The 55,311-nt window shown below is 33.6% G+C and overlaps 1 protein-coding gene across 1 annotated transcript; it reads right to left on the bottom strand.

Moving 5' to 3' along the window:
* Window positions 1-591: 591 nt before the first annotated feature.
* Window positions 592-54,390, bottom strand: LOC126744889 (ATP-binding cassette sub-family C member 4-like). Its single transcript, XM_050452457.1, has 15 exons — window positions 54,242-54,390; window positions 33,990-34,287; window positions 21,211-21,522; window positions 20,905-21,160; window positions 20,678-20,852; window positions 20,471-20,627; window positions 20,165-20,407; window positions 3,575-3,735; window positions 3,128-3,504; window positions 2,880-3,075; window positions 2,556-2,826; window positions 2,169-2,505; window positions 1,966-2,116; window positions 1,681-1,911; window positions 592-1,518 (listed from the first exon to the last, which is right to left on the bottom strand). The coding sequence occupies exons 2-15, from the start codon at window positions 34,064-34,066 to the stop codon at window positions 608-610; spliced, it is 3,855 nt and encodes a 1,284-aa protein (XP_050308414.1). The 5' UTR covers window positions 34,067-34,287; window positions 54,242-54,390; the 3' UTR covers window positions 592-607.
* Window positions 54,391-55,311: the final 921 nt, after the last annotated feature.

Here is a 55,311-nt window from a genome sequence, read left to right as displayed (position 1 = left end):
GTTTCTTGGCCTCCTAGGTCCCCCGATTTAATGTCGCTCGATTTTTTCTTATGGGGACATGTAAAGTCTTTAGTCTACGAAATTCCAGTAGAATCAGAGCTAGACTTAATTGGACGAATAACAGCAGCATTTGAAATCATTCAAAACGAGGATCAAATTTTTAGTGTAGTCCGCCGAAATCATGTGCGGCGTTTAAATCGGTGTATTGAGGTTGGAGGAAGACATTTTGAACAATTGTTGTGATGGTATCATATACAAAAGGTAAAAATAAATGCACCAGATCTTATTTAGATAATTAATTTTTTTTCTAAATTTAAACGCGTCTTAGGGCCGTAGTGGCATCGTGACACATTTGCGGACATGGGTTCACTGAGAATTATTTCTGTAGACCCACGATTTTTTGTGTCAATGTGAATGTGTTATGTTTGATTTTTACATCGGCAAATCTAATACCACCTAATACATCTCCAAACACATGCCCACGAATATTAATTATGAACAACCAAAAAGGCATTTATTTACTAATGTGAATTCAGTCCTTATAGGCTTTATAAACCTGTGTGAGCTGAATAAATTAAAATAAAATGCGTGTTAAATAAAAAATATATTACAAAAATTTATCAGCTTGCGCATCATTAACCATCTCACAAAACAGTCCTTTGCTATCCTGCAAGAGCTCTTTAGGTTTTCCAAACTGGACAACTTTCCCACCCTCAATCACCAAAATCTTATCAGCATGATCGAAATTATTTAGGCGATGTGCAATTGTGAGCACCGTACAATCACTAAAATGCTCTCTTATAGTTTTCTGGATCATTTGATCTGTTTCTACGTCCATGTTAGCAGTAGCTTCATCTAAAACTATAATTTTATTTTTACAAACTATCGCTCTTGCTAAGCAAAGCAACTGTCTTTGCCCCGAACTATAACTTCGTCCATGTTCTGTAATTTCTTGTTCTAGACTCGAGATGTGCGATTTCATTTGAACTTTTTCCAAAGCAGTCCATATTTCTGAATCTTGATATTTACTGAGAGGGTCTATATTTGTTCGTATTGAGCCGGAGAATAGTATAGGATCTTGAGGAATTATTCCTATTCTGGATCTCAAGACATCCAAAGACACTGTTTTAATATCTACATCATCGATCTGTATAGTACCTTCAAAGTCATATAATCTAAATAGTATGGAAATAATGGAGGTTTTTCCGGCTCCAGTCCTTCCAATAATTCCAATTTTGCTCCCACCATCAATGTCAAAGCTAACATCTTGCAGGACTCTCTCGCCCGTTGTCAAATAAGTTAGAGAAACATTTTGATATTTAATACTTCCATTCTTAGGCCATCCAGGAATATTTTTGCCTGATTTAGCTTCTGGTTGAGCATCAGCGTATTCGAGAACACGTTCCACTGAAGTCATGGTATTTTCCATTTCGGCGGATTGGCGAATAGCCCATTGAAGCAGACCTGTTAAGGTTAGGGCTTGTGTTATTGCTAGCCCAACAGTACCTGGTTTGGCTCCTGTAAATAAAAACAGTGAAAGGTGAAAAAGTGTATAAGGCATTAAAAATCAGGTAAGAAAATAACAATCAAACCATCTGAGGAATTATGTGTTTGCTTTTTGAATGTGCTCTAATATCTATCCCAGACTTATACACTGATTTATAATAAAGAAATGTTTACCTTCAGGAAACATCGTAAACGAGAGCACTACTAAAGTAATGAACCCTTGACAAGCCATATCCAATGAAAAAGCAAACAACCTATTTACGCATTGGTTCATATAGTAAACTGAAGTAAAAAAATCTTGGTGCTTGTCAAACTCCTGTTGCAATATTTTTTCTTCTCGACAGGAATGAACCGTTGTTAAGCCCTCTAGTGACGCATTAATATAGCCTACCATGGGACTTCTCGCTAAAATTTTGTAAATTACTTTTTAGGATTTTAAAAAATAGTTTAGAAACTTACTGGCAGCTTCCAATCTTTTTAGGCTCCTACCAGCTGGCATGTAACGCTTTTGAATAAATAATAATGCCACTAAAAGTAGCACCGAAGGAATGATGAAGTAATAATTCGTTGATACTATTAAAATGAATGTTCCTAATATCAAAAAGAACAGCTGTAAAAAATAAGTTTGTTAAAGTCATACTTAAGAAACTATGTATGCTTACCCTTAAATTTTCATAAATAACGTACGGTATGCTCTCGTCAATAGTGTAAAAGTCCTTGGAGACTCTATTAACGATATTGCCGATATAATGGTTATCAAAAAACGCCATGGAAGCATTCAGTACTCCTTTGATAAGTACTTCATGTAACTTTCGTCCTGCCTTAGAGCAAAAGTAAAAGTTTAAAAAAGCCCTTGTCAAGGTTAATGCAGTTCCTACTATTATCATTATAGTATATAACTTTAGAAGCCTATTTTTTTCAACAATAGCTTGATTGTACTTCGGATCATCAGTCATATTTTTCAAAGAAAGCTTCAAAATTTCTGTTTCTTGATTAACACTGAAATCAGATTACTTAGAGTAAATATTACAAAAATTAATGCAGCTTACAATATACTCAAAAGCTTCTCGGAATAGCTCATAGCTATTTGGCAAACGGTAAATATTACTATTGCAAACAATAGCACAATTATACCTCCCGTGTATTTATAGTAAGTGACATAGTTTTTCCAAAGAACCGAACCACTTTTTTTTTCTTCGTGATATAAATTTTTTCGGGGTTCTGTAGCTTCTTTGGTTTTTAGTAGTTCATCAGTTTCCTGGTCTCCTATATAGTCGTTCTCTTGAATTTCGTCCAATATTGGATTAAAGTGGCCAGTGTCTACAGCGTAATTTTACTAGTACATACTTAAGTTATATTGGTAGATCTCTTACCTTCGTCAATGTAATAAGTAATTCGTTTATCTAAAGCAGCCTTCTGCTGATCCAAATCCAAGGTCTTACCATCTTGCATATACAAAACACTTCCTAAAGATACCTGCTTGATATTATTGATATTATTACTAATTAAAATGACTACTTTATCCTTTAGAAAGCCTTGAATACACTCTCTAAATATGTGGTTGTTTACCTTAAAAATGTAAAGTGAATATTTTATGTCCCATAATTTATAACATACTTACATGTGCATCTAATGCACTTAAGCAATCATCCAACAAATAAATATCACTATTTCTATAAATTGCCCTAGCCAAACATATTCTAGCCTGTTGGCCTCTACTTAAGTTAATCCCCTTATCTCCTATAACCGTGTTGTCCAACTTTTCATATTGATTAATATCGTGGATTAATGCACAAACGCTCAGCACTTGCTGATACCTTTTTTCGTTGTATGGTTGTCCAAATAAGATATTTTGACGTATGGTTGATGGAAATAGCCAGGGCTCTTCTGGTGCATAAGAAATCGTACCTTTAACAGTATTTTTTCCATGATTAATAGGGTATTCTCCTAGAATCGCTTTTAATAAGGAGCTTTTGCCACTTCCTATGGCTCCCGATACTAAAAAATATCAATGTAGTGTTGTGTAGTATGTATGCAGTTGTGGAAACTTATGATTTATGTAACTTACCAATTAGTAAGCCTTTATCGAGATCAAGGGATACACTTTTTAGTACTTCTTGACCCTGAATATTGACCGAAATTTTATCTAAATAGACTTTTGGTGTTATAGTAGGGCTTTTAGTAAACTCTGGAGGTTGGTATTCCTCTGAGTCTAAGTATTGTTGTATCCTGGTATTATCAAAAAAATAGAATTGTATCTTTGAGAAATATAAACAATTTTACTAATTTAAGTTTATGAAATGATATGCAGTTCTATAATAATAATCTCTATTGAGACCTGGATACTCGTGCTATAGCATTTAAACCAAGAAAAACAGTGTCAAGTCTAAATTGAGAGATTTAAAGGAAAAGAATTACATTCCTATAAGTCATTACACAAATTAAAAAATAAAAAAACAAATACAAATAAAAACATATAAATATAGGCAAGAAAAAATATAAACAAGTACAAAGTTATGACATCTTAACAAGAAAATAAATACTGTGGCTGAACAAAGTTATAATATTAATAAAAAAGTACAATAATATTTAACAAAAATAAAATTTAACAAAATCTGTCAAGATCTGAGCACATTTGTCATTGATTCAGAGGCGTGGTTATAAACTCACCAACAGAATAAAAGTTGTGTTCTAAAAGAGTAACTCTGAGGAATACTTTAAATTTTTTAGGAGATAGCTGGCGAGTCTTCTTCTTCTTCTTCTTCTTTCAGCAACCCTTTACAGTCCACTCCTGGACATAGGTCTCCCCTATATTCTTCCATGTTTCTTTGTTCTGTGCCAGTTGGTGCCATCTGTTGCCCACTTTGTTTTTGACATCATCGAGTCAGCGTAACTGTGGTCTGCCAACGCTGCGTTTATGTATGCGAGGTCTCCATTGAACGATGTGTCTTGACCATCTCAAGTTGTCCTGTCGGGCGACGTGTCCTACCCAGCTCCATTTCAGGTGGGCTATGCGTGTTATGACGTCTTCAACTTTAGTTCTTTGTCTAATACTCTCATTTGTGATATGGTCTCTCAGGCTTATTCCTAGCATCATCCGCTCTATGGCTCTTTGGGTGGTCCTAAGCTTGTTGGCTGATTTAACAGTGAGTGTCATGGTTTCTATTCCGTAAGTCATCACGGGCAGTAAGCAGGCATTGAAGACCTTTCTTTTCAAATTAATTGGAATAGTTCCATTTCTCAAGACGTGAGACAGTTTACCTGTGGCTGCCCATGTCAAACGAACACGTCTGTTTATTTCCGCAGTTTGATTTTTTTTGCCCAATTTGATGCAATGTCCCAAATATACATATTCTTCGACGTTGTCAATAATTCGGTCTTCTATATGTACTTGAATATTGTCAGATGACATGACTTTTGTTTTATTTAAATTCATGGTTAAACCTATTCTTTTCGATTCTCTTTAAAGTTCTGCCAACATCTCCTGTAATTCTATTATATTCTGGCTAAAGAGTACTATATCATCTGCAAAGCGTAAATGGCTCAGATGTTTGCCGTCGATTTTGATGCCTCTCTCGTTCCAGTCCAGAGTTTTAAAAACGTCTTCCAGTGCCAGTGTAAACAGCTTTGGGGAGATGGTGTCCCCTTGCCCTACTCCTCTTTTTATTAGATTTTTTTTTGTTTCTATCTCTTCGGAGATTTTAACGGTGATTGTCGCATTTTCGTATATGTGTTTGAGAAGCTGCTTGTATTGAGAGTCGATTCTTGCATTGTTCATGGCCTTAAAAATAGCCCACAACTCTACGGAGTCAAAAGCTTTGTTATAGTCAACAAATGCGAGGTGTAGTGGTTCATTGTACTGGTTGCATTTTTCTATTATAGTGCAAACGGATTGTATGTGTTCTATTGTGCTATGACCTTTTCGGAAGCCAGCTTGTTCCGGGGGCTGATAAGCATCTAGTTTAGCTGTAACCCTATTTGTTACCATCTTTGTCAGAAGTTTGTACGGGTGGGGGAGTAAGCTAATAGGTCGATAGTTGTCGATTCTCAACCTATCTCCTTTTTTGTACTGTAAAATCACCTGGGCCTTTTGCCATGCTTGGGATATCACGCCTTCTGTCATACATTTATTAAGAAGAATTGTAATTGCTTCTATAGTAGTTCTTCCCCCAAGTTTTATTATTTCAGCTGTAATTCCATCTTCCCCTGGTGCTTTACCGGTTTTCATTTGAGACAATGCTAGTTCTACTTCTTCTCTGGTGATGTCAGGAAGATCTTCGGAGCCTACATTGAGAATCGTTTCATCAACTCCGATTGCTTGTTCTGGGTTCTCTCCTGTGTACAGTGTGCTGTAGAAATTTTCTACGATATCCATTAAATCTTTACTGTCCTCTTTGATGTTTCCGTTTGCGTCCCTTAGTTGATGTATGTGGAGGCGTCCATCATTGTTACGTGTTTTAAGTACTTTTATGTTTTTGTTGTTTTCGATGGCCGTTGTTATCATTTCTGTGTTGTATTGCCTTAAATCTTCCCTTGTTTTCTTTTTTATCAATCTGTTAATTTCGTTGTATTCATGAGTCCCTTTCTCCAAGTTGCTTCTCTTCGCCGTGAGTTCTCTAGTTTCCTTTTTTATTTTTGAATTATTTTTCTTGGAACAAGACAATTAAAAATGTATATACAAGGAAGGGTAAACAATTTTTAATTTTATGAAAAATGGTCTACAGTTCTCCCTACAGTGAAGATTTAAAATCGTCCTCAAAGCTCTCTTCTGGAGTCGAAACACTCTTATTGAGTGAGAAGAGTTACTCCATAAAATTACACCATATGAAATGTGTGAATCAAAAAATGCATAGAATGCATTTAAAAGACCGCCCATATCCATAAAGCCTCTAAGCTATCTCAGAAGAAATATGCTTGAAGAGAGTTTTTTGCATAAGCTATCTATATGCGCAAGCCATGTTAGCCCATCATCCACACTCAAACCCAGCAGTTTAACACACTCTCCGCTTTGGACTCGAGGATTACTTGACACACTTAGCTTCTGAGTTTTGCCTTCGTTTAAGCTAAGTTTATTTCCCTCAAACCATTTCTTGGCCCTTGATATAAAAGAAGTCATATTGGTCTGTAGTTCCTCAAGACTCTCAGATGGTGAAAGCAATGTTGTATCATCGGCAAATAAAAAAGAGGGATTCGGCTTCAGAAAGGTAGGAGAGACTGGGGTCAATTTAAACCAGGATCAATTGAAACAGTAATCAAATTTTCCGCTACAAGATAGAAACAAATTTCGCGCGTAATATAGACCATAATATTGACAACCATTTTCTGGCAGTACGCCGGGCCATTGAACAAAGTATACGTACCTAGTGCGAGATTTTGTGTTTTCACGTATCTGTATGTGTCGAGTCTGTATGTGTATTTGGTTAGTTTGTCGGTTTTCATTAGTTAGATTTATTTTACTTTGGTTTAAATTTGAAATTAATTTTGTTTGTAGTAAATATGGTGTCATTTATTAAAAAAAGTCGTTTGGGGTCAGTTGTAACGGGGACGTTTGTAACGTTTCAACTGACCCCGCCGTTCATTTCTAAAATGAAATAAATTGTAATTGAGTCTGTAGTGTGTTTAGTTTGTTTGTCAGCTTTCATTAGTTAGGACATTAATCTAGTAAATTAATTAGTTTATTTTATTTCAGATTAATTCAGATGCCCCGTAAAAGAGTCCCGAAAACTGATCGTTCAAGTCGAGATATATCTTTATATGAATCTGCATATGCAGAGCTCAAAAATGGAAGTTCTCTACGCTTAGCTGCCGACCAATTTGGGATCTCTCATGTGTCTTTGTTGAGATACAAGCGAAAGAAAGAAGCTGCGGGAATACTGAAGGTCAACCACCTGTTACAATGGGCTATAAACCTGCAAATAAAGTTTTTAATGAACTTTAAGAAACCGAAATGGTAAAGTACATACAAAAAGCTGCAGGCATTTATCAAGGTCTGTCAACCAAAGATATTCGGAGACTTGCGTTAAAATTAACCATTAAATATGATATAGATAAACCGGACACTTGGATTAAAAACGGCATGGCAGGAGAAGACTGGTTTTCCGGTTTTATGTCAAGACACCGTGACTTATCAATAAGAGCACCACAAGCAACCAGCTTCAATTGTGCAAATGTTTCTGTTTTTTTTAATAATCTTGCCAAAGTTTTGGATCGAGACAAATTTGAAGCAAACGATATTTACAACGTAGACGAAACTGGTGTGACAACAGTCCAGAAACCAAATCGAATTATAGCAAAAAGAGGCATGAAACAAGTGGGTGAAATTACCTCACAAGAACGTGGAACCCTCGTAACAGTTACGGTGGCAATAAACGCACTAGGCCATTCGATTCCGCCCATGTTTATTTTTCCTCTACTGCGGTTTTAGGATCATTTTATTCGTGATGGTCCACCAGGGTGTATTGGGGCTGGAAACGGGACAGGATGGATGCAAGAAAAAGAGTTCGTCTTGTTCTTAAAACACTTTCAAAAGCACACAAATTTTTCACAAGCTCATAAGGTTCTACTCACACTGGATAACCACTCATCCCATATTAGTATAGAAGCTCTAGACTATTGTAAAACTCATGGAATAGTAATGATTTATTTCCCACCCCACTGCTCGCATAAATGTCAGCCCCTTGATAGTTTTCGAACAGTTTCGGTCCTCTGAAGAAAGCAATAAACTCTGCTTGTGATGGTTGGATTCGTAGTCACCCTGGTAAACCGATGTCTATATATGATTTACCCGGAATTCTCGCAACATCATTGCCCTTAGCTCTTACACAAAGCAATATCCAAGCTGGATTTAAGTGTACAGCGATATATTCCTTTATATTATATCCTTTTAACAGAGATATTTTTACGGAGACAAATTTCTCGCCATCTTTTGTCACAGATAGTTTGCCTCCAATCGAACCTTCAGTTTCACCTGCTTTAGATCCAGGCAACAATCTGAATCTGACAGATCCTACTTTGGAAGATACATTTGATAATCCTACCTCATCTACGTCTGTTACCAATAGGTTGCCTTCAACCGAACCTCCAAATGATCATCCTAGTTCAAATCCAGGAAACAATCTCACTGTACCAACTTTAGAAGATGAGTTTCAAAACCCAACGCCATCAACTTCTCGAGGCCTAAAAAATTGTGAAATTTCCGAAAACACCCAAAATAACACGTTTTCACCAGAAGTTGTTAGGCCTTTCGGAAAAGCTTTACGAAAAAAAAACGCAAGAGGAAAGAAAAAGAGGAAGTCAACCGTGTACACCGATACACCGGCAAAGGAGGAAATAGAGAGAGAAGCTAATAAAAAAACACAAAAGGTCAAACGGAATCTGGAAACTGAAAAGAAGGGTCCAAAGAAAATCCCAAAAAAAGCACCCGTGAGAATAAGAAAGAAGTCATCTGAAAATTCTACCCACGACGAAAGTGAATGTTTTTGTTTGGTGTGTGTTGAACCATTTAATAAAAGTAAGCCAGGTAAACAGTGGATCCGATGTACTAACTGCAAAATGTGGTCGCATGAAGCATGCACACCACAAGAGCTCACATATTATGTTTGCCATAATTGCCAAAGTGACTGACCAAAAATTGAAAGTTAAGTGTTACACATCTATATTATAAGAACCACGAGTTGTTGTTTTTTGTTTTTAAACTTTTTCCTAAGTTTTATTTTATATTCCTACGTTTCTGTTTAATGTTCCTCCTCATAAGCAGAATATCAGCTTCTGTTATTTTTTTGTTGTTGTTTCTATATGATTTTGAGTCTTTTTTGAATAATAAAAGAAAATAGAAAGAAATGTGTTTTTTATTTAATATATATATTGCTTTTGTTACAACTATCCCCATAATGTGTTTTAATTGACCCTTGATCGGGGTCGTTTGAAACATTATGCTCCACCATATTTTTATTTGCATATTTTTTTTCGCTTATCTATAATCAAATTTAACTACTAGGTCAAGTATGTCAAGTTTCCAGCTATATGTTACCTATTTTTTGATCATATATATTATATTATATTATTTATCTAGCCAGAAAAAAATGTACAAAATGGTTCAATTGACCCCAGTCTCCCCTACACAGATCATTAATATAAAGTATAAACAGTATAGGCCCGATGACTGACCCCTGTGGGACTCCAAACTTTACAGGCCAAATACTAGAGACATTACCATAGTTTCCAGTGCATTGACGTCTATTAGTAAAGTAAGATCTATGTCATATTATAGATATGGTAAAATCTTTTTATAAATCTTATTCCTCGTGAAAGTCGGTTATCAACTAAGCGATTGGTCTGGTTATAGGAAAGATAGAACCAAAACCATTTAAGTGCTTCTACTGGTTTTGATCTCGAATTTCTATAGCAGAATTTTGTGATTCGTTCAGTCAAAAGCCTTGGAACTGATAGATGCTAAAAACTCCATCACACGAGTCCTTATTAGTCCCTCAATCAGTATACAAAGAATTGGAGGTAGAGCTAAATTGACCTAAAAATTTGATGGTCTCTTGTGGTCACTTCCCTGATACTATAGAATCACCAAGGCTTCTTTAAGAGTGTTAGAAAAAAATCCAGATAAAAAAAGCCTTGATAGAATGTGCAAAAAGCGTGGTTTGTGGCAATGCAGTAACTGCTCTCACCGAAACTCCATCTCACTCACCAGCATTTTTGGTTTTTATGTCACGCAGAACAGCTTTAATTTTTTTGTATCTGTAGGTCCTAAGTTCTAATAATTTTTTTTGGATCTATAGATCGAAGGAAAAATGTTTTAATTAAAGAATTCGAATGCTAGTAAGATAAAAACCTGGATCGACAATAGACTGAGGTTAGTTTTCACAGAGGTACAAGAAAATACCCTGATAAAAAGTCTCTGAAAAGAAGACTCAGTTGCCTTAGAAACAGAATCACACCGTACACCGCTTCTCATGTTGTTTACAATTTTCCAAGTCTCTTTAGATTTGTTGAATGAATGCTCAATTTTTTGCCAGCTTAATACAGTCTCGATAGATCCAATGCTAATTAACATAAGACCTAAGATATGCGTTACTAAATTCAAATCTTTTAATGTAATGCAGCGATCTGAGATTTTTACCCAAAGTTAGCACTTCTTTAGTGAGCTATTTGTACAAAATGGTTCAATTGACCCCAGTTTCCCCTACACAGATCATTAATATAAAGTATAAATAGTATAGGCCCGATGACTGACCCCTGTGGGACTCCAAACTTTACAGGCCAAATACTAGAGACATTACCATAGTTTCCAGTGCATTGGCGTCTATTAGTAAAGTAAGATCTAAATAAATTTGAATTATAATTAAAATAGATTAGATGACATTTCTTCACTTAGCAATTGACATTCACATCTCGAATTGATTCAGATTGGTTTTTCCATTTTTATCAATTATCCATGCCATAAAGTTTAGGTATAATGTCATATTATAGATATGGTAAAATCTTTTTATAAATCTTATTCCTCGTGAAAGTCGGTTATCAACTAAGCAATTGGTCTGGTTATAGGAAAGATAGAACCAAAACCATTTAAGTGCTTCTACTGGTTTTGATCTCGAATTTCTATAGCAGAATTTTGTGATTCATTCAGTCAAAAGCCTTGGAACTGATAGATGCTAAAAACTCCATCACACGAGTCCTTATTAGTCCCTCAATCAGTATACAAAGAATTGGAGGTAGAGCTAAATTGACCTAAAAATTTGATGGTCTCTTGTGGTCACTTCCCTGATACTATAGAATCACCAAGGCTTCTTTAAGAGTGTTAGAAAAAAATCCAGATAAAAAAAGCCTTGAGCCACATTCTAATGTGCAAAAAGCGTGGTTTGTGGCAATGCAGTAACTGCTCTCACCGAAACTCCATCTCACTCACCAGCATTTTTGGTTTTTATGTCACGCAGAACAGCTTTAATTTTTTTTGTATCTGTAGGTCCAAGGAAAAATGTTTTAATTGAAGAACCCGAATGCTAGTAAGATAAAAAACCTGGATCGACAATAGACTGGGGCTAGTTTTCACAGAGGTACAAGCAAATACCCTGATAAAAACTCTCTGAAAAGAAGACTCAGTTGCCAGAGAAACAGAATCACACCGTAGACCGCTTCTCATGTTGTTTACAATTTTCCAAGTCTCCTTAGATTTGTTGAATGAATGCTTAATATTTTGCCAGCTTAATACAGTCTCGATAGATCCAATGCTAATTAACATAAGACCCAAGATGTGCGTTACTAAATTCAAATCTTCTAATGTAATGCAGCGATCTGAGATTTTTACCCAAACTTAGCACTTCTTTAGTGAGCCAGTGTTTTTTTTTTCACTTAATTTTAACCAAGGGAAAAGCCAAATCAAAAAGCTGTACACATAGTGTCACATTTTAAAAAGGGTTCATTACTATTACAACACTTAACCCTCACAATCTGTTACATTACAAAGTAATTTAAACTTATAAAAGTTTTTTTTACTGGTAAGCAATCAGACAATTTCTTGCGACAAAAATTTGACCAAGTTAGGGAGCAAGCAGTTGTTGCAGAAAGATATGGTCCACGCTTTCATTTTGATACCGGTATATGTATATTCATTAAGTTATAATATAGGTTAGATATGAGAAGCGTTTTAGAATTTATAGCATTTTCCTTATGTGTCTGTCTAAAAACGTGTGCATTATATTAAAGTTTAAGCCTGATGGATATTTCTCTAAAAGGCTATAGCTATCAAAAAGTAATGAATTTAAGATGAGTTGTAGTTCAGATATGCGTTATGTTAATTATAGCTGTAATAAATGGTCGATAGCAATCAGTGATCAACTCAAAAAAGTAATATAGGAGTCAATAATAAACCTTATTTTTTCACAAGTTTTGAAGAATTACCTTAGAAAGATGATTTCTTCCAGAAGCTATAAAGACGATTTTATACTAAACGATTGGCCGGAAGAACAATAGCTTGGGGATATTTGATTTCAACTGACAAAACTGCGGCAATTGTTCCCTGAGGGATAAACCTAGGTCGATTTTTTTTGTAGAGGTCTTTAAACATTATCCTAATACTTTTGAGGAACAAAAGTTTTGCATTAAAGAGAAAATCACTCCCATTCCAATTAATATGTACCAGAACAGAACAGAAAATTTCAAAACTCACGTCTTATATTACCTGTATCTCATCTAGACGACATTATCAAGGATGTGCTCTTTAAAACTTAAGTATATTAGTAACTCAAGTAAAATAAACTACTTTTTTAAGTTGTAGTATTTTTTTTGAATATCTTGTCAATTATACCGTTTTGTTTGTTGTGCCGCCCCCTGGACTATAATTTGGTTAGTAGTAGAGTAGGAAAGCCTAAGTACAGGGGCCACTCCTGAATAAATTATGTTAAACCGTTAATTCAGAATATGGGTATCTCCTATTATTCCATCAACGGTTAAACGTAGTATACTGCTTGCGCCATCTGTGAAATATACGTCTTAATACTCAAAGGCTCAATGACAAAATTTACCGTTAGTCGCTCAACAACTTGTACTCAGGTTGTTTAACACGTATTTTTGATTCTAGGAAGTTATATTTTTAACTGAATTCCCCAGTGTATATTTCCATTTTGGGTAAGTAAGTTGATCTCTTTAGCCGCTGTTAATTGATAAAAGCTTATTACGAAAGGTTATAGAAATATTTTGAAGCGATATTTTGATACAGCGGTCGCATTGTAGGAGAAAAACAGTTGCCACTGGTTTTTAAAGCAAAAGAGGTGGCCACTGTTCCTGAATAAAATAATTACTTTTAATTCAAGAAAAAGATGCTGCAGTCAAAGTCTAAAAAGACAATCATTGGCAAAATTTCTCTTCAAAGGATGAAGGAGGCTTTGATTGATATGAAAGAATGCGACATTCTACAAAGGCTGCTGCAATACGTTACAATATACCCAAAAGGAGATACTAGGGAAAATTTAAGAATATTAAAGAACTATATAGAAATAAAAACTATACAGTTAATAAGATATTTTCAAATGCGGAGGAAAAAAAATTAACCAAATTTTTACATATGTGCGCAAAATTACACTACGTACTTTCTCCAAAAGATAGGAGCAAATTTATGTATTCTTTAACTTTAGCTAATCATAGTACGAAAATTAAGTAGCTGGAAAATACTGTAGATGACCAATTTTCTTAAGCGGAATGCTCTTTCTGCCTTTCTGTCGAAAAACCGAAGATACTTCTTTGGCGCGTGCTATGAGTTTTAATAAGTAAGTTGTCGAAAAGTTTTTTTCTTATCTGCGAAAAGTCATGAATATTCACAAATTTAGGAGCGATCGAAGAGCAGAAAGATGAAACTGCAAACGAGGTCCAGACAAAGAGGGAGGAAAAATTATTGCAATGAAAGGTCAACGACAAGGAACAATGTTTGGCGCAACTAATGTAAATGGCAATAATATCCCACCATTTTTTAATATTTCAAGGTTTTTAAGCATCATATGATAAAAGGAGGTCCTAATGAAACTGCCGGTGTGGCTTCCTCCCAGGTTGGATGATAACGGAAATTTTCTTACAATGGCTGCAGCATTTTATATTATTCCATTGAAAGTGGCACGAAAGAGCGATTTTACTTACTTTACCTTCGCATACGAGTCATAAGCTTAAGGCTTTAGGGCAGTTTAGGGTTCTTTAAAAATTCACTATAATAATACCTGTCAATCATGATTAATGAATCATCCTGGTCAGCGTATCACTATTTATGACATTTCCGATCTTTTAGGACAAACCAATAATTTAGCATTTTTAACAAACAACTGTGTGTAGGGTTAAAAGTTACAGGCATTTATACCTTATATTATATATATATGAAGGACGATTTTATGCACATATCACAGATTTGCCCAATAATGAGAGAAAATAGACAGAAGTTAAATATACTAAATACTCCCCCTTAGAGAGCAAAATCAATTATTTTATTCACTGACGTAGAACGAAGAAAAAACAAAACTCCGCCAAATCAAATTTTTAGCCCTGACATATTGGGGCCTTACCCTAAAGCTAATATAAAAAAAACATAATAAAATGAAAAAGACAAAAAAATTAATACAAGTGTTAGCCGGTACTCCAGTATTTAGAACATAGTAGAAGAAGAAGTTGCTAAAGAGCCTAGAAAGGAGAGCTTTAACAGAACTTTTAGGACCTCTAGAAAGATATTATGTCAACGAGTAAAAACAAAAATGTTTATCTGAAAAGCTTTGATAGCAGTGATAACGAAGATATTAATTTATTATTTGCCGATTTAGAAGAAATTGACTATTTTGATAAACCGCTAAGGATAACTGATGATCCAGGCGAAATTAAAGTAAGATGTTTTCTTTTAGTAAAATTTCCTATCAGGAGGCAAATAAAATATTGTGCTGGTGAAGTGATTCAAATCGATTCTCTTAACAAAAAATATTTCTTAACTGTAAAAGAGGCAATAACAAATTTTTATTTTTAGAGCAGTCCGTTGTTTCTGCAGAAGACGTCGTTATGGTATTATTATCTCCAATATTAGCGGGTGGAACAGCAATTAAACGACACCGTCAGTTTTCAATCGACTTTCAAACACGTTTTAATTTATGTTAATAATTATTCTTATCTTTTGTAACAATATGTTAAGCGATTTTTCTTATATAAAGAACATATTAAAATAAGTAATAAAACTCTCCACTGTTCCTTGTTGTTATTCACCACTGTACAGTGTCCCAAATTCGAGGGTGACCAGAGAGTGGGATATAGGAAATCGTAAGAGTTACGGGGTCGGTTAAATGAAGGCAAAGTTGCAAAATTTGGAGCTTATTAAATCGACGTTTAAAAAATTTTAATTAAAATTTAAATTCCGGATACTTTCGGAGATATCAAAAAAAAAAACCAAATTTCATCACAATCGTTTTTTACCTTCTACCGACTTTATTTAAAGAGATATCGGAAAACTAAATTTTTCATTGCCACTTTTTATGCTCTACAACATGACGCAAAATAAAAAATAATCCGACGTTTCGTTTTTTTTCGATCATCATCAACAATTTTTTCTTATGGGCGCCATACTGGATTTTCTCATTTTTAAAGAGTATTCTTAATTGCCTTAAAAATGAGGTATCGCACTTCGTTGAATTGGTTTAAAATAAAAAACATTATCAAATACAGAATATTTTATAGCTTCAGTTTATACAGTGCATTCCAAAAGTTATGTCTAAATTCATTTAAAATTCAGGGGTGTGTTCGAAAAAAAAAACGCTCAGACCCGTCGATTTTTATTGCAAGTTGCGCATTTTTGTACGTGAAGTTTGTATATACAGGGTTGCTCAAAAATAAATTACGACCATCAACTTAATTTTTCAAATGAAACCACTTTTTTTTAATTTCATTTTTGAATTTCGCGTGGAATCCTATGTATGTTTCATGCATCATCCCTATACCTAAAGTCAACAGTTATCGAAAAAAAGACGAGCAAACATTATTATTGAAGTTGACCTTACGAGTTATGAGTTATGGACCATAGAACCCCTTACTAATGTATTTATTCTGCATAATATGATTATCTGCTTATTTCACAAATAATATTAGTTTACTTATAGAAGCAGTTACACAAAATATAACCAGTTAGATTTTAGACATTAAATAAGTTAGTCATAAGTCACGCTGTAACGTTCGAAATAAAAAATTTAAAAAAAGCCTTTTTCGTGGTTCGCTATCATAACTGGCGTAGTCGTACGGAACTTTGTTGAACGATATTCGACATAAATCGCGGAATCGGTCTGTTTTAACGGTTTATCGGCATCGAACCTCATCTATCACCGAATCTACGAAAGGCACCTCATGAGGCAGTCACACTTCGACCTAATCTATTGAGAATCGAACGTTTAGCAAGGGTCCAACCTCGACCACCATAGACTAAGCGGCTTGGAAGCAAACACATCGGCTTCTATAGGCAATATAGAATACGTTAGACTAAGAGCATGCAGCTCCTCATCGCTGAATTATTGCTGTAAGTGCTCATTTTCCTTAAATTTATCCTTATATTTACATTTTATTTTTACCATTTTTTCAATATAACTGCCCATCGTTCCAACTTTGTTTAGCAAAACATTTAAAAACTAATTTTTCTTTACGATTGGCAATTGGTATATTTTATTCAGATTATTATAATTCTAGGTTAAATGTATATATTATTATTTTACTGAATTACTCTAGTGAAATTTTGCGTAATTTTAATATCTTATCTCCTAATGATTTTTTATGTCTGAAGTTATTGACGAACTCCTTGCTAAACTAGAACAATTAAGAGTGTCTTCCGACCTAACCGTTTCTAATATCCATTAAACTCTTAACCCCATTGATACCAATAATCTATCTTCTTTACCAGAGGTTATTTCTGAAAATACAGTGTCTAAAAAGATGACTGATAGGCATCTTTTAAAGTTCCAGGCGGATAATATCCTGCACTTTGATGGAAACCCTAAGCTACTTCAAAGGTTCATAACAGCTTGCGAAAATTTTATTAAAAATTTCCAGAATGCTCAAAATCGTGAAGATCCCATAAACCTAATTTTAATTGACACTATTCTTAGTAAATTAAGGGGTAGAGCAGCTGAGCTGATTGGCTCAAGATCAGAACTTAGTACTTGGGCTTTAATTAAAGACACTCTTAATTTAAATTTCGCGGATCAAAGAGGTATTGACTGTCTGATCCAAGACCTGATCTCTATAAGACCATTTAAAAATGAACAGCCATTACAGTTTGGAATGAGAATCCAAGATGTTAGAAGTCTTTTGTTTGCCAAGTTAGGCATATTAATTGTTGACGATATTGAAAGAAAAATAAAAATTGCTCATTATGATGATTTCAAAATGCAGAAATATCCAGCTAATTGTTAGACTTAAAAATCCAGTTAATTTAGAACAAGCGCTAGCTTTTATAGCGAAAGAAGAAAATTTTATTAATTTTAGCCGGAATCAACATTTAAACTCGATACCTTACCCATCCATTTCAACCATTTAGAACTAAGCTCCTTAGATCCAAATGAAGCTAAACTGATCGTGCCATAAACCAACCCGTTTACTACCAGAGAACCAGTATTTGGACCGTACTGCTATATGTCCTCCTAGTAGGTATATTCAGCTACTCCATCATCCAGAAGCTAATCCAGAAGACATCAAGAAGAAGCTATGACGAAGTCTTGCTCAGAAATCGTCATATGACCTCGCTACTCCTATTCCACCCGTAAGCTCGTTTCCTAGGAGGGAGGAGTTATGGACCATAGAACCCCTTACTAATGTATATATTCCTTTATTCTGCATAATATGATTGTCTGCTTATTTCACAAATAATATTAGTTTACTTATAGGAGCAGTTACACAAAATATAACCAGTTAGATTTTAGACATTAAATAAGTTAGTCATAAGTCACACTGTAATGTTCAAAATAAAAATTTTAAAAAAGCCTTTTTCGTGGTTCGCTATCTTAACTTACGAGTCACCTTATCTATGAGACTTTTTATACAGAGCAAAATTCCATTCATTCGTGTTTTTTATTGTTGGCTGGTGATCGTGTATTTTCATAGAAACTGTATGACAGTTGTACGCCAAATACATATTGTAAAATGTGAAGTGTACAAGCAAAGTTGCGGCTTTCACAATGGTAAAGTTAACGGAACGAGACAAAATAGAAATTCTGTTCATGGTTGGGTTTGGTGATAGAACACGCACTCAAAGAGAAGCTGCTCAATTATTCAATGAAATGCATCCTGATCGTCCTCCGATATGTCAAAAGGTGGTGACTAGAATAGAGGCTAAATTTAGAGAATTCGGTCATGCCAGAGATCTGCCGAAATCTGGTCATCCTGCTCGAGATGAAAATGAACAACTTGACGTTTTGCTTTCTTTGGAAGAAAATCCATGCACTCCTCTGTCGCAGATTGGGGCAAATTTACACATGGCGAAATCTATAGTTCACCAAATAGGTAAAAAGCACAAATATCACCCCTACAAAGTAATTTCTGTGCAAGAGTTATTTGATGACGATTTCGATAGGCGAAATGAGTTTTGTGAACGCTTACAAAACATGTGCAATCTAAATAATAATTTAGTAACAAATATAATTTTTTCCGATGAAGCCACGTTCTGTTTGAATGGTAGTGTGAACAGACAAAATTGTCGATATTGGGCAACATAAAATCCGCATTGGATGATGGAGGTAAACACCCAGTACCCTCAAAAACTAAATGTGTGGTGTGGAATAGTGCGCGGAAGAGTAATAGGTCCCTTTTTCTTTGAACAGACTTTAACGGGACAAGTGTATCTCGAGTTTCTCCAATTTGAATTAGTTCCGGCATTACTAGCTTTATTTCCAAATCCATTGGACCCAGACTATCCTGACGAAGAACTAATTTTTCAGCAAGAAGGCGCTCCTCCGCACTGTGCTGCCACTGTGCTTAAATTTTTGGATGAAACCTTTCCCAATCGGTGGATAGGAAGGAGAGAACCCATCGAATGGCCTGCTAGGTCGCCTGACCTAACACCAATGGATTTTTTTTGGCGGGATACCTCAAGTCGAAGGTATTTGTTCATAGGCCAAATAATCTAGACGACTTGAAAAAGAGAATTCGCAGGGAAATGCGTGCCATAACTCCGGAAATGATTGAAAATGTGCAACGAGAATTTATTGATCGCCTTGGATATTGTCAAGCCGTGAAGGACAACTGAGTTGAGCAACCCTGCATATACAAACTTCACGTACAAAAATGCGCAACTTGAAATAAAAATTGGCGGGTCCGAGCGTTTTTTTTTCGAACACACCCCTGAATTTTAAATGAATTTAGACATAACTTTTGGGATGCACTGTATAAACTCAATTTATTTGGAAATCCCATTGATATAGCTTTCTCTCTTGCACTCATGAAGTTTTTATGGGAAGTACTAGAAGATACCTCATTTTAAAGGCAATAAAAAAACCTTTTTAAAATGAGAAAATCCAATATGGCGCTCATAAGAAAAAATAATGATGATGATGATCAAAAAACGAAACGAAACGTCGGATTAATTTTTTTTGCGTTGTATGTATTATAGGACATTAAAAATTGACAATGAAAAACTGTTTTTAGTTTTCCGATATCTCTTTATATAAAGGCGGTAGAAGGTAAAAACGATTTTGACAGTTTTCGATTTTTTACGGATAGCTCCAGAAGTATTCGGAATTAAAATGTGCAACTTTGCCTCTATTTAACTGACCCTGTAACTTTTACGGTTTCCGAGATTCCAATGGTCACCCTCGAATTTGGGATACCCTGTACCTTACTGGTTTAGTACAGTGGCCGCATGAACGTTTATTTTTCCTTAATTTTTTTTGATAACTACTTTAGATATTTTTTAAACAGTCCCATGCTATAAAATCCTTAAATGATTTGACATTATTTACAAATCAAAAAACCTGCTAAGTATACTTATAGGTTCCAAAATATTTTATTATAGCAAAAGAGGTGACGACTGTTGGCATACTATCATACATGTATATATAATTTTATCCCGTTTTTATTACTAACTTCTCAAAATTAAAATTTTAAGCCTTAATATTATTTTAACAAAACAATGCAATTTACAATGTATTATTCTTACCTTCTAGTTGAAGCAAATAATTCCGCCATGTTGCTTATCCCCATCGGAATTGAGGCAATAACGCAAGATCTCAAACTAAAAAATAACTGTTGAGCGAAATAAAGAACTTCAGCTGATACAGCATTGCCTTGCAGTGTATAAGTGATCACTACTAAGAAAAATGCCACTTTTATAGTTACTCCACCCAGAGTAACGATTGTAGCTTTGAGGTAGTAGATTATCTTAAGTTTATCAGTCTCTTTACTAAAAAGCATACAGATAAAAAAATTACATTGTTCAGAAGCATTTTTAAAGTTTAGACCTTACATTCTCGCAAAAGTAATTATTTTTTCAAAATACTTTTCCCAGGTGTACATTTTAATTATTTTGATAGCGTTTAAAGCTTCCTTGACTAACTGAATTCTTTCTTCTGCCTTCTTTGCGGCTTTCAGACGAGTCAGTGAGAACTTTCTTCCACAATATGCTAAAAATGTCAATTAATAAAACTCATTTAAAATATTATTTAAATATTACTTTGAATGGGCACTACTAAAATGATAAATGCTATTCCAGTGAGTACCGAAATGCCAATTCTCTTATACAAAATAACGGTTACGATAGTAATTTGAATGACACTTATCCACATGTCATTTAAGAAAATCATTGCTCCATCTATGCAGTAGACATCTTTTGTAATCAATGTTACCACCTACAACTTTCTTTAAATAATCACGTATAAACTATAAAATTTATGTACCTACCTTTCCCATAGCTGTCTCAGAAAAAGCTGAAGGGCTCAGCTTAAGAGCTTTTCTATAAATCAAAGAGCATAAGCTTGTTCTAACCTTAACAGAAAATTCCATAATCCATTGCTGATAATTATGGTTGTAAATAACGTTAAGGACGATTACACCTATAACAAATGCGGAGAATCCATAAAATTCGGTTTTTGTTATTTTGGTCTGGTTTGGCTGAAAATATGCTATAAACTTGGAAATTGCTAAGGGTTGCAAGAATCTGTAAAGATCTAATTAGTTATTTGAAATTTATCTATTAATGGTACGTACAATACAACCGCCTTCATTATAAGCTGGATAAAACCTAGGCAAATATACATTCCCCCAAACTCCCTAATTAAGCATGCCGTAATGGAAATATTATTGGTTTTTGGTTTAGATAGATCAACCTTCCCAATACCATTTTCTTGCTTAACAGTACTTTTTTTGTTAATATCCTGCTGAGTTTTCTTTTTATTTCTTGACCATCTTTTTTCAAGCTTGTCTCCTAATCTTTCCGATTGGAATTTCGGGATAATTTGGTAGATATCTCGTTCTTGTAGTTCACGTTGGTTGGCATGTTTATACAATGGTGCCACAAAACTAAAACATGTTATTTCTAAATTTAACCAAAAGTCATAGAAAGAAAGCCTTAAATTAAAAAAAGAAGGACGATATTTCACAGGCCACATACACGGCAATCTATATAAACAATTTGTGTTCAATCCTAGTTATTAGAGGGGCACTAGGAGAAAGCCTATCGTTCTTCTTTTAACTTGTGACTTAGATATTTTATTAAAAGTTAATACATTGATTCAAAGGTCAGATTACTTGATTTTTTACAGTCAAACTCAATTTTGTCTAATAAACAATAATTTTGCATTTTTGAAAAAACTTGAGTACCTCAAATGCTCTTTCTTTACCATATCACAAAGCAGATTACTGACAGTATAGATAACAATGAAAAATGTATAGTTGTGTTTTTAGATTTAGCAAAGACATTATAGACATTCTTGACACAGTTCCACATGAGCTGCTTTTGGGAACTCTCGAGAAGAATGGGATCAGGAGTGTCGTGTTGGATGTCTTTAAAAGCTATTTGTACGAAAGAATCCAATATGTTAAAATAGGAGAAACGCTAAGTGATCTATTAAAAAAGAGAATAGGTGTACCACAAGGCACAGTGTTGTGTCCAATATTGTTTTTAACATACAGGGTGTTCATTTGAAAACTTCCCACCCCGGATTTATCGAAAATCACTGTTTAAAAAAAAACGCCGAAATACGTCAAAAGGTTTGTCAAGGGGGACAACTTTCTAACCTAAAATTACTTCACCCCCTTTCACCCTCTGCCCCCCAGGGTCATCCCCTTAAAAATTTTAAATGGCAAAAGGTATCGAGTAATAGCTTGTTTAAAAGGTCTTTCAAAGTCTTTTATTTTGACGTTTGATTTTTTTAAATCGGTCTTCATCCAAAATTCGCCGATAATCACGTTTTTTATTTGCAACAGATCCAGTTTCAGTAAACTAAGTAACAAGGTCCAAAACATAGGGGAAGGTGTCCTAAAATGACATAGCGGTATTTATTCTCCAACTGCTGGCGCCATCTAGTCAATAGTTTGCTTGCATGCGTCACAAACCAAGACCAGATATCATGTGGGCACTCTATTTGTTTTACGTTTATGATATGTAGAAGATAACCTCAAAAAATTATTTTTAGCGGTGTAGAAATTTTGCATGTGCTGTTTTGAAAGTCTGTTTTTATTACGAAATTGTGCTGATTTTAAAGTAAAACCAGGGTTAGTATTTAAATGTAAGTGTATACTTCAGATTCACGTGCGCGGAATGCGCGGATGTCGTTTAATATAAAATAAGATTATTCTGCATTAACAAAGGACTATCTGTTACTGCGGGTAAAACGACACAGATAGGCATAAAGGTAAAATGGCATACTATGTCATTTTACAATCAAACATCAAATTACTTTCAATTAAAGGAATATTGTATTTTTTGTTTATTTTTAGCTACATTATGGTGGGAAAACGTGAAAGAACATCAACTAAACAATCGTGGGATGAACAAGCAATTCTACGTGCAATTAACGCTGTAAAAGGTGGCCAAATGGGGCGGCTGAAAGCATCGAAATTGTTCAATGTCCCCCAAGCCACATTAAGGCGAAGAGCAAATGATACAAACAAAAGAGCTAAGGGCTGTCAGAAAGTTTTGGGTCCGTTTTCAACCACATTTAATGAAGACGAAGAAAGAGAGTTAGTTGAGCATATACTATTACTTGAGTGTAGATTGTTCGGGATAACAACAACAGATATAAAGAAACTTGCGTATGAGTTTGCCACTAAAAATGGCATTCCAAATAGATTTAAAGGTCGTAGCGCTGGATGAGAGTGGCTGAGAGGATTTCGTATGCGACATCCTTAAATATCTTTAGGGCAGCCTGAAGCTGTGTCTGCGGCTAGAGCCATGGCATTTAATAGGCCAAAGTGCAAAATTTTTTTAATACGTTGGAAAATGCCCTAAAAAAAAAAATTGATGTGCATCGGATTTACAATATGGACGAAAGTGGTTTGTCCACAGTGCAAATGCCTTCAAAAATTTTTTCCAAAACTGGAAGAAAACAAGTTGGATCATTAACCAGCGCTGAAAGAGGTCAGCATGTAACATGTGTTTGCTGCATGAATAGTGTAGGTAATTTTATGCCACCTGCTTTGCTTTTCCCTAGGAGAAATAGAAAGGAGGAACTTTTAGATGCTTTACCTCCAGGTTCTTTGGGATTATTTAACGAGACTGGATGGATGACATCTGATTCCTTTGCTTTGTGGTTAAAGCATTTTCAGACTTTTGTTAAAGCTTCTTCCGACTCAAAAGTTTTATTACTTCTGGATAGGCACACTAGCCACAAATCATTAAATGCCTTGACGTTTGCCAGAAGAAATGGAATAATCCCTTTATGCTTTCCTGCCCACTGTACCCATCGTATGCAGCCCCTGGATGTCAAAACCATCCAGGGAGAGTAATAACACTACATCAAATTGGTGAACTGTTTACGTCCACTTACGGGAAAGTAGCTACAATTAAAAATGCCACAAGCGCATTTTTAAATACGGGAATTTATCTATTTAATCCACATATTTTCCCAGACAAGTTTTTTGAGCCGGCTGAGACAACAAATAGATTATTAGAACCGATTATAGAAGAGGGAGCATCCCATCGCCCGGAACAACCATCAACAAGCGATGAAATAACAGTAATTGGTGTTACAAAAGAAGCAATCCGACAAAAACAAGGCAAAAGTGTCGATAAAGAAAATAAACCGAGAGGTGATCAGACAGAAAGCAATATAAAATAAAATCAACCATTAAGGAAAAGGTTTTTTCTACAGGAAATTTCGCCAGTGCCTGTAGAAAGAGGAACCAAAAAAAGGAAGACCAGACAAGCTATAACCGGAGTCTTAACAACTACTCCTAATTTAGAAGAGTTAAAGCTAAAGGAAGAAAAGAAATTGCGAAAAAATGTGCGTCAATTTAAAAAGAACCCTTCAGGTGAGACAAGTTTTGTTGCACGAAGCGAAAGTGAAGAAGATCCTTTTGCAGCCGAGGATTATGAGGATGAAGTGGCATGCCTGTATTGCAACGATCTATTCAAAGTTTTAAATAGAGTTGAAATATTTTTGTTTATGTTTGTCAATAAAGTTTATTTAAAGCAACGTGGTGTATTATTTTAAGTTAATTATCCTAACGTGACGGCAGTTTGCCGAGCACATTGATTTTGGGCACCATAAATTAGAATAATTTTCACTCTTTCGGCTAGTGTGTAAACCATTTTGGAAGTAAAATCTTCAATTCAACAAATAAATTTTCACTATTCCAAGACTGTCACAAATGTAACTGACGGCAAAATAAATTCTTTATTTTCCTTAGCAACTATTAATAATTAAGCAGGTATAACAATAAATACATTTCGCCCAGGATATCTGTGTTGATGAAAAGAATGCGGAAAAAATTCAGGTTGTTAGTTAGTTTTTTCCACGTCTAATCTTCGGAATTGCTGTTTATGTTGGTAGTTTCTGTTTTAAATTATAAATGAATTGTAGATTTGGCAAACCCTAACGGGCAACATTTTGGACACTTATTAAAATAAAAACTGATATTTTCATGTTTTTGTTTTTGTTTTTGATTTAAAAAAATGAAACGTCAAAATAAAAGACTTCGAAAGACCTTTTAAACAAGCCATTACTCGATACCCCTTGCCATTTAAAATTTTTAAGGGGATGACCCTGGGGGGCAGAGGGTGAAAGGGGGTGAAGTAATTTTAGGTTAGAAAGTTGTCCCCCTTGACAAACCTTTTGACGTATTTCGGCATTTTTTTTTAAAGAGTGGTTTTCGATAAATCCGTGGTGGGAAGTTTTCAAATGAACACCCTGTATATAAATACCCTTAACTAACTTAAAACTCAAAAATGGCTCAATAATATCTTACGCAGATGACACGGCTTTAATCTTTTCTGCAAAATCTTGGAGTGAAACCAAACGAAATGTGATAGTTGGACTAACAGTGGTACAAAATTGGTTAAATACTTTTAAATTGACTTTAAATCTAAAAAAAAACAAATTACATGGCATTCTCTATAACATTGGCAAACCGTCTGGATTTTAACAGCATAAAAGTGGAAAACTTAAACCAAGAAATGAAAGAGGTTTCAAAAATAAAATACTTGGGCATCATTGTAGACAGACATCTGAAATGGGAAAATCAGGTAGAAAACTAATAAATAATTTATAAATGTTATGTCTTAAGAAACATTTTAAATAAAAACCTTTTGTTATCTGTATATAAATCTTTTGTAGAATCCTTATTAAGATATGGTATTGTTGTATGGGGTGGTATGTACATTGAGTTCGTTGAATGTTGTACAAAATTATTTACTTAAAGCAATTTATAGAAAAAATAGGCTTTACCCTACGAGGTTGTTATACTCTAAGACTATTTTTGATGTACGGTCTTTATATATCTTGGAGATAACTATTTTTGTATATAAACATTGTGAATTGAAAAAATATGTAAATCATAAGTATGAAACAAGAAATAAAACCAATAATTTTATAGAATTACCTAAAAGTAATACTAATGCAAATTTAAGATTTGTTAATAATTTTGCACCCAAAATCAGAAATCTTATGGCCCTTGAAATTAAAAATTCCCAAAAAATTTATGTTTTTAAGAAAAAATGTTGATCATATATTTTTGAAAACATAGAAAGTTTAAAAAAACTCATTTAGATGTGAGTTTAAGTTTGCAAGTAGTAATTAAGTAGATATGCAAATTTAAAGCCTGGTGGTTTTAGAAATTATTTGTATATAACTTGCGTATATTATTAGGTATTTAATTTAAATTTGATTAAATTTTTATTTATTGATAACAGTACTACACAAGGTGTTAAGTCATATAGGTGAATTGCTGTTATTTATTAGTTTGGCATATTGTAAATTTGTCGGGGTATTAAATGTTTCATTCAGTAATTTTTTTAATTGGGATAAACAATTTGGATATATTAGTTTAGTCAAGATTTAATTTTTTTCTTTTGTGTGTATATTAGATACTTAGATAATAAGTGGGGTAGATACATGGTTACTATACCTACCAAAATTATTTCTGCAATTGAGATCTGGGTTGATTAAACGTGAAAAAATATGTAAGAAATAGAACTTTTATCCTTGTTTACAATTGGAATAAAAATTATTTAATTATTAAGAGATTTGTTCGAAACTACAAAAATAAATAAGGCATTTATTAAATCAATTTTGTAAGCATATGCATGCTCTTGTACAACTCTATAAATTGTAACTTACTAATTGTAAGACTTTGGATTTTTGGACGTATATACAATTTTTATGCGTGACTATTGCTATTTCCGGAACTATAGGAGATACGAGGCCGGTCAAATTAGAAAAAAGTTGCCAATTTTGATACACTTGGACAGCATTGCAAAATGTTTATTAGTTCGTGAATTACACGGTGATTTATAAAAAACGCCAAATTTTATTTGCATTATTATTTCCAAAACTATTGATTTTAGAAACTTACTAAAACTAACTTTAAGTTATGTGAGTCAATTATTATGTCTATTAGTTTTTATTGAAAGAAAGAAAGAAAATGTGCTATATTACGCAAGACAAAACAAAATCTTGTGTACAAGCATCCCAAAAACTAAAAAATTCCAAATAATAATAATAATAATAATAATAAATCGTTTTTTATTAGATACCACAAAATACATAAGTAAGTAGTATAAAACATTAATTTAATATTTTAATGGTATAGGTGCAAGCAGTGGCAAAGTCTAGCTGCAGTAGCTATTCATACTTAACCACTGAAGCACCATAGATGGCTTATTTACTAATACACTATAAACAAAAGAAAATTAAGATTTACACTTAAAAGAAATAAAATAAAAATACATTGTGATTGGCTAGCAAAATTAAAGTAATGACCTAAAAGTACCCAAAATAATTTAAAAAAAAACTAATAATGTCTAAATATTACAAGTTTTAGACAAAAGATAATATTATCATTTTTAAACAAAAATAATAATCATTGTAACACATAAAAAATTTAACAGAATATTAATTTAATAACTGATGCACTCACATTTCATAATTCCTGGTTTATAATAAAAACTTTAAACGCTTTTTTAAAATTGGTATATGTTAAAGATCTTAACCTGTCAGGAATCCTATTATATAATTTAATACTGTTATATACAAAGCTTCGTTTAAATAAGGCCGTCCGATGACGAGGAATAGTAAATTAACTTGAAATACGTAGGACTCGTGAATGTACGAAAGTTCTTAAAACAAATTTACCTTTTAATGAATAAAAAGCATTGGGGCATGTCATTAATTTGTGAAGAAAGTTACCCACATGAAGAACTCTACGATCTTCCATTCTTAACCATCCCAACTCCTTAATTTTAGCACTAATACGATCATACTTTCTTAAGCCAAATATAAGTCTAGCGCAAGTATTTTGAAATTTCTGGATTCTATACTTTGTGTTGATATCCAAGCATGGTCCATAGATAAAATCGCAGTAATTAAAATTTGACAACACTAGTGATTCACATAGATTCTTTCGAAGTTGTTGGCTTAAGATATGTCTGCTGGGATATAAAAAGTTTTAACGAAAGGTAGGCCTTTTGTGTAATCTTAGAAACATGCATTTTAAATCTTATATCAGTGTCCACCCACATACCCAAATTCCTTGCAGTTTTAACAACAGGAATCTCTACACCATTAATATTTACATCTAAATGCTCTTTAATAAAATCAATTTTCGTTTTAGGGCCAAATATTAGTAATAAAGATTTTGAGGCATTCAATTTTAAATTATGTTGTGCTGAGAGTTCACTTACAAGTTTTAGATCCTCATTAATTAATGTATTTGCCAATAAAACATCAGCAGAATTAAAATTAAAATAAAGTTGTGTATCGTCAGCATAGGCTTGGCGTTTACAATGTTTTATTGACTGCAAAATACTAGAAGTATATACCAAAAACAGTAAAGGACCCAACACGCTACTCTGAGGAACACCAGATAAAATGGAGATAAAATCAGAGACCCTATCATTTCGCGAGACACACTGAAACCTGTCTTTTAGGTAGGAAGATATTAAATTAATCAGCGAATAATGAAAGCCGTAATATTTTAATTTAGCTATTAATAATTTATGATCAATGGTGTCAAACGCTTTTGAAAAGTCTAAAAGAGCTAAAATAACGTTATCACCTTTATCATAGGCCTCAATTATATCACTGATTACTGTAGCTAAGGCAGTCGCCGTTGAATAGTTTTTTCTAAACCCACACTGATAGTTTGGAATTATATTTTTTTCACATACATATTGGTATATTTGTTTATAAACAAATTTTTCAAAAACTTTTGAAAACGTTGGCAAAATACTAACTTTTCTAAGGTCGGAAAAGTCCTTAGGGTCGGATGTCTTTGGAATAGGCCTACCGATTGCAGTACGCCAAAGACGAGGAAAATATTGCTTTTCTAGACAGTAGTTTATGAGGTGAGTAATATATTTATCAATAAATGGGCTACAATATTTTAGCATTTTTGCCGATATGCCATCTACACCATATGCATTAGAGTGTAATTCCTTATTAATAATGTGACTTATCTGCTCAATTGTAGCAAATTCTAATTTTAAACAATTATTTAAATGATAAAAATTGCTATTAAAAAATTTAATTTGATTTTCACAGTCAGGTGACACTGTTTGCAAAAAACTGCAAAAATAATTAAAAATTAATTTCTTGCGGATTAGATAATTCCTTAGGAAGGTCATAGGACTTTAGGGTTTTAACATTTAAATCACCTAAGGATTGCCAAAGAAGTTTCGGATTAGTGTGATTTTTAGCTAAGTTATCTAAATAGGCCTTTTTCTCCCTCCGTACGCAAGTCAATGCAAAATTACGACGTTGTTTATAGCCATCCCAATCAATCTGTAAACGACTTCGCTTGAATTTTTGTAAAGCATTATCTCTTTGTTTCATAATGAGTTTCAAGTTAGGAGTAAGCCAGGGTGCTTTGCATTTGGAGACTTTTATGGTTATAATAGGCGCATGCTGATCAAAAGTAGAGAGAATATGCTGGTTCAAAATATTAAGCTTTCTATCAACATCATTTTCCCTTAAAAAGCTATATAATTCATTTTAAATTTCAAATTTCAAACATAAACAACATAACATCTAAAACATTTTACCATAAAATTTACACATATTACCATAGGTAACAAAACAGATTGAAAAAATAAGAAAAAGCATCTTTTTGATAAACTTGATTAAAAAATAAGTAAAGCTGTCAATAAAACAGAATTTAGAGGAAATAGATTAAAATATTTAATAGGAAACAAAACTAAAACACTAAAATGATGTCAGAGCACAGGTCAAAAGGTATCATTAAAAAAATCGTCAAGGCTATAATATGCCCTGGATAATAAAAGTGATTTTAATTTCTTTTTAAATTTCTTAACTTCTAAAATTTGTCTGATACATGGAGGAACATGGTTGTAAATTTGTTTGCTAATGTATATAAGTGACTTCTTGGTGAGGGAGGATGTAGGAATTGGTAAGGGAAAATCGTTAACCTGGCGAGTCATATGACCAGTGTTAGAGGGATATTTAGGACATTTATGAATAAGAGTAGCTGTTTCTAAGATAAAAAAAGAAAAAAGAGTTAGGATTTTTTGAGATATAAAGAGAGGTATCTAACTACATAGGTATCTAACTGCCTTTTTTTGAATTACAAAAATTATGTTTAATAATCCCTTGTTGCTTATACCCCAAAAAGGCAAGCCATAACGAAGATGGGACACAATAAGAGAAAAGTACACTGAACGTGCAACTACACCTCCCAGCTCATGCCCCGCCATTCTTACTGCAAAGCATCCAGAGGATAATTTTGATGCAAGATTTAGGATATGATCTTCGAAGCGAAGACGACCATCAATAGTAATACCAAGGAACTTACAGCTTTCTTTGTTTTGCAAGGGGGAGTTTTGACTAAACATAAGGCCCTGAACGTCGCTCTTAAATCCCATAATAAAGGTTTTGCCCACAATAAATACAAGTCTGTTTGCAGCACACCACTCCGATAAAATCTTAAGATCCTTAAAAACCTGGGCTCTAACATTATCAGAATCTCTATGATTCCATAAAATGGTGGTATCATCAGCAAACTGAACCACTTTACCCTGCAGTTTTAATGAACCCAAATCATTTACATAGAGCAAAAATAATAGTGGTCCTAACACTGAACCCTGAGGTACTCCAGTTTTAAGGTATCTGGAATCGGATAAACATCCAGATACTGTAACTTTCATTGCAACCATTGCAATGCCACACCTCTAAAGCCCTAATTATTGAGCTTAGACAGCAGTATTCCATGATCTACACAATCAAATGCCTTGGATAAATCGCAAAACACTGCGCCGCCGCGGACTCTCCAGAATTTAAGAACACATAGACAAAAAACTCTCCAAAAAGCCGAAAACAGCGTCATGAGTCCCTTTTCTTTTGAAATCCAAACTGATTTGCAGATAAAATGCAATTATGTTGCAAGAAAGACAAAATTCTGATTTTTGCAAGTTTTTCAACTATCTTGAAGAGGGTAAATAATATAGAAATTAGACGGAAATTACAAGGCTCACTTTACCCTTATAAAGAGCTGCCTCTTTCAAACATGCTGGAAAGATGCCATTATGAAAGGAATTATTTATGGCAGAAAATTTGATGATATTCCATCAGCTTCAGCTGATTTATGGTTTTTTAAGCTTTTAATTGCATCTTTAACGTCAGTAAGGCTAACAGGATAAAAGAAAAAAGAATTTTGAACACTTGTTGAATATAATGCAAAAGATCAATATTAGTATTCACATCCTTGAGCAATAAATGAGGAATATTACAATAATAATCATTTAAACTATTATGTGGTCTTACTTCTGGTTCTGAAACTTTCTTATGAGAATGCCTGAAGTCATTTATAATTGACCAACATTCTCTCTGCCTATTTGAGGACACATTCAAGCGGTCACTATAATATTTAACATTTGCTGCTTTTATCGTCTTTCCGTATAGACTACGATATTTCTGATGATAAAGAATAATGATTGCATTAGTTGTATACTTGTACAACTTAGCCAAAAAACGGAGGTTTTTAGCTGAAGCTCTGAGGCCTGCTGTGACCCATGGTTTTCTATTTTTCATTTTAAGCCTCTTTTTAGGAAAGCACTAATTGATCTTGTCACATAGTACATGAAATAACAAAGTAAATGGGTCAGGAGCCATTTCAACTGCATTCCAATTAACCAAAGCTGTAGTAGAAGAAAAAGCATTTAAATTTACTCTGCTAAAAATTCTTTCTATATAGTGAGATGAAGGAAATGCAGTGTTGCATGGAATCCTAGCGAGAATGGCTTCATGGTCAGAAATGCCAGATGAGAGTACTCTACATGACACATCATTTAAATTTGTACACAAATAATCAAAAGTAGTTGCAGATGAGGATGTTATGGTGGGTGAAATATATATATGTATATATGAAATATATATATATATATATATGTAAAAATATATGTGTGGCTGAAAGAAGATGCATCTTTAAGTCATAAGATTCCAATATACTTAAAAGGGATGTATGATATGATAGCAAGCTTCAGTGAAGTTAATATTAAAGTCACCAGCCAATATAACTATGAAGTGTAAAGACAATTGGGATAATAGAGAATCATGTTTGTCCAGGAACATACCAATATCTCCTGTGGGTGGTCTATAAACACAAAGAACATATAAATTAAATCGCTTACAAAAACAAAGGGAGACTTATTAATTTTGCAGAAAAAAGCTTCAATTCTTTGTTTCACTAAAATAGCTGTTCCTCCATGTATGGAGTGTTGCCGACAAAAAATTGATATAGGAATATAATCAGATATTAAGAAACATTCGTTAGGCTTTAACCAGTGCTCAGTTAGTAATACAATATCAGGAAAATTGCATGAATCAAGTAAAAAATGAAGCTCGTCCATTTTATTTCTTAGAGACCGTATATTTAAAATAAAACTACTGAAACTTTTCGCATGCTTATTTTCAATGTTATTTATAGAATATGAGTGAGCTTCATCTTCTGTGTATTTATCTATAAAAAAGAAGCCCTATCACAGCCAGTATCTAGAAGTCCATTACTTGGTTTTGTTGTGGACACATTTTTTGATGAAATGCTACTTTTGAAATGTTTTAAAATATGGGTATACAGTAATGATGCCAAATCTCATCCAAAGTTGCTGGCATGATTAGACTCTAAAATTCTATTTAGATTAATATTATTTGCGTAAAATATTCTATAGAGAGCCTTATTGCTATTATAAATTACATTATGGTTTGGATACATGTAAGGGCTTGACATCACTAAACTATTGCTATGTAAATGTATAAAATTTTTTTAAAATATCGAATGATGAGCAAACACCATTTAACATTAAAATCAACATATCATTTTCTGTAATTCCTTAACCATAGATGATGCAGTATAAGTCAGTTCATTGTTTGTACTTCCTGGCTTCAGGAAACATTGGACTTTGTAGTTAGCTTCAAACTTCAGTCGTAATTTCTTTCATAGTATATTATCAATTATTGTATGTTGCAAATATTTTGTTTATAATTAAAAAAAAAAATAATCAGAAAATATAAAAAGTTGGGTTGGTAAAAATCTGATCATTTGTATTAATTTAATTTGACTTTATTTTGTAGAAAACTGATCATATGTTAACAACCAGTATATTTGTTTGAAAAACCTATTTATATAATATAAATATAACAAGTTACCTCTGCCATATAAAGTATGAAATTTTGGTTGTTTAAGGTTTAGGTAAAAAAACATTTATTAAACGCCAATAGCTTTGAAACAGTGACTTAAAGAAATTCACAGGCACTTAAAAATACCGAGTGATTTAATAAATTGAAATCTAAAAAAAAAAATTTGTCCGAAAATGCTCGAATGCCTAGTTTTGGAAAAATATGTGAACTAATATTTTAAAGTATTTTAATATAATTTCTTTGCCAAGTCAATAGAGTCGGATGTTTTAACATTTACCTCTCTGAGTTGTTTAAGAAATTTATACATGTATACTATCAATCACGCAAATCAAATGCAGGATTTACTAAAATGATTACAAATACGTATTTTTGTATCTAAAATAAAAAAATTACGAACCCAATTTTAGGTACTTAAAAGATTACACACGTACGAAATCTCATAGATAAACCCCGATAATTAGATAAGTCAAAATTTATCCTAGCAAAAATGCCCGCCCAATGGAGAAATTGTTTACTAATATTCAACTAGATTAGGAGATTTTTTCATTGAAAGTCAAATAAAGTTTAGCAAACAGACTAAGCTAATCTGAATAAGTCTAAATGCGTCTTTAAAATTACGCTTCCTAAATTTCAAGGCCTAAATTTCAAAAGCCATGTTGTTTATTTAAAAAAAAAACTCACCAAAAAAATATAATTGAAAAAATTGAAGCTCTTTCCCTAGGGTTCTTCTCCCTGGTAATCCTCTCGGCTTGATCCATATTTTTTAATATCACACATTAATGCACTTTTATTGCTTCAAGGATTCACAGTGTGTTTTTTAGATTTGCGCGCTTTCCACTTTCGAGGTGCGGTGTTATCACCTATTTTTTGATAACTATTCAAATGTTCATTACTAACAGGAGTGGCGACCAGTACAAGGAGTTTTTATTCAGCGATAGGGAATTTCCGTGTTGATAACATTAACGTTATCCAGAGTAGTCTGTAACAAAAAAATATAAAGCGTTATTGAATATAGAATATTTAGAATAATATAGGAGACTTTTATAGGCTAAAAAATTTGCACAAGAGTGAGACAGTTACTTTGGTCCCGTTCTGTTTCCTTGTTAAATATATATGTATATAAACTTCTTAAAAAATTAAGTAAAGCAAAATACAGATATTTTGTTTTTAAAATTTGAGAACTGCAAACACCACCTAGATGACCTATAAATGTACCTATTAGTCCAGTAGCAGATTTGCAAGATGCTTTGGAGTATACACATCTTACCAATTTTTAATATTATAGCAATCTTCAATATCAGACTCTAAAAAATACTCGGTTTATTAGAACAGATGAGGTGGAAAATTTAAACCTATATATAGAGAAACATTATATCAGCTTCAACTGTTGTAATCAAAGTATATCAAAGCTGATCTCATACAATAAAGTTGACACACTTTAAAAACTTTGACAAACCCTGTCCTCTCAATATCTGATTATTGCTGATTGAGGATTGCACTAGAGGTCTAATGTGTTAATATAGAATTATGGGCTTGAATGTATCAAAGTTTGAACCTGGGAACTAAAAGAAGTTCTTTTCCAGCTATGTGAGATTTCTGATTTCCAACGACCTGGTAATCCTTTGCTCTTGAAAAGATGCCGCCACACTACAGGATCTCACGATGAGGGTTTTGTGTCTAGTTAATTGGTTGTTCATCTCGAAAAAGCTAAGGATTAACCTAGAAGTCGCAGCTCCTACTTTTTACTAGAGGAGGTAGTTTTTGCACTTCACCCATTATATCACTTAGGATCATGCAGCTGAAATATTGCAGCACAGTGGTTTCTAGGAGTCACATACGAGATGTGTTCAGAAAATAACGGGACTGTTTAAATTTCGCGGGTTTGGAGAGTCCAGAATCCTAAAGTATGATTAAATATTCAGTTGGATCAATTGTTTACTTTGCCAGTGGCAACTGCTATAGTTAGATGTGTTTTTATGTGCTCGGCGATTTTGTTTGTTAAAAAAAATGGATCAAAGAACTTCTATCAAATTTTGCGTAAAAAAGTAAATAAACTATATGAAATGTTAACGAAGGTAAGTGTGCAGTAAGTATAAGAAGAGCTTACGAGCAGTAAAAGCGTTTCCAAGATGGCCGTGAAGACGTGAAGGTTATGAACGATCATAGAATTACAAGTAGAGAAGTTGCTGAAATTTTTTCGAATGCTTTGGATATGAAACGTTTGTTGCAAAATTTGTTCCAAAATTTAAAACAAAATCATCGGCGACTGGAAGTTGCTCAGGAATCACTTAATGAAATCACTACGATGTGGAATTACTAAAACTTATTATGATAGGTGACGAAAGGTGGGTTTATGGATATGAAGTCTAACCTAAAGCCTCTACAAGTGCGGTGGAACGTGAAGGTTATGCTCACTGTGTTCTTCGGTTGTAATGACATAGTACATCATGCATCCTTGCCACAAGCTCAAATGGTAAATAAGGAGTACTACCTATAAATTCAACGCCATTTACGTGAAGCAATCTGAATAAAACGTGCATCTGCTCACACTTCATTCCTTGCTCGTGAATTTTAGGCCAAAAACAATACTGCAACGATGCCCCGTACTTATTTAGCTGACATATACGTCAGATCTAGCTCCGTGTAACTTTTTTCTATTTCCAAAAATAAGGAGAACGTTAAAGAGACGTTGTTTTACAAGCTTAGATGACATTAAAACCGTATAGGTGAAGGCTGTCTCGAAGATTAAGTTTCAGAGGTATTTCAAGGATTAGTAGATGAACTGGCAAAAGTGCATTATATCTAATGCAGACTATTTTAAAGACGACAATATTGGTGTAGACCAATAAATAAATATTTTTTGCAAAAACCAAAATTTCCGTATTTTTCTGAACTTACCTCGTACACGTATGGATTCCAAAATATCCTGGTTTGATCATACAGATACATAATTTAGAAAGCTAGTTTTGAACGCTTAGGCCAATAAGAGAATTTTCAATTCTTACCTTATTCTGTCTTCGAAGATCCAAAAGCAAAAAATGTAAGTGGAACTGCACACAGTTTAACTTCTCGGATTCTGAAGTATCACAGGACCCAACCCATTAATCAGTAATAAGAAGCGAGTTATGGAAAGCTAGATATAAATAGGTCCAAAATGAACGATAGGTTTTGATGAATATAGAGTAAATGCAGGTTTCTATGGAGGGTCTTTAAATACTAGCAGAGTCTATTTACTAAGAGAATATCTCACTATTCAAAATAATCGTTGCATTAAAATGTGGTCAGAATATTTCAAAAATATTATATCTGTTGTCTGCTCTAACATCAGGGCTTTCTGAAAGGATAAGGAGAGCTCTAAGCTAGTACTATATTATCTTATAAAGGTTTATAGAAGAAGTTGTGAAAAAAGAATGTAAGGTACAGGTCTGAGTATCTAGCTAGTGATTAAATCACTTGCCAGATACTCAACTATTCCGCGCTGCTTTTAACAAAGCTCTAATAGCCGGAATGGATAGGCACTATTAGAACAAGAAAAAATTAATAATAATAATAATATTCTTTATTTGTTCCAATAGAAAATAGAGTTTTAGTATTTGCCAGGTAAAACATGGAAGAAAGATATCGAAGTTTTCATTGGTAATACTCAGTTTTCACTAAAGTGTTTTTCCACTCAACTCCTCTATAACTAGCTTAACTTATTATAATAATCATATAAGTCGTTTGATGAAGAGATGTTAGTTTCTTTAAGCTGTTGAGCATTTTTTAAGAATGTCGAATTTCAGACGGTAAATCATATATAATGAATATCATAAAAACGGAAAAAAAAAAAATCTTTCTTATTAATTATGTCAAGAAAAGACTCAATGTCAAAAAAATACTTTGCAGCTATTCTCTAGGTTGTTTTGTACGACCATAGACGATTAAGTTGTATTTTTTTAGTTTCTGTTCTACTCTTTTCACCCTAGCTTCTAATTTTTGATTATCTTCTTTTAGTTGTTGATTTTCTCTCCTACGAATGTCATACAAAATATCTGAATGGATGCCTCGAGTTTCGTCTTTTGCACGATTTTGCTCTGCTATATCATAATGTATATAATCCTGGTTTTTTTACAGTAGCATTGATATAAATATAAATATTTTCATTATTAGAGGAGGTCTTGATCGTGTTTTGAGTTTCCATTGGTTCACTGGTTTTATTTTCTGTGAAAACCTGAAAACGATTACTTGTATCGATTTTTATTCTGTTTTGCATTTTAAATTAAGAATACAATGCTTGTTGTATCTCCGGATTTATAGGTTTTTTGCTTCCCAGAATCTATAGTCTTTCCCGTTTTCGCAATTATTACACCTGTTCACATGAAAACAGCTGCTCACTTGCTACTAACTCAATACAGTACTACATGTAAGTGTATACGAGTATAAAATTGGTCTATCTGAGGACTGAACGGTCAATAATGTTGTGTGGGTGCAGCTGAAAACCTAATCTTGTCTCGAACATTAACTTCTCTCAACCCATCTTCAAGAAAAAAATCCTTCCCCGTACTTCTCGCATCCTCAGCATCGAGATTTTGGCCTCAAAAGTTTTGGCCTATAGCTCGCACAGGGACTCACAGTTATTCTACCATCCATACCGAAAAATAGCCAAAACAAGCAGTACGCAACATGATTAATAGCACCCAAACAGATGAATCGGAAGAGGAGATCATATATTGGCTACCGCGCTTATCGGATTTGACTCCATTGGATTATTTTTTTTGGAGGTATTTGGAATAAACTAGACCTAATTAATAATATAAATAAATGAGTAAATGTGAAAAAGATTGTTTTTTATCGAGATTAACCTGTAACAGAAATGACGGTATAAGAAGGGACGCCTGCTGAGTGTGATCTTGTCTTTAAGATATACTCCTAAATTTGGTAAGGCCTTTGATTTTATATTCTAGATATTTCATAACATATAACAAAAAATTATAGCTTAATCTTTACATCACGACATGTAGGGCAGGCACTACTATTTAGGTTAATTTTTTTTACTTAGGTCAACAAATATATCCCAACAAGCTCGAAAACAATCAGCTTATCGTGAGGCACCGTATCAAATGCCTTGGCTAGATCCACGAACACGCAAAGACATTTTCTATTAAAAAGTCTCTCTTGCTAATAAAAGTCATTAGTTAGTTCTACTTCTTTTTAGACTGAAGCAAGAAGAATATTGCATATTATTATTATAAGCATCTCTTGAGGTACACTACGCTTTAACTGTAAAGTTTAATATTTATTTTTTTAATTTTTTTATCGCCCTGAGGATGGCCTAACATAGGCCGAAACAGACAGCCGTATAAGAATCAAAAACCTGAGTTTTACGTGACCCCAGATTTAACTCAATTAGCAAGAAACATAAAAGATTTTTGGGTCACAAAAAAGTCTCTATTATGGTTTAGATTATTTGTGATTGCTGAAATAAGTTAATGTAACGCATCCATAGTGATCGATATAAACCCATATTGATTTTCTAATAGAATTCAAAGATTTGTTCAAAACATTTGATTAACCTGATTGATTCAGTTCTTACGAGGCCACATGTCCTCCCAGGAGAGTTGGCAACAAGAGATTGCCCTGGTGGAATAACATTTTGGACCGTCGCAAAAAAGACGTAAGAAGGTCGCACCACCGCGCTCTCAAGGGGGACATTCAAGAGAACTGGGATTCATACTTAACAGCTAGAAGGAAATTCAAAAACGAAGTCCGACGATGCAAAAGATACTGCTGGTGCAAGTTCTGTGGAGAGATGGAATCTCTCTCAGACACAGCCCGTCTTCTGAAGCTGCTGGGCTCTGACAGGACCGAAACCGAGATAGGATGCCTGAAGAAAGGTGAACTATGGATCTCAAACAAAGAAGAGACCATCGAGCTTCTCCTTAAAACTCACTTTCCTGGAGAAGGAAACGCTGCACCTTGGGGCGAGGAACCAGATCCGGAGCCGGACTGGAACCTCGCCAAAAACATAGTAACAAACGAAGCCATAGCTTGGGCAGTGGGTGAGTTTAGTCCATATAAGGCTGCGGGACCTGACGGAATCATACCCACGATGTTGCAAGTAGGCCTCGAAACCACATTGCCTTACTTAAAGAGAGTTTTTGAGGCCAGCATTGCAATGGGATATGTTCCACCAACATGGAGGGTGGTAAATGTGGTCTTTATCCCAAAACCGGGCAAGAAAGGCTACCGTCAACCAAAGTCCTTTAGCGGAATAAGCCTGACTCTATTTTTACTAAAGACTATAGAAAGGCTTATAGACAGGTATATAACAGAGGAGATTCTAATAGAATCGCCACTACATAGGAATCAGCATGCCTACATGAAAGGGAAGTCGACAGAAATGGCACTTCACTCTGTAGTGAGCAAAGCTGAAAAAGCAATAGAGAACATGCTCGTCTTGTCAGGTGGGTCAAAACGGCACTGGAAGACCGGAAGATCAGTGCTACACTGGGAGACTGTCGTGTCGAGGCCAGGGTGAAAGGCGGCCCGCAAGGCAGTTGCCTTTCGCCAAACCTTTGGTGCCTGGTGATGGACAGTCTCCTCAGGAATCTAGAACTTGAAGGATTCTATGTACAGGCATATGCGGACGACGGACTAGTGATGGTCACGGGTAAATTCGTGAACACAGTCTGTGAGTGAATGTAAGTTGCGTGCAGGATAGTGGAACAGTGGTGTCGGGAGACAGGAATGTCGGTCAACCCCGAAAAGGCCGAGCTCATTCTCTTTACTAAGAGGCGGAATTTGACAGGCTTTAAACCTCCCATTATGTATCAGACTCGCCTAACTTTGAGGTAGCAGGTGAAATACTTGTGAGTCATTTTAGACAGCAAGCTCACGTTTAAAACTCACGTAGAGCAGGCAGCAAATAAGGCAATGGCCCTAATATGGCAATTACGGCGAACAATAGGTAGAAGATGGGGTCTTAAACCCCATGTTCTCCAGTGGCTTTATACCGCAGTCATACGACCGAGGATCTCGTACGGATCCGTGGTATGGTGGCCAGTCTTATTGAAGGTCACCAACGCCGAAAAGCTGACCAGACTGCAAAGGACCAAGACTGCTTGGGAATTACTGGAGCTATGAGAAAAACACCTGCGGTACTAATAAATATTCTTCTTGGGCTACCGGACCTCCCAGTCTGGATTGAGCGGCGTATAAGAGGATGAGAGATAGCGGAGGGTGGCCCAATGTTCACTTAGGACAAGGCCATATGACGATTGCTCTGAGGATGTGTAAGAACATACCAATTCTTAAATCTAGATGCACCACAGAAAGTGGCAACCTAAGGTTAAAGAAGAAGTTTCAAGTCGAAATCCCGACACGGGAAGAATGGTCTACGAACCAAGTTAAAGAGCCAAATGGTTTCCAGGCCTGGTATACGGATGGATCATGGATGAAAAGCACCAATTCAGCCGAAGCCGGAGTGCACAGGATGGAAACGAACACAGGGGAATCCTTCCCGCTAGGAAAACACACCACAGTTTTCCAAGCGGAGGTATTTGCTATACTCGAAGTAGCGAACAAACGAGAGGCATTGGAAGGTGTCAGGGGGATTTACATCTACTCCGATAGTCAAGCTGCCCTCAAGGCGATTCAGAAGCCCAGGGCCAGTTCAGCGCTAGTCCAGTAATGCAGAGACGCATTGGAAAGGCTTGCAGCACACAAGGAAGTGAGACTGAGGTGGGTCCCAGGACACCAAGGTGTTGAGGGCAATGAGCGGGCCGACGAAGTGGCAAGACAAGGTTCCGTTAACCCCTTCGTATTGTTTTTATGTGAAAAGAAGGCTCGAGATTTTCTACATAAATGTTTTTAATTACTTTCCCAAAACCCCTCTGTATTCGTAGTTTTTTATTTTTAAGGCCATGAATAGTTTTTAATAATCCATTATGTGTCATGTTGATTCATTAATAAATTTATTCGATCGGTTAATTTATATTAACAAAGTATTAATATAAGTAATATGTCTTAATTGATATAGAAATATTTCATTAAAAATATATTCCTAAAATTTTAAAACTAACGTTTTATTTATAATCGTTACGTTATCGTGGGCACAAAAATCAAGTAATCCCTATCGAAAAATGTTCCTGCATGTAATTTATAATGTAAGGAAGATAATAAGTTGGATTTTTAGCGCTTTAAGTCAATTAGCGACTCATATCATTTAGTTGCATAATGTCCAGTATCGTCTATTTGAATTTCTGTATTTGATGTTTTATTAGTTAATGTTAGGTATCGTGGACTAATGTTTCGGGGTCCATTGCACACAGCTTGCATATTATTATTTGATTATAAAATATTAAATGTTTGAGAAACAGTAGAGCAATTCAATTTTAGCAGTTGGTTTTAAACGAGGAATTATTTTGGTTTACGCATAATTTTTTAATATTGTGAAAATATAATATATATCACAGTTACTCATAGGAAATCCCATAAATAAATGGAAAATGTGGAATTAATTTTTACAATCGATTTTACCTGATTGAATTTATTGATAAGAACAATGATTTTACTTAAATGTGTATATAGTAAAAACACCTTTCAATACTATAAATTTAATATTGATAAGTTAATCTATATTTCCATAAATGAATCTATGACAAAATGCTTGATTTAATAATAAAAAAACTGATCCTTCTTGGTGTTGTATCCCTTCTGCTAATAATTTCCGCACGTCTTTTTTGTCATAGAATCAATTAAATTTTGGACATAAGCCATATCTCTATTTTCCCAGTATACTGAAAAATATTTTTCAAGGGCATTATACTTCGTTAATGTATAGAACCGATTTGTTATTTAAATATGTTACGGGACATAAACCAGTCCATATGTTCTTGTATTCGATGGAGAAGCCCTACTAACCATTATGAAACCACCGCCATAAAAAACTCATCGCTTCTACATGTTTGATAGTAGAAGTGATAAGTTTTTTGTGCAGTGTTGAACTTCAAAGAAACGCTTCGAAAAAAACTCGACTAACTGATTTGCTGTACATTGGATTTGTTCTTGTCCAAATGTATTAGCGCCAGCACATTACTATTTAATAAAAGTGATTGAAAAATAATCTTCTCGTTATACTTCTTAAACTTATTGTAGCAAGACCCCATTTCTTCCAGAATAGTTTTAATTTACGCCGATAATTAAAAAAAATTCTTGACCTTGACATTGATTTTTTGGACTCTAATTGTTGACGAATCGCTTCTCTCCCTCGTCTTAACGTCAGATAATAATTTTTCTTAAAGTCAATGAAATAGACCAATTATTAAATTAATTATGAACGCTTGGACAAAATAAACGATTATTTAAATTGCACGATGGGCAATGAAAATTACTAGATTTTACGCGGATTTTATCATTATTTTTTTGAATTTTTTTAAAAACCTATAAGGACGTTTCGGACGCTTTGTGGCCTCTTAAAGAAGTAGTTGATTGCCGAGGATCTGACAAGCCTCGAAAATCTCAAACTCGCATGCGGACTCAATAACCTGGACTGGAGAATGGATCGCAGCATGTAAAAAGTGGTCTACAAGGGTACAAGTTATAATGTGCCCTCGTTCTCGGGAGAAAAGCATTAATTGTTATTTCTACAAGAGTCCCAGTTGCAAACGGGTACTTTTTTTCGCCGATATCGACATCCACCATCTTTGGAATAATTTCGAAACGAAATGAGCAGGCGGCAATGTAACGATATTGGCAACGTCGCGAATACCAGCTGTTCTTTGTCATTCTGGAATCACTCAAGTGTCGCAAGACATATCTGGGCTGGGATTCTAAAATCACGACTCGATCTCGATACGATCACGACTTCGAATTCGATCGCGACCCAGTCGTGACGACAAGGGTGATTCTAAATTTCAATCGTCGGCTAAACTCGTTTTATTCGATTTGGTTTAGGTTTCTTGGGATATATTTGTTATTTTCCCTAATATTTGACAGATGGAAGCGTCAATTGTCTTTTCTATTGATAAACACAAGAGTTTTCATTTATTTTGTTAATTTTTTTCGCCTTCGTGTTTTTTTTATTTAAATATATGCCTATATCATTTCTTTAAAATAAAAAATTGTCGTTTAAAACCATCACTATCCATTGGAAAATCATTCGAATTGAATTCATGGAAAATCACAAAAACTTGTTGTGTTCATCCACTTTTGGTATGTTTAAACGTTTTAATATGGAACGTTTCAACATGTGTGCAATCAATAGGACCTAGAACACCAGGGAAATTGGATCTCTCTATAAATGTTAATTTAATAATTTCTCTAATCTCTTATATTTGAAAAATTAATGAATTTGTCAGCAAGGTGATTGTCAATAATTTCAGTAATTTTATGGATGGATCCAATGACTTGTAGTAGTTTCGCTAATTTCAAATTTAAAATCTTGTCCAATGCTTCTTTGGTAACAATATGTGGCATAAAATCTTGATGTACTAAAACTGCCCACTCAATGGTAACTCTATTTCCTCTGCCTTTATTATTAAAGAAGGTTGTGGAAAATAGGGTCGAATTAAATCTATTAGTTGTTGTGTTTAAGAAAGCTTCTTGATATACTAATGAAAACCTGGTATTATAGATAATATATATAATAACTAAAAATGCCTGGTATGACTATTGGTAAACAATAAATGAAACAAATACGTTTAAAAAAGGATGCTGTTACATTATGCACGTATTAAAAAAGGAAGAAGCTATATCTTCTGGTGTACACGATATACCAAAGCGTGTCGTCACCAAATCGTTAAAAAATAGGCAATCCGCACGACTGAAAATTTTATTTAGAATCAGTCATATCGAGTAATCGTGTCGAATCGTGATTTTAGAATCCCAGCCCTGGAGACGCGTGGAAGGTTAGCGAATCTAGAACGAAAGTGGTCTACTATAAGTAGCCGTGTCACCGCTGGGAGGCCAGTTGACAGTTTAGTTGAACTTCAAGTCAGAACATTAGCGCGCCTTTTAAATCGGACATAAATAATATTATTATAAGTGGCTTCTACTTCATTATATAATTAGACCAACAATCCTCCAAAAGAATATTGTTTTTAATTTTTATCTACTAAATAAATTTGCGAAATGTCTGGAAGGTGTAAAAAACTACTCCCAAAACCTTGAAAATGCAAGAAGGTATACTTAATTCCGGAAAGACATATAAATAATTAATTTAAAAACTCTTCATATACATAGAATTAATTTGAAAGTTAGTCTAAAATTCTGGAAAATCTTAGAACTAATTTTAAATCCATGAATTATGTAACAAATTACTTTAGAATGTCTCGAAGATAAAAGAACGGCAAATAGATTCTACATAACAGCGTCTCCAGAATCCCTACTCAACGGTGGAAAAGTACTCAAGACAGATTCAGTCCTCTGTATAGGGATTATTACAGCCTCTTACTAACACTACATATTCAAAATTACAAAAAGATTACCATTTTCTTGCTAAGGGATGAGGTTCGTTACGTTTCCAGATTGTACTATATGAAAATAGGCTGCTGATTATTGGTAGATGTTATCAAGATTATTTGTGTTGTAGTTAGTCAAAAAGATTGCTTAGTTATCTAGAGAAACAGTAGCACAATGGTCTTATTGGAATAAATAGTAATATTAGTATTATAGAAGAGGATTACTTGGTTCTGCTGAGTGCAAACGCTCTAGCATAATACAAGCATTCTCGACGTCGCAAAAGTTGTAAGTTCTACCAAGAACATACATGGTACGTTTATTCGTCTTTAGGTATTACGGAACTCTAAAATTACTAAGAACCAGCTAACAGATGTACTGGTCTTATAAAAGCAAAAGAGCCTACAGGATTAAGATGAGCGGTTAAGGATATTTGAATTGGTAAAACCGTAAAAAAACATGGTAGAGTCTGCATTTTTGTTCACACATAGCTTTTATTATTTTTGCTTTCATAAACTTTGTTTTGATTGCTTGATCTTGGCATGCTATTATCAGTGCTTCTGTTTCTTTTGCAACATGTATATGTAGGGGTTTGGATTTTTATTTCTCAATTCAATCATCATTCATTGATTTAGATACTGCTTAATTTGCTTTGTTTCAGACTTGTTTGGGTTAAATTCTTCTGTTTCTTTATATTCACTGCTATGGTCATGATCGCTATTGATATTAAGCCCTTTCTTACAATTTTGTGGACTATATACTGATTAATCCTCGACCTTCTTTTCTGGTTATTTATATTACATCAATGTCGGCATGTTGATGAAGATTGTCCTTGTGTGCATATCTACTCTTCTTACTTGTGCTTCTTGGGTCAATTATCATTATTAATACTTGAATAGAGATAAATAGACATGAATTTAAAATGTTTGCAAGGCTATATAAACTGCTAGCAAAAAAGGTATAATCAAATTAGTTCTAAAAATATGTACCATAATGGAAAATGGGCAGTTTGCAGGCAGTTGAGAATTAAAATTTACTTTTTGGCGAGAAATATTTTTACCGTTTTCTTTCAAGGCAATTTAATAAGTTAAGTTTAAATAGCTAGTTACAATGTTAAGAAATGCTATAATTTATGCTTGAAGAGGCAACAATAATTGTCGAGGCATTATTTTGTATTTCTAATATATTTCATTTTTACTAATACGTATAAACAAAACCAGGAATTTTATTTAGACAGTATAACTAATAAGAAAAAGAATATTTCAAAAATACTCACTTTTAACTAAAATATAGCAACATATTATGATATAGCATCACAGTCACAATATCACTACAAAAATGTTATAATTTATAAAAAACCGCTAATCAAATTATTAATTTGTTTTTACTTGTATGTATTATCTTACTAACATAATGGATAACGGCAAGAGCATCAAATGGTCTAACGATATTTTAAACTACAACTTGTAATTTAGATGTATGGTACCCCGAGACCCTAGTACTGCTCCCGACCGTATAATAATTTATGAGGTCGTACAGGTCCGGAATTTATTTTATGAAGCCACCCTGCTGTTTTTACTTTCTTCGTGATGATTATATCCGTAATATCTATATAACAGATATCTGTTATATAGATATTACGGATAATAGGTTGTTCAGAATAGAGCAAATGAGAAGTGACTTATCAAAGCTCATTATGTCATCTAAATCCAGTTTCTCAATAATGAGCAAAAATGACTTACAGCTAAACCAAAATGGTTTAGAGTAAAATAATGTGTAAAATCGAGCGTTATACATCCCCAGATATAAAAAATTACGTTATTTAAACTAAAAATAGCAGAGTTTTTAAAAAAAGTAATAAAATTCTAGGACAAAATGCGCTTTGATTCATCATATAGGACAAAATGCGTTTTGATAAGTCACTCCTCTAAATATGGAATTTGAAATAATACCTAGTTTTTTGTTTTTTAGTTAGAATTTATTATTTTACGTTTTTTCATTAGTATTTTAACAACAAATAAAAATATAAAACCTATTTAGCGATTTTTACTAAAATTCAAAGCAGGACAAAGATTTATTTATTAAAAAAACAAAAGGTTTTATTTTTACATTTTAAATATGCTTTAGTTCCTTTTCTTCCTCAAGACAAAGACACTTTTCTTCCGGATCGTCAGCGTCGTCTATCACCTCCAAATTTTCTTGAAACACCTTATTGTAAAAACGGGAGGTAGATAGTGGAATAATTTCTTCCCAATTTTATCCAAATCTATTTTCTTAAAGCATACGTATATCATTCTTCTTTTCCGGTTTTATATTATTAGTCAGGGGTCGAACGGAACGCACTTTCAAGTCTTTATTGAAGCTATAACCGCTCTTGCAAATTGATAAAAACTGTTTTGGGACGTCGTCGTACCGATATGTTGGCTCAAGTTTAATTTTAATTTCTATCCCTTTATTAGTTCTTAATTTTTGGAAAAAGATCCTTTTCATTTCACCTATTCTTTTAACTTTTTTAAGAATTTTCATTAAATCTATATAATCTTTTATATGCCAATCGGTTCCTAAAATTTTGATATCTGCAATCTCTTTATAAGCTCTGTGGTATCCACCAGGGTCAAGAATTTTTTCAATTCTTCGGATTTTCTTTTCAACTTGGCCAAAGACTCGATTCGGTGGTAAGTATGAGTAGCTGCGAACTGGAAAGAAACAAGTTATATTTTCTACGTATTGCAGAGACTTTTTAAGCAACCAATAGGCAAGAGCGTGTATGACATGTTGGTTCTTATTTTGACCACCACACCCATTTGGAAAGAGCCGAATGGTGTTAATGGTATCATCCAACTGAATATTCTGCAAGAAGTTGGTTAAGGCTGAGCTTATTTCCTCAGATCTCCGACCAGCCTGTGTTTCGTCCCATATATAGAACTGCGGATGTTTCATTTCGACATCTGTTATGCAAAAATAATCAAAAGATACCTGGCGTGCATAAAAACACTCTCCAATAGTAAGTTTGGGTAAAGACTGGACTTGCTGTAAGTCAAACACATACGTGACACTGCCGTATGGTTTAGCCTTCATCAGTTCATGAAAAGCCTTAGCCCTTGCCTTGTGAATAGCCAAACAGGTAATTAAATGTTGCTTTTCTTGCTCGTCTGCACGGGATTGTATCACAGATCTAGTTCTTAAACAGTAGCTACAAATATCATAAGCCGGTGAACCGAAACCCAAGTTAAATTTTGTTGAGAAGATTTTTGACAAAAATGTATTTTTAACCCCAAGGTGTTCCTCCACGCTGTACATTTTAAATAACTTATTAACACTAAGGGTAGAAAGCAGATAAAGTCTCTTACTTTTATTCCTAGCATAATGGCTTTCACATGCTTTTAACTTCGAAATAAATTCCTTCACTTTTAATGACTTTTCAGAAAACCTAATACTTTTGCGATCTCCCCCTCTCTTGTTTATCACACCTGTTCCAGTTCTTATACCTTCTGCAATCGTGTTTAATCTTCTTTGACCAATATTAAAAAATTTTTGGAAAATCTTTGAACAAACAGTTTTTCATTTTCTGCAGAAAATAAAAAGTACTTTACCGCAATAGTGTGACGCTGTTTTTTTCTTACTGGACCTCGAGGACGACTACGCAGAGGTATTTTCACATCCATCAAAAATGATCTTGCTCTCTTTTATCTGGTTTAAAAAATACAGTCCTTTTTGCTCTGGCCAGAACATTTCGCGGAATCCCCAGACACCCAAATCGGCCCTCGCTGTGTTGGCAAGGAGAATGAAAATTTTGTAGTAGTGGATCTTTGTCTATATATCTGCAAAGAAAAAATTAAAAAAATTGGTTAAAAAAGTTCTAATGAAATGATAGGTCTATAATATAACCACTGTTTGTACACATCAGTAACATCCTTTTTTGTAATCCTATTAGCATAGAATATTGTAAAAACTTACTTTAATACACCATCACATACTTGTACATACAGATACACACTATACACATTCTTACTTACCTATTTTCATATTCTTGTTCTCTTTTATGTTTTCGTTTTAACCTTTTGCGTGAACTCTCACTATGCTCACCTACCGACACACCTTGATCAAGATTCATGTTTTATTTTGGTAATAAACAACAAAAAGTGCATTTACTATACCTAAATTTAAACACAAAAAAAGCAGCAGCACGTGTAACAAAAAAAAACAACAACAACGTAACTAGATTGACAATAATAATGCCGGCTGGTGTAATAATGCCGGCTGGTGGCGCTGCCAAGCAGTAAATGGACATAATGCGAAATGAAGCGGTTAAAAGTCAGGACATAATGCGGTTTGATGCGTATGACAGATTTTGCCTTTAAATTACTATGGGACAAAATTGGATTTGCTACATTCTCTATATGGGTATGCCTGCATCGGGCCTTTATGAGTTCAGAACCACTTCAAACTCATTTTTGTCCTAGATTGGACAAAATGCGTTTTGATAAGTCACTCCTCAAATAAAGAAGCGGAAAAATAACATTTTGTCTTATGTAGGTAAGTTCGTAGTATTTAGTTATTGCATAAGTATGATAATTATTAGTATTTATTTTAAATAAATTAATATATAATATTCAATTAAATTAATATATAATCTGTATATAACAGATACAGAAAGTAAACGACGTGATCGACTCATTAAGTCTCGGATGGAATATTTAAACATTACTGGAATTTTAGTGGATAGTGCAGTCAAGGAACATATCCAGGATACGTCGATGCCGTTATATAGCTGGGAATTTATAGGTAACAAAGCTCTAACCACATCTTTGCGAACACTTTTTAATGGGTAAGTCAGACATTTTTTTATTAAGAGAGTAAATCCAATAAACCGCTTGTACTAAACTAAATTAGAAACAAGTAATTTTGTGTCGTAAGAGTAAAAAAGTTGGTTTTATCTACTAGAAATATAAATCTTTGGTCAAATAAGTTACAGTCCTGGCCTGAAAACTGGCCGTAAAATTAATCTTTCTTCCTGTCCTCAAGTAACCGAACAATAGAATTTTATGGGGTAGATAATAATGAAGTTGAATAATGTTTTGACTTTTCTGATTTTGAATGGACTCAAAATTCACTAAAATCATTAAATTAATCTATATCAAATATAAGGTCTAAACTAGGTACCTAATTTATTAGTTTGAGGAAAAATCTACAAAATTCAAATATTTACGGATTATTAGCAATCCTTCAAAAAATGTAAATACAGAGTAACCATTTGGAAACGAAACAAAACCAATTTTGCCCATCCATATTATTTTCAAAAAAACGCTTGGAAATGTCAATTTTTGAGTGGAGAGCGAACTCATTTCTAAAATCTTAAATCTTAAAATGAAAGAGTAAAGAGTAGTCGACTGGCGCCTTATTTTGAAGGTATTTTTACCTAGATTATAACCCTCGGGTTTTATTAAATTGCTACTATCTACGTAAAACATATAGTGGCTCACAAAAAATATAAAACCGGTAAGAAAAAATGGGGCTCCAATTTAGATAAATTGCAGCAATGCGCAAATTATTTCTTAATAAAAGTAAATTACGTCTTATAGATACCCTTAGCAGATATCCTTTCCTGATCGCTGGTTAATTAATTAACTGGCTACCTTTTCAAAATGAAACTAAGCAGTAGTCATTATGTAGGGCATTCAACTATGAAAACGAGACAACTTTACAAGGTAGTTGACGAGCTAAGGGAGAAGTATTACTTTCACCACAAAGGAGCACAGATACAGAAAATTGGTTTAAAATATTTTTATTAAGAAAACTTTGTAACAGTTAGAGTTGTTGTTGCAACAACTCTTTGCAACAACAACTCTACTCTGTCAGTCAATTTCGTTGTAGAATCGTCATAAAAATGTCTTAACCGTGATAGCAGTATACTCAATTGGTAAAAGGGGGTAAATAATTTCACTTTTTTTGCAAACAATGTATGGGTTTATAGAACTATCTAACTCCTTAGTAATCAATTCAAAAAACAAGTCTACCGAAAAAATATTTTGGAGTTGGTTTTAGAACTTCGTGGCCAGTAGCGCATAAAAGACGTCAAATAGAGAATGCTTGGCAATACTATATGATATTAAGCGGATATTGACAAAACAAAAGTTTCATCCATAGACAATAGTTCAAGAACTAGATCTATTTTCTAGTTTTTTTTCCAAAATTAATTCAAATCTTAAAAATCTTTCAAGTGCATACGCAACAACCGAAAAAATTTAATGTTTGGGCTGACATTTATTTGGTACCCATCTAATCAACTCCTTCTTTTTCTTTAAGACAAACTCCGGAAGATCTGCGACAGCGAATAATTGATGAATGTCATTAAATCTCCCCTAGACGATTTAAAATGCCTGAGAGCATTTTGATCTACTTATTTATTGCATGTAGGCTTAAGGTCAGTATTTCCAGCATTTACTCGACGAACTGGTAAATATTTAAGGAAAATTAAAATAAAAGATCATTGCTATGAATACGGTAGCGATGTAAAACTCAGAAGTCATAAAAATCTATATAAAAGTACCTTAAGGTATCACTGGACCCTTCTTTATCCGAGCGTTTTTCGTAAATGACCTGGGTGCCCAAAATTGTTTCGTTAACTAATGACCTTTCTTTTTACAATGATTTCTTTATTTATAATTTATAGAACAAACACCTTTAATTTTTGTTGGAAAATATATGGAGTTAAATTATATAACACAATACAGTTAATTTAAATTTTCATGGGATGTGCTTCGATCATTTTCATCTGAACATTTCAGGATGAAAGGATTCTTTATTTTTAGAATATCAGTTTTCGGACATTTTATATAAATATGGTTTTCTAATACAAAATACCATTTGATCCAGCATTTATTTGAAAAAAAATTACTTGTATTGCTTAAGATTTCTAATATTTTTTTTATGACGCCTAGCATGAATATCTCGCAAGATGCAAATAGATTGTTGTGGTACTATAAAAATTATTATTGTTTTTAACTGAGGTTAACCTCACCAAAGTACTAAAATAGTGATTAAAATCAATAAAATGGTTGTAACAAAATCTGTATAATTCAACAAGTCATATACAGTGGCGGACAAAAGTATTGAATTTTTTTTTAAATTATTACAGTCCAGCCAATAAAGGTACAAATATTTTATGATACATTAAATACTTTTGTAGGTGCATATTTTTTTACAGATAAATAGTTGTTGTGTGCATTAATTTATTACCATGTTTATTGTTTTTTGGGATGAACAAAAGAATTTTTCTATGTATATATTTAGTTTATTGTTGTTTGATGGCTAATGCACATTGTAGCTAATAGCAGCCAAAAGAATCTAAATTATAGGAAAAAACAAATATTTTTCAGAAGAGCTGAAAAAAAAGTTTTATGCTAAAAAATAATGGGCTCAAGCAAAAAATAATTGCAAGAAATTTGAGAATTAGTGAGGGTTCAGTATCATAAATGTCAAGGAATAATTGGTTAGTAGGCAATGTGAAAACGCTCCCAAAAATAGATCGCCCCAAAAAAAACAGAACAATCAGAAGATTGTCTGTTGCGACTCCAAGAAAATGTCCACGTGAGATTAACGAAGAAGTAAGGGAAATGTTCAGTGTTAATGTGAGTAATAGACTGTACGAACTGATTGACTGTAAGAAGACCAGTGGGCAAAAGATTCGATTCGATGTTAAATATCAAATATCAACAGTAAAACATGGTGGTGGGAACATTATGATGTCGGGATTCTTTTCGCGATCTGGCACTGGTCCTATAGTGAAAATGGACGAATAAGTAGATCGTTTTGTCTACAAGGATGTCCTTAAAAATGTAATGATACCCTATGAGGAGGAAGAAATGCCCTTACGCTGGACATTTCAACAATACAATGACCCAAAACACTCCATCTCAGCCCTATTGAGAACCTTTGGGACCATTTAAAAAGGGAAATTCGAAAAAAAAATATAGCAAATAAGCATGAACTTTGAGAAACTGTACAGGAAGAATGGAAGAAGATTTCACTGGAAATTTTCCAAAACCTCATCGAGTCTCTACCTAGTCGATATCAAGCAGTATTGACTGCCAAGGAATATGCTATAAAATATTGGAAAAAATATATTTTTTATATAAAATATATAAATATTTATATACAATGGAGGACAAAAGTTTCGTTGATCATGTTATAAACTTCTAGGGCAGATAGAAAACGTCAAAAGAAAAACAAAAGTTCATATAAACATGGGTCCGGAAAAGCTTCCTCAGGGAGCTAGAGCTCTTTGAAAATAACCTTTAAAAACTAGTTTTTTTTTAATAGCTCCGGAACTACTTTAGCTACCGCAACCAATTTTGGGAGATAAATTATTGTTAGTACGTTTATTCTTTTGAACCTACTAAATAAAAAAAATATTTACCAGGGGCTTCAGAATCAGGAGAGTAGTTGGTAAATTTAGGCCTATTTCTTTAAGACTTTAATTTCTGCCCGCTTGGGCATTAGACTATGATGTTCCTATGCTTTTAAAATATTTCTTTAAAAACTAGTTTTTTTTAATAGCTCCGGAACTACTTTAGCTACCGCAACCAATTTTGGGAGATAAATTATTGTTAGTACGTTTATTCTTTTGAACCTCCTAAATAAAAAAAATATTTACCAGGGGCTTCAGAATCAGGAGAGTATTTGGTAAATTTAGGCCCATTTCTTTAAGACTTTAATTTCTGCCCGCTTGGGCATTAGTTTATGATGTTTCTATGGTTTTTACATAAAAAAGGTGCTTTTATGTGCAGTTTTTAAAGGTTATTTTCAAAGAGCTCTAGCTCCCTGAGGAAGCTTTTCCGGACCCATGTTTATATAAACTTTTGTTTTTCTTTTGACGTTTTCTATCTGCCCTAGAAGTTTGTAACATGATCAACGAAACACCCTGTATATATAAATCTTTTGAGGTATATTATGCTACCTTTGTAAAGCAATTTTGTATTCTTATAATAAAGTTCCAAAACATGGCTTTGTTTGATAGCAGCATAAAAACTTGACACATGTGTATGCTGCTATCCAACAAAGCCATGTTTTGGAATTTTGTTATAATAATACAAAATTGCTTTTCAAAGGTAGCATAATTTGCTTCCAAAAGTTTAAATTTTAGTATAAAGTTCTAATTTTCTAAATAAACCCTTTTTTTAATAAAACCTAAACTAATTTTTGACTTATCTTTTCAATACATACTTGGTGTAATATAATTGTGAAGCCCAATACTATTATAATTTTTTTACTATATAAAATATATTTGTTTTACAAACGTTATACAGTAAATGAATTAATTTCCGTCTGATTTTTTTCAAATAGAACACTATAGTTCTTTCTAATTAGACTTATAATAAGCATTTATTTAAAAAATTCGGGTACATTGTCAAAGTTCTAAATTTAAAAAACTGCCAATCTTAAACAGTGCATATTTACAATCAAAAATAAACTGTTATTATAAAATAAACCATTACCAAATGTACACAATTTTGACCTTCCGTCGCGAATAAAATCTCGAAACACCAAAAAAAACCTGTACACTTTAACAGATAACCAAAACAAACCATTAATCTCAGAACTAACAAACAAATTAAACTGTGGCTAGTGCGTACATAATAATAAATCTTACAAGTGCAATCTTCGACTGGCGTCCACTTTCTTAATTTTAAAAGTAATTAGTATAAAATTAACGAGTGAGTACCCGAACACGTTTCCTTTTAAAGCTGCACCGCACATTCTTTTAACGTGTTAAGGCTACCAAAACATATGTATATGGAGGTCGAAGGGTTTTGTTGCATTCTCAATAGGCTTTTTACAATGTCATAAATCACGACAGATGCATGTTAAAAAATGCATCATAATAACAATAACACATTAATTTAAATATAGTTTTTTTGCTAGTCATTAAATCTTTATATTGTGAATGTTGTGTTGAACGTCCGGTCTGATGATGCACGAAATGGCCTAATATGTCACCATAAGTACCGCATTAAGGACAATAACTGACCTTGTAGATTTAGAGTTTTTATTTCTTATTTTGACTTGGTTATTTGAATTACAAAATTCTTTTTATAAGTTATTCTTAAATGAAATCCTTAATGTAACATTAAAGCGGATTAGGTCACACTTAACTGGAAGGCAAGAAAAAGTAGCTATTGGAAGGTGCCATGATAGGATCAATTCAGATATTTTAAATATTAGGGTAGGGCAGGGCACACGCACCATATGACAAAAGCCTAACACTTTTTAAGGAATCCGAGTGAACACGAAGCTACGTAGACCGGCCGTATTTGTTTATCTCATGAATTTAGTATTTAGTTGATCGCCAGCAGTTAAAGTGGAGGTATCGTCAATTTTCTATTTTTGCACGCGAAAGTAAAAAATCGATATTGAATGTGTTTTAAGTTTTTGGTCCTACTTCAGTATTTTAAAGTTGTGAACTTCAAAGTAAGTACAATATTTGTTCATAACCCTGTTATTTTAATAATATTTAGTTAAAAAATAACAGTTCTAAATACATTTTTTATTATGTGTTGAATTGTTC

This window comes from Anthonomus grandis, chromosome 15, assembly GCF_022605725.1.
Source record: "Anthonomus grandis grandis chromosome 15, icAntGran1.3, whole genome shotgun sequence".
NCBI classification, from domain to species: Eukaryota; Metazoa; Arthropoda; class Insecta; order Coleoptera; family Curculionidae; genus Anthonomus; species Anthonomus grandis.
The sequence above is the reverse complement of the archived record's forward strand: the minus strand, read 5'-3'. Positions and strand labels throughout refer to the sequence as shown.

Excerpts from the sequence above, each read along its gene's own strand:
- LOC126744889 (XM_050452457.1), bottom strand. The coding sequence starts at position 34,066 with ATGGATCAAGCCGAGAGGATTACCAGGGAGAAGAACCCTAGGGAAAGA. Across the intron at positions 2,827-2,879 it reads TACTTATTACATTGACGAAG|ACACTGGCCACTTTAATCCA; the intron begins GTAAGAGATCTA and ends ATTACGCTGTAG. Across the intron at positions 2,506-2,555 it reads GAGAAGCTTTTGAGTATATT|TGTTAATCAAGAAACAGAAA; the intron begins GTAAGCTGCATT and ends ATCTGATTTCAG.